The sequence below is a fragment of the Rhodamnia argentea genome, chromosome 1, assembly GCF_020921035.1.
Source record: "Rhodamnia argentea isolate NSW1041297 chromosome 1, ASM2092103v1, whole genome shotgun sequence".
Lineage (NCBI taxonomy): Eukaryota > Viridiplantae > Streptophyta > Magnoliopsida > Myrtales > Myrtaceae > Rhodamnia > Rhodamnia argentea.
Genome location: NC_063150.1, coordinates 9,273,720 through 9,336,085, shown reverse-complemented (window position 1 = coordinate 9,336,085; position 62,366 = coordinate 9,273,720). Strand labels below are relative to the sequence as shown.

The following is a 62,366-nucleotide window of genomic DNA, read 5'->3' as shown; positions in this document are numbered from 1 at the left end:
ATCCGAGGAGTCGTTCTCGGAGAGGAAGGAATTTCTTTTCGTTCTCTCAAGGCTCATCAATATTATATGTCAGTTTCTATTTTAGGGGTCATGGTAATGTAGGTTCTTGATCCGGTTCTCTCGATCCGGTTCTCTATTCTCGGCCTTGTTCCTACTCGAGAACCGGAAATCGAACCGCACAGTACATGTTCCGAAAAATATAAAATCGGAAACCGGATCGAGTCCCACTAGAACCTGGAGCCGAATTGGTTCTAAAAGATGCATTATTAGACTCATCATTTGCGTCGCTTCACAGCACGATCACGACACGGTTACAATTCGGACACGACTATGCGTAGCGACTTCTAAATAAATCAATCGTATAACAACAGAAGGTGTGGATATAGAAAAAAGCAAAGACCGTCCAATTCATAATGAAATTCTCATTTCTATGGTTTTTTTTTTTTTCATATGCTTTCGGATCATTCATTCATTTTTTTTCTGGGGTCAATAATGGAGGCATGCCCATGCCTCGGGGGTCCCCGTTCGAGCAGAATCGGAGTGTTTGTTGGGTTACACAAGGCAGCCACATTCGCTTGGAAGAGCTCCGCTTTGACCGGTCCGAAGGCTTCGTGCGGCACGGATCCACTCCATATCATATGCCTGGATTTCCCCATGCTCTACAAATATTGTAATATCTCTCGCACGCCATTTTCTGTGTACCATAGTAATCTCGCTTCTTCGGTACGGTCACACGCGGACCATCTGTGTAGAGGTTAAGGGATTCGTAAGGAATTACTTGTGATCGGATCTTTTGAAAGTCGTGCTGATGGGATTGAATTAAAGGGCACCCCTCTTTTTTTTCCCGAGACGCGAAAAGTTCAATTACTAATTTGGCACTCGATCGGCTTCAGGGTTTCGCTCGATCATATCCGGAATCGCATTGTTGTGCATCATCCTTCAATCTAATAATGTACAGCCCATCTTAAAAGGGATAAGAGAGAGCCAATAGTAATGACTTGATTAGATGAAATCAACATGTAACGTGGATATTCCCGAATGGGTTCTGGCGTTTGGAAGATCGGGCATTTAGATATGGTTGGTGGGATTCGTGGTATAAGATATAATAGTTGTTTTGAACTCTTTCTAGTAATTTTGGAGTAGGTTTGAAATTGCCAAAAGTAGTTACATATAGAGGACTTTCTATTAACTACTTGTACTGTTTAACTACATGATCATGGAAAGGTCTGTTTACGCACCGAGGTCCCATTCGGAGGCAAGGCCGAGCACGGTCAATCGGCCTCTTCACCCTAGATATGTCGTAGCTAAGCATCGTAGCGAGAGCTGTTTGGAAGATGCTCACGATTTAATGTCGAGCTCGTGATCTTGTGAAAGAACATAGTCACTCTTTATAACTAGACCAATCATCTTTGCGATTATGAAATTAACATATCAAGCGATGCGGTAGGCTACAAAAGACTATTTAGCCGGAACGATTGTATAAAATGTCTGCCACGTCAGTTGAAATGTTTTTACGATCCAATTTAAGTATAATTAGGATTAATTTTTTTTTTTGGGTAACTGTTAGTTCAATTTACAAGACTGGAGACTCTTGGGGGCACTGAAAGAAAAGAGAAAGTCTATAAAGTGTGAACAGGGGAGGCGAGAGAGAGAGAGAGAGAAGAATCTCAGCACCCTTCTGCGACATGAAAGATTAAAGAAAGCAGAGAGCTCTCAAATAAATAAAGAAAAGAAACCCCTCGACCTCGTGAAAGAGGAACAGCACCAGTAGAGAGAGAAACACCCACCACCCCCCAAAACACACAGAGACTTTGTAGGGAGAGAAAGGTCGTTTTAGAGAGAGAGAAACAGAGAGGGGGGGTTTACAGAGAGAAAGAGAGAGGGAGAGAGGGTGGAAGGGAGGGAGGGAGTAAAGAATGGCCGGAGGGGCCTCAGGGAGGCTTCCGACATGGAAGGAGAGAGAGAACAACAAGAGGAGAGAGAGGAGGAGGAGAGCCATAGCTGCGAAGATATACACAGGCCTCCGGGCTCAGGGCAACTACAAGCTCCCCAAGCACTGCGACAACAATGAGGTCTTGAAAGCTCTCTGCACTGAAGCCGGTTGGGTCGTTGAAGAAGATGGTACTACTTATCGAAAGGTGGTCCCTTTTTCATTTTCCTTTTTTTTTTCCCCCATTTTTTGTATGATCTCCCTGTTCTATTAGAATCATTTCTATTCGAGATCCAGCCAGTCCTTCTTCTTTCTTTGGATTTTTCTTTTTGTGTATGGTTGGCTTGGGTATTTTCAATCTGGAGATGGGCTGTGAGAGGCTTTTGTCTGATTTTCCTTTCTTGTTTAGTTGTTGGATCTGGTGATTGGGTTGCTTCTTTTTTACGCCATTCAAGTCGATTTTCTGTCCGATGCACAGCTAAATTCGTTATAGGAACTTTCAGATTTCTCATGGGTGGATGGCGAAATCTGAAGATTTGGGTTTTTATGACAATCAGCTTGTGGAATTTATCATGGACCAGAGTTGTGAGCTCTCTGCTTGTTGTGACCTGGACATAATGAGGGAGTTGAGTAGTTCGGCTTGAGCTCTTCCCTTTGTCCTCCCAAATTAAATGCTTGAGCCCCATTCTCATCAAGCGATCTCTTAATTGATTCTCTTGTGCTGAGTTGACATCCGAGTTTCGCAGTTGACCGCGTAATTACTCTTTCTGTTTGTAGAGTTACTGATTTCTTGTCCCTTAGTTGAAGAGATTTGAGTATTGGGTTCTCATTTTTGCTCTTTCTGGGGCTGATCCATATTGCCATTTCCCCAGAGGAGTATGTTTGGGGAAAACCATGATGATATGCGATATTCTGCTTTCGGATTAGAGATTTTGTCCTGTCTCATTTTGTTAATGATATTACTCACCCAGGGAAGCAAGCCACCTCCGGGCGAAATCACAGGCGCTTTGGCGAACATCAGTGCATGCTCCTCGATTCAGCCTAGTCCGCAATCCTCGGCATTTCCAAGCCCTGTCCCGTCCTACCACGCCAGCCCCACATCATCATCCTTTCCTAGCCCTACCCGGTTCGATGCCAATCCGTCCTCGTACCTCCTTCCGTTCCTCCGTAACATTGCTTCCATCCCAACGAACCTCCCTCCACTGAGAATCTCCAGCAGTGCCCCTGTGACGCCTCCTCTCTCTTCCCCGACTTCTCGGAACTCGAAGCGGAAACCTGACTGGGAATCCCTCTCCAGTGTCTCCTTACACAAGTCCTCCTTCCGCCACCCACTGTTTGCAGCCTCTGCCCCCTCCAGTCCCACTCGCCGCCAGAACATGACGCCTCCAACAATCCCGGAGTGCGACGAGTCGGATGCCTCCACAGTGGACTCTGACCGGTGGGCGAGCTTCCACCAAAACATGGTGGCTGCTGCGGCAGCTCCGCCTTCGCCTACGTTTAATCTGGTCAACTCTGCGAGTCAACAGGGTCCTCTCAAGGATGGAGTTGAACAAAACGGCGGCTTAGGGTGGGGAGCATCGTCCGACAGGGGCTGGGGCTCTGAATTTGAGTTTGAGAATGGAAGAGTTAAGCCTTGGGAAGGTGAGAGGATTCATGAGATTGCGGTGGATGATCTGGAGCTCACACTAGGGAGCAGCAAGGCTCGTGCTTAAGCATATCGCAAGCTCTTGCCCAACAGCAATCTTAATGATGTGGCTCATCCGATTCGGAGGAATCTAGGCATTCCGGCCACTTACTATGTCTCTTGAAACTGTGTTCGCGAAGTGCCATTTTGAAGGGGAAACTCTAGCTTGATCTCATGTGTCCTGAACCCTTTTCCTTAAAAGAATTATGTATAGTTAGTATTTTTTTTTTGGTCAGTTGGAGCATTCGCTGTGAAAGGTCCTTTCCAATTCAATTGTGAGAGAGCAAATGCTCGGTCTGCTGCCTCGCAGGGACATCTATTTACAATCATTCAAATGATGGCAAGATTATGCAGAAGCTCAGGTCGAAAGGTTACATTCTTTCCTATGCTTATTTACAGTCAGTCTATCCTTTATTTGTCATGCATCTCTTAGAGCTTGAAACCCAGAAATTGTCTTCTTGAGAGTAAGGAACTACTGCGTGAGCTTGCTCTTGCTTTGATGTTGAACCAAAACCATTTCTGCATTTCTTCTGTTAGGTTTGATTGATTGGCAAACAGAGTCGCTACTCCTGTCTGTCTGTCTGTCTGTCTGTATGATTGGCATGTGGAATTCATGTGATCTGAGCTTTAGATTTGCGTGCATCTGCCGTGTTAGTCTGCATAACCAATCCAACATCGTCCGGAAAAACTTTCTGGGAATTATTGAGCTGATTGGACATGGGAGGGAGGCCCTCATTATCTGGTCTTTTTTTTGGTCGTCGCTAGCTCGACTTGGGGGACATCGACCCGATCCCAAGCTTTCCCTTTTGGTAGGCACGCGTGAGGGTTGAAACCGGGACAAAAACTAGGTTCGAAAGGTCAGGGGAAGTTCACTGCTGAGTCCGAAAACGATTTCGAACCAATCTTCTTTTCCTATGTGGTAGGGCCTTTGCTTTGTGTGTCTGAAAGTTTGGTTTCTTTGCTCGTATCCTCCATCATCCTGAGTTGTCCTGCAACTTCTCTTGTCCCCTTTGGTCAGAAAAGTCCCGGGTGGGTCTCTTCCCATGTGATGTGCCTGATCTTGGGGGTTATATGGGACCGTGTCCGGTTTAATGTCGTGATGTGTCTCAGCATCGACCAACTTGAATTGCTTGTGCGTGTGTTCATTGCCCATTGGATAAAGGTCAAAATCTAGTTATAGTCAAGTTTCTTTTTCCATTGACCCATCTAACTCGCTTGATTTTTCGTCGAAATGCCGACTGTGACATTGGTGAATCTCGGGCGCGTGTGCTGCCCGGCATGGAATCAGCACGCGACTGTGGCAGCCGGCCCCTTCGCTTACAAATTTTCCTTTTTAAGTGGTCTCCGATTCGTATCGAAGTCACACGATGAATGTACATGATATCGTGACAAGTTCATAGGAGGGCCACCGATGGACGAATTGAAAGGAGATGACACCTTGAGTTATGCATAGCATGAACAAGTTGGAGAGCCACAAAGAAGTCTTTATCGACGGAGTTGATGGGAGGGAGCACTTGCTTTCTAGGCCTAGAGGGAAATCTTCGGCCCAATCTTGAGGCTTGGCCCTAAATTGGAAAATCATTTGGTCTGGACCGGATTCAACCGGTTTGATCTGGGCTGATCAGACCGAATATTCATCTTTTTTTTGTCTGGAAAAAAAGAAAAATTCATCTGTCAAATTGGTCCATTCCTCCTTTGCTGCAATGCCTTCACTTCTTGCCTTGCCCGAGCAATGTCCTCATCATCAACATCAGTTGGGCAAGCTGTGGACACTAAAGTTTCCTCATCTTCATCATCATTGGACAATACAACTTCTCGAGAGCCCTAATTTACTCTATCCCCCTTGGACCAAAAAAAAAAAAATTTTACTCTATCCCCCTCTTCAGGAAGTGTGTCTCCACCATCAGTTATGCCACCACATCTCTCAAGCTGCTCAAATATCTCTAAAACACGAGCTGTAATGCGAAGACTCAGTCTCCTCTGTTCTCAGATCTTCTTCTAGAACATATCTGTCACCAAACTTGAGTTTAAATACCAGCTTCCAATATTGTTTCCTCATTATTATCACTGTAAATTCAACACACACATAAACATCATGTTCATGGAGATAATGGTAAACAAGATCTCTCACATTATTATCATCATACAAATATCTCAAACGATCCTTAAGACTGTTATCAGGTACCTTATAATGCAATTTTCCTTATTATGCATCAAGCGGTTCCGCTATATCCCTGACAAATTTTCATTTGATAGTCTACTCTGACAACGATAACAACTCATTTCTACCAACGTATTCCCACTCATTACCATTAACAAACTCACCATCGTAGCAAACAGTGCAGTGGTATTACCCATGTTAACACTACAAGCAAAATAAATAAATAAATAAATAATTTGCCCTCCAACTATCGCATTTTACCGCGCCTTTAGTCTTTGTCAAAAACACGAAATTAAATAAGCAGTCTTTGATTTGGTCGATCAGTGGACACAAGATAACAAATGTACCTCACGAAACAAAACCAATCACTCACCTTTAGTCTCTGTCGACCAAGATTCATCGTTGGACAAGCCCCAATTTTTCCTGACGTGGCTTCCATCGTCGTTTTCCCCCCTTGGCCGGCAAGAGTTCTGCTGGCATTTACAAATGCTGGCAGATCACTTGGACAAGTGCTGGAAAAACTTGTTCCTGTCACAGTGACAATCCTGTATCGACGTCTCTTGGATCATCGCAATTGCTCGAGCGAGAATCGTTGTCACGGTACAGCTTAGAGGAAGAGATCGCAGGTGAAGGCGGGCGATGTAGCGACTCGATTCTTGCTGCTCAATTTGCATGGAATTTGAATGACGTCTTGTATTAGCAGACAATAGTTCTGACCGATACTGTACTATGTACATTGGAGACATTGTGAACGGCGCACAGAACGTAGGTAATTCCATGTTCATGAGTTTGTCTGGACACTGATCAAAAGCTCCAAATCGTGTTGCAAGAATCTTTGGTGCTGAACGGCTTAAAAAATGACTTGGAATGGCAGTCGGAGGACTTGCCGCTGGGTCGACAATCGGAAAAAGAAAAAGAAAAAGAAAAAGGATCGCAACAATTCAGGTTCAGATCTCTATGTACATCAGTTCAACGACGAAAGACAGATAAGAACACCATACCTCCCGGAACCCTAGAATCACTGGTCAACTCTTCCATCTGTCATAACCACCAAAGCATACCTAATTGACTAAGGCTTCCGCATTGCCGGTTTGTCTCTTTTCTCGCCGGAACCTTTTGAGTTTACGAACGAATGAGGTGGGAGGTGAGCTCAACTCGAAGTAAATATTCCGGCGTTTAGTGGAATTGACACGCACAAAGGTGTCGTTTTAGCTCGACTAGGCTCGTACCTTTAAGGCTAGAATGCTCAATTATTGAGCGGGAACCTAAATTATTCAAAGTTGGATAGTCCGCTAGTTGAAAAACCCCTTTCACCGAACCAGTGGGGTACCCTAAGCATATCTTCTTCCATACCCTCTCTCAGCTTCACTTCTTTCCATAGATTTCGACCTCTTTTCCTTCGATCCATTCGATGGAGAAGCCGAAAAAGCTCCATGCAGCGCTCCTCTCGAGCCCCGGCATGGGCCACCTCGTCCCCATCATCGAGATGGGCAAGTGCCTCATTGCCGACCGTGGCTTCCAGGTGACTGTCAAATGATGTGAAAGGTCATTCGTGGATTCTTGGACAAGAAACACGGATCGACGAGTAAATTAGAAGTACAAAGACCGGAGGCAATCACGGTCACTGACGCGAAAGGATATTGAAATGTAAAGATAACAAGAAGATAAAATAGAACAATTGATGTTCATTGATTAATAGGAAAATTTCAAATAAACATTCGGAGTTCTCTTATTTTCTCAAATAAGGGCCTCAAGTGAACTTCGTTTTAAATAAGAGCCCAAGGTGTCCTTATTTTCTCAAACAAGGGTCTAAAGTAAATACTATTTTAAATAATAGCCTGAAGTGATTATGAAATATAAAAAAAGGATCCGATTTCAAGGGCATTTTCGTCTTTTTCATTATTTGATTTTTTTTCTTTTTTATTAGACTTTTTATGTTTCCTTAAAAATAAAAAAAAAATTAAAAAACAAAAAAAGACACATAGAGGCGGGAGGGCGGTGAAGGCCGGCTCTGCGGCCCTCGCTAGAATAGGGTTGCCGACCCTCCCCTAACATAGAGGCGGGAGGGTGGCGAAGGTTGGCCTGTTGGCCCTCGCCTCCGGTGGGGAGGTCGGCGGCCCTTACCACCCCCGCCGACCCTCTACCACCTGTGGGCAAGCGGCACATAGGCGGGAGGGGCAGCCCTCCCGCCTGTGTAGTTTTTTTTTTTTTATAAATATAAAAAGGAAAAAATAGAGAAAAAATTTTAAAAAAAATCAAAATGGAAAATGACAAAAATGCCCTTTAGGTTCGGCTCTTTTTAAAATTCTGTGGTCACTTCATGAACTTATTTGAAACATACTATGTCATTTCAAGTCCTTATTTGAAACAATATTCATTTAGGACCCTTATTTGAGAAAATGAGAGGACTTCGAGCCCTTATTTGGAATTTTCCCTAGATTAATTAATGGTCCTTTACTCGAATTACAGTCCACTTGCCCTACGTCAATGGTTTTTTCCATAGCTTGCAAACTTTCATCCTGACGGTTATAACAACCCGTATTTGTCGGATTCACGGCCATAATAATTGGGGACGTGCTAATCAAATCTGTTGGTCTCAAGACTCGAACACTTATCTCGCTCTTGATTTGGCGGTTTTGGCTTCAACCAAGCAGAGGATTAGCTGATTAGTGCAACTTAATGAACTCATGTGTTATTGTTTTAATAGCGCTCCGCTTTGAGATCACCCCAATCTCAGTTTACCAAAAGACCTGACTACAAGGAACTGGTTGAACCAAAGAGGCTAACGTCAGAAGGAAGTTGATTCCTGCATGCCACAATGAAATCATTCTCCAAGCCAAAGTTCAAAATGCAAAAAGCAACCTATCATTCATCAACTACATCCAGAAGGGCGGAAAATGTTTCAAAAGACAGCCAACGTAAGGCGATACACACCGGTGCATCGTTATACATCGCATTTAACTCCTACTTCAGCACATAACAAAAGGCAAACATACGGACCCACTAGAAAAATATTCGGTTTTTGCCAGCAGAAGAGTAGAGATCAGCAGCTCATTCGAGCGGGCCGATCGATGAGTCATTTGATTCTACAACTGGACGCAACCAATAATCCTCCAACAAAGATTCGTAGTCGTTGCCAGTTAGCGTTTAAGCGAGGAACTTGATTTCGCAACTACAAAGCTTTAAGAGTCGGCTGACAAATAAAAGTTCTCTTGTAATGCAACACCGGGCTGCTTTCTTTGGTCAGAGAAACAATTTTAAGAGTAGCAAAAAGGTAAAACAATTCCAGCATTTCAACAACAATAATTTTTGTTCGCATGGAAGGGGGTTTTCTCCCAACAGTCAAAGAATAAAAAATTATGGGGTTGATTTTATGCATTTGCAGGGTCGCAAGCCACAATTCAATTAAAGCAAGATTGAGAAGCTTGGGAAAGAACAAACAAAATTGTTTCCTGTCAAATATGTAACAAGCAAGGACATATTGCTTTGGAAAATGTTTCACTGACTATCCGACAAGATTGTCGGTTATTTCTCACCGTATATTCACACACCATCACGGCATGTTTTGCATAAAGCACTCATTAATTGAAATTCATACGCGATATAATTGGTAACCTTTTCAACCTATGACGATATATGGGAAAAGATAGTATTATGGTTGGAAATAGTGATTCACTTGAAATTCACTGGTGATGCTCGGATCAATTTGGGCTAAGAGAGTGTTGACTTAAAAAATATTTTACTTGTTCCTCATATGAAAAAGAATTTATTATTAGTGAGTCAATTTGCAACTTACTATCCTCTAAATTTTGAGTTCTTTGCCACTGATTTTGTGATAAGTGACAGGAAAATGGGAAAGGTTCTAATAGTTGGAAACCATGACGGTGATCTATACACCTTAAAGGGGCCAAAAGAAGCACTATTTTCAAACCGGTTCGGAAAAGCTAATGAAATTACTTGGCATCAAAGGTTAGGACATCCACAATCGATGACAATCCGTCATATGCAAAATAAAGAATATATTACTGTTACTACTTGAAATAAACCTGCTACCATATGTAGTAGTTGTCAAATGAGGCGAGCATCTAAACTTCCTTTTTTGCCTTCCAAAACTAGTACTACTAAGCCTTTGCGGGGAAATGCTTCGATAATCTCATTTCAAAGGTTTCAGTATGATGTTTGCTTTGCGGATGATCATACGCGATATAATTGGTTGTTTCCATTGCGGCTAAAATCTAATTTTTATGCATGTTTTCTCAATTTTGAGAAATATTTGAAAAAGCAAGTTGGAGTTAAAATTTTTCAATCTGATGGAGGAGGAGAGTTCAATCGAGCTGATTTCTTGATCCACTTGCAAAAGAATGGGAATGGTAATCAAGTATCTTGCCCAAATACTACAGAATATAATGGAGTTGGCGAGTGAAAACATAGGCACATATGTGAAATTGGCTTGACAATGCTTCATTAAAGTAGAATTCCTTAAAAATATTGGGTTGAAAGCTTTCAACCGACAATTTTTCTCTTGAATCATTTTCCTACAAGGGTGTTAAGCATGAAATCACCTTATAAAATATTATTTGGCAGAAAGTCAGATTATAATTTTTTGTGAGTTTTTGGTTGCAGGTGCTTTCCTTATCTTAGAGACTAAACCAAGAATAAGCTCGATCCTCGCTCATTATCATGCGTATTTCTAGGCTATAGTGATCGCCATAAGGGATATCGATGTCTCTATCCTCCGACAAGTCCAATTTATATATTGCGGCACGTTGTCTTTAATGAGACCGTATTTCCTTATCTTGTACCCAGCTCATTATTTCGGGATCAAAATGATAAAGCGGAGATATTTGAATTTGTAAGCTGACCAAATAAAAATACTTCAGCGTTTGACTCAGAATTTTCACCTTTGTATTTACAACAAGGTGCGTTCTATGCTAACTCATATCAAAGGTGTCAAGACTTATTGAATTCTATTACTCAAGATAATTCTCATGAAGACAACATTGATGGAGGTGAATCAAATGTTCGCCAAAGTCATGTTGAAATTGGCGACTCTTACGGTGCTCCGCTTGATTCTCCATGCAATTTGACAAATAAAGATTCCTCTTTGGATGTTCTTCATGACTCCCTAGTAGTATGTTCACCCACTCGAAATCATGCAATGGTTACTCAAGCACGTGCTGGAATTGTGAAGCCTAGTCTAAAATATGCCAATTTTCATATGATAGAGTGTATACTGAAGGAACCGAACAATGTACGCTTTGCTTTAAAGCATCCAGGGTGGTTAGCGGCAATGAAAGAGGAACTCGAGGCCTTGCATCGGAATAAAACTTGGACTGTTGTTCCATGTCCTCCAAATACTAATGTTGTGGGATTTAGATGGGTTTTTAAGTCTAAGTTAAAGGCCGATGGTACATTAGAAAGATTAAAAGAAAGATTGGTCGCAAAGGGATATTCTCAAGTAGCAGGAGTAGATTTCCTTGAGATAGTCTCGCCTGTTGTTTGACCATGAAGCATAAGGATGGTCCTCACCATTGCTATTGTTAAATGTTAGCCTAGCAAACAATTAGAAGTTAAAAATGCATTCTTACATGGATTTTTTTTGCAGCCTGTTTATATGGAACAACCACTCGGTTTTGAGGACGAAAATCATCCATCTTATGTTTGCAAATTGGAGAGAGCTTTGTATGGCCTCAAGCAAACACCAAAAGCATGGTTTGATCGCTCTAGCTTATTTCTTTAGGCATTCGATTTCTTTTGCAGCATTTCGGATCCTTTGTTATTTATACAAAAATCGGATCACAACATTCTAGCTATATTTTTATATGTAGATGACATGATCATTACAGATGATGATCCAAAATTGCTTGATAGGTTCATCTCTATATTGAGTAGCGAATTTGCAATGAAGGATATGGGGCCGATACACTATTTTCTAGGTGTGAAGGTTAGGATATTTTCTAGTGGTTTTTATTTGTGCTAACGATAATATGCTTTATCAATTCTTAAACGTGCACAAACGGAGGGCTGCAAGCCGATTTCCACACCTATGGCCACAAACTCTCATTCTAGTACAAATGCAACATTATTTTCAGATCCTACGCTATATTGAAGTATTGTCAGAGCTCTTCAATATCTCACGATTACACGACCAAATATTTCATACATGCATGAACCTACCGTGAGTCATTTTCAAACTGTGTAGTGTATTTTACGTTATGTCAGCAGCACAACAGATTGAGGCACGCAAATCCTATCCAAGTCAAATTTGGACTTGTATGCTTTCTGTGATGTAGATTGGGTAGGTTGTCCCTTGACTCGATGATCGACTACTGAATTTTGTACTGTTTTAGGTAGTAACCGTATATTGTGGAGTCCAAAGAAGCAACAAATAGTTGCTTGATCCAGTGTAGAGGCAGAGTATCGTGCAATAGTATTGACATCTGCAGAGATTACTTGGATATCATTCCTTTCAAGATATTTGGATATTCATCTCTCAAGTCTACCAATACTATTTTGTGATAATATGAGTGCACTTTATATGTCGGTTAATCTAGTGTTTCATGCAAAAACTAAACATATCGAATTAGATGTGCGAGAAAAAATGGCTCTTGGAACACTTGTGACTAAGTATGTTCCGTCTGTGCATCAAATTATTGATCTCTTCACAAAACCACTTTCTAGGAATACATTTGGAAACTTATGTCGCAAATTGGGAATTTGGGATGCTCCCATTCCCAATTTGAGGGAGAGTTAATGCATTGAATTTATCAATCAAAGGAGAAGAATATGGAGATATCAATCAAAATCACAATAATTGTACCTTGAGATCAAGAATCAAACACCTTGATTCTTTTATATACTATCAAATTTTTCGCCAATCAAAATGGAAGAAGCACCTCCTCAACCCCACCACGTGACCTGTAAAGCTCGTCTGTTTCCATCACTTTTGAGCCTCCCTTTTCGAGTTTGTTTCGTGGACACTCCTTTTCCCACTCCTCGCCTTTACCCCTGTCAATGCTCTCTCTCTCTCTCTCTCTCTCTCTCTCTCTCTCATATGTATGATGGTCCATACGGCAATGCTTTCTGCAGATTGCTCCATCAAGTTTAATAAGCTCATCAAGTTTAATAAGCTCGCTCACGGAGGACAAGGGTGCTCTTCATCTGATTATCTGACGTGATCATAGGGGGCCACGCATTGATGGGTGGTGAGGTCCTATATTGACTATCAGAAGGTCTTTTCTTGTAGCTGTTACATTCATAGGATTCCCCGATTCATTCTTTCATGAATTGCTGAAAATGAAAAGAAGTTCATTAAGATTTAAGATCTAATAAAAAAAATCAAATAATTCAAATTCCCTTTTCAATTAATGAGTTTTTGATTCCCGAATATCCAGTCGACTAATTCATTCTTTATAATATATTCTATTTTTACTTCCTTACTTCATTACAACATCGTTGGGTGACTAGTGACCAAGCGAAATGCTTCTAGATTTTTTACAATTTAAGAGCGAATGACGCGGGGAGTGAACTCGAGCCCCTTTCCCGACCAAAAAAAAAAAAAAAAAAAAAACTCAAGCGCCTTTTTCAAGAAAATATAAAATAGCAGGAATATTCATATATTTTTTATTATTTATCGGATCATAAAAATCACTTTACGAAGATATCTTCTTTCTTTGTGGGATCAAACATCAATTACAATGATTCGTTAATTAGATCATTGGGATAGACGTAGATAAACTAGAACCCCCCCAAAAATGTATACGAAGTTTTCTCCTCGTACAGCTCGAGAAATTAGAAGATATGTCTATGTATACAATTCTAATGTCAAACAAACTCAAATTGAGGCTCCGTTTATTTCTGAAAAATGAATGATTTGAAAAACATTTTTCTAAAAACAGTAGCATCTATAGCTTGAAATAGTTTAGTATTTTCATTACCAATAACTAATTGTGCAGATGATGAAAAGATTTTCATGCATTCATTTTTGTAAGCAATATTCGATCATTTTTTGGAAGACGCTTCCCAATCGCTCATTTTTTGCGAAACAAACGGAGCTTGAATATTCCCTCGTTTAGTGGAATCCGCCCATGCATGGTGTCAAATTTTAGCTCGACATGACTCGTACTTTTAAAGGTCGGATCTCAATTCACCTGATGCAAGAGTACCCATTTGTGCATTATGTTTTTTAGTAGGAAAAAGTGTTCCAAAAATCTTAAACCTATTGCACTTTTGTCAATTTCATCATAAATGTTTAATTTTGTTAATTGAATCCTAAGCCTTTCAACGTTTTGTGGATTGAGTTTATCTCGTCAATTTTGGCCAGAAATCGATGATGTGGATGATAGCTGACCTACGTGGGACGGTCAACACTGAAGTGAAGAAAATTTAATAATATTTTAGTATTTTCTTGAACTTTTTATTATTTTTTATTATTTTTTCTTCTTTACTTTTTTTCTTTTGTTTTTGTCCCTCGATTGGTGGCCCTCGCTAGCCTAGTCCCAGGCGTTTCTCATTTGAGGCTGGCAGAGGGAAAAAGGGAAAAAGAAAAATGAAAAGGAGAAATGAAGAAAAGAAGAAAAAAAAAGAAAAAGAAAAAGAAAAAGAAAAAATAAACAAAAATTTCAAAAAATTATTAAAATGATTTTCAGGTTAGCGTCGGCCTTACCACAAGGATAGCTTGCATCCATGTGAGCGATTTCCGGTGAAAATTGGCCCGGCCGAATTGAGTATTGACTGAGCTGGAGCTTCACCGTAAATCATGTGGGTCAATCTCGAATAATCAAATGCAACGGCACCACCAACCAATATTATGAATATTTTCTACCACAAGAAGTAGGATACTCAAAACTACTTTAAGACCCCCTCGCCAAACCTTGTACTGCAGCCAACATATCTTCTTCGTACACTCTCAGCTAACTCCATTCCATAGATTTCCACCTCTCTTCCTCCAATTCAATCGATGGAGAAGCCGGAAAAGCTCCATGCCGTGCTCCTCTCGAGCCCCGGCATGGGCCACCTCATCCCCATCGTCGAGCTCGGCAGGCGCCTTGTCGCCGACCACGGCTTCGAGGCGACTGTCTTCGTCCTCCCCTCCTCGCAGGCCTCCCACGCCGAGGCCAAGATCATCGACTCCGCCATGATCCCCAAGCTCCTCCACGTCGTGGAGCTCCCGGCCCCCGACCTCTCGGCTGCAGGCCTCAGCCCGTACGCCACCGTGTTCACAAGGCTTGTGGTCATGATGCGCGAGGCCCGGCCGGCGTTCAGGTCCGCGCTCGCCGCGATGGAGTCCCGGCCCGATGTCCTCATCGTGGACTTGTTCGGGACGGAGCATCTGTGCATTGGCGACGAGCTGGGGGTCCCAAAGTACGTCTACGTCCCATCCAATGCATGGTTTCTTGCGTCGTTCTTATACACGCCGACGCTGGACAAGGAAGTGAAGGGAGAGTATGTGGACCGGACTGAAGCGTTCGAGATCCCGGGTTGCAAGCCGGTCCGACCGGAGGACGTGGTGGACCAGATGCTGGACCGATCCAACCAGCAGTACCGCGAGTACGTGAGGCTGGCTGGCGAGATACCGATGGGAGATGGAATCTTGTTGAATGTGTGGGAGGATTTGCAGGCGGAGACGCTCGCCGCACTGAGGAATGAGGAGTTTTTGGGCCGGTTCGCGAAAGGGCCGGTATATACGGTTGGGCCGCTCATCAGACCGGTCAGACCGTCCGGTTTGGGGAAGGAGCTACTGGAATGGCTGGATAAGCAGCCGAGCGAGTCAGTGATGTTGGTCTCGTTTGGAAGTGGAGGGACTTTGTCGGCTGAGCAGCTGGTGGAGCTGGCTTGGGGATTGGAGCTGAGCCAACAAAGGTACGGTTTGAGATTTGGATAACTGTCCGGGGAACCGACCCGGCCGAATGAGCAAAATATTACATGCAGAAATGATCCACGAGGCATTCGGTGGAGCACGGGGCGGGCCTGGTTTTAACCATTTTCTCCTTGCTAATCCGCCCCGCGCACGCTTTAAGAAAAAAGAAAAACTTTTTATTTACTCTGTTTTAACTTACAATGTTCTTTTTAGAATATCTGTTGTACAGTATATGATATAATAGCTGGTCCAAAATGTCCTAAACCTATTGCGCAAAAGTCAATTCTAAACTTTTAAGTTTGTCAATTGAGTCCTAAATCTTTTTCACAATTTTTCAATTAAGTCTATCTGGCCAATTTTGATCAAAAATCGCTGATGTGGATGCTGGTTATCCTACTCGGCACGATTAACATTGATCTAGACAATTTTCAATAATATTTTCATATTTTTAAATTATTTTCTTTTTTTCATTTCTTCATTTTCATTCACTTTTTTCTTTCTTATTTTTACCTCTATCGGCCGCAGGCGAGGGTCGCGCTTGCGGGATCGAGCATGCGAGTGCTGCCCTTTGCCAAATTGGGCAAGGGCGACCCTCGCCAAGGGCTGGCCTAAGTAGCATCGACAACGATACGAGACGGGCGACACGACACGACACGTCGACACGTCATTTCTAAAAAATAGAGATTTTCGACACGTTGTATATTAAATATATTTTTATGTATGTATGATATATTATTATTTCTATAATTTTTTATAAAATGAAAAATTTACAAAAATAGTTCTTATAATAAAAACAAAGCTAATGTCATGAATACTCTCGTAATTTGATCTCAATCAGCCTAGAAAATAAATAAACTAATGTCATGAATCCTCCCTTTACTTTTGAAAAAATCTCTGACACGCGCGTCACCTCTCTCCTCCCCTCTCTCTCTCTCTCTCTCTCTCTCTCTCTTCTCTGCTGCCCCTCTTCTCTCTCTTTACTTTTTGAAAACATCACCGAAAACATCTCACACTTTTCATCTCTCTCTCTCCTCTCTGCGAGAAAATATCCCCCCACCCCTCTGTCTCTTTACTTCCTTAAAAAATCTCGCACCCCTTCCTCTGTGTCACTCCTCTCTGTCCCGCTAAACCAACCCCGACGTCGACCACTATGATTTTTGCTGCTCGTCTCTCCTCCGGCGCTCTCTCCCTCTGTCCTTCGGCTCGTTCGCTCTCTCTGCTCCGGCGCACACGAAGGCCGTTCCCTGCTCGGGCACTGGCCGCACGTCGCCGGCTTCCTCCCTCATATCTCTCTCATGGCCCGAGACGCTCTTCTTCCCCCTCCCCTACCGTTCTCTGCCATTCGGATCTGCTTTTCCCCTCCCTCTCTCCTCACCGACTCGCGTGTCCCCGGCGTGTCGCTGGCGTTGACCGGGTGTCGGATCTTCGACACGAGTTGACCACGTGTCGAATGCGTGTCGGACGCGTGTCGGATACCGACACGCGTCCGACACCGACACGCCGGGGGGTTTGGCGTGTCGGTGCTTCATAGGGGCTGGCAGCCCTTGCCAGGCCTACGGGGGCGACCCTCGCCCAATTCGGTCAGGACAAGCCTTGGCTGAGGACGGCGGAGGTCGACGAGGCCCAATAATGACCATAGGAGGGAAAAACAAAAGGAAAAACGAAAAAAGTAAAGAAAAAATAAAAAATTCAAAAAAATGCATTAGAATAGTATTAAAATTGTCCACTAAGGACCGATCGTGCTACATAGGATAGTTAGCATCCACATCAACGAATTTTTTTTATCAAAATTGATCGGATAGACTCAATTGACAAAACATAATAATGTTTAGTACTCAATTGATAAAATTTAAAGGTTATAGGATTGGATTAGTAAAGGTGCAATAGATTTAGGACTTTTGGGACAATTTTCATCTCTTTTTGACCATTTAGATTAAATCTTATCTTGATGATCATCTTCTGATTTTCTTTTGCCTCCTTCCAAAATCTTGGCGCCTGGGACACGGAGAAAAAATATTTTTCTTAGGCTTAATTTGTTTCACGGATAATGAGTACTTTCTTAAAAATGATCGTTTGTACAGTTTAAAATAATTAGTCAACGAAGTATTATTTCATTATCGATAATAATTTATGTCTAAATAATTTCGCAGACATGAGAATGTCTTTTGTGCATTCATTTTTATAAGCAATAAAAGTTATCAATTTTTTTGATAATGTATTTCAAGTCATCAATTTTTCGCGAGATAAACTGAAACTTAAAAGATGGTGAATTTTTCAAGTTAATATGTACATGGTATGTGGTTTTACCGTTAACAGGTCGGTTGTAGGAAATTATCCCCTTCCTCTGACCAATCTCTCGTTAAGGATGAAGAAAAATATAATGATAAAAACATTTTTATTAAGATCATTTTCAGTGTAACTTTTTTTCGCACTCGGGGAAGGCCTTACAATAATAATCCAAAAAGAATAAATAAAAAGGTGTGGTATTCTAAATTAACCTTTGTTTTGGTGTTTTTTGGTTATATACTCGATAAATTCTTTCATCTTACAAATGTATAATTTCGTAGGTTTATATGGATACTTCGAAAACCAACTGTCAAATCTCTCGATGACGGATCGTTCTTTGATGCGGGGAAGGCAGGCGGTGGCAACGACGAGCTTTCGAGCTTTCTGCCAGACGGATTCACGGTACGTACCCGCGACGTCGGATTAGTACTCCCGTCATGGGGCCCGCAGGCAGAGATCCTGAGCCATCCATGCGTGGGCGGCTTCCTATCTCACTGTGGATGGAACTCGACCCTAGAGAGCATACTGAACGGGGTGCCCATGATCGCCTGGCCACTGTACGCCGAGCAAAGGCTAAACGCGACACTCCTAGCGGAGGAGGTCGGGGCGGCGATCCGGCCGAAGGAGCTGCCGTCGAAGGAGGTGGCGGGGAGGGAGGAGATAGCGAAGCTGGTGAGGACGATGATGGTGGAGGAAGGAGGGCAGGCGATAAGAGCTAGAGTCAAGGAGCTGCAGAGGAGCGCAGAAGAGGCCGTGGCCGAAGGGGGTACTTCCTACGAGTCCCTGCGCAAAATGAAGGAAGATTGCAAAAAGAGGATCCACCAGATTATGAAAGCTCATTAAGTCGTCGCATGCGTGCATGGCCTTCGGTAGAATGGAATAATTATCAATAATGCAGATTTGGCAGTACAATGGTTGAGTTGGTTCAAGTGTATTGATGATGTAGGGCTCCTTCCCCGTTCAAGTGTCCTCGGTAGAGGAGACATTGCTTTCAGTACTCTCCCAATAACTTGTTGTATGGATGAGCAAATAAGTGTACTCGCGTACATTCAACATGAAAAACCCTCCCTCTTAATCATTCTTTGTGCCTGCCGTCAATTGTTTAGTAGGGATGAGCAAGATAGATTGATCGAACCAGGAACAGCCCGGACTAGCTGGTTCGGTCCAGTTCCCGATTTCATAAATTAGAATCGGTGATTTTTGTTCCGATTCCTCCTGGAACCGGACCGGGCCGATTATTTATTTATTTATATTTCTTTAATGTAAACATAATGATCTATCGGTTATGTTTTTTAAATGTAACTTGAATTTTATTTAATATTTTTAAAATTAATATGTGTAGCTCATCCTTATGAATAATCCATCGATTTCATTGGACAGACCGGAAATTGATCACTCCCATTATTCAATGGTGCAAACGTTGTTACTTGTGCATGAATTGCTCGGTGAGAGAGAGAGAGAGAGATAGAATGGAAAGAGGCACCTACGGAAAAGACAGCGGTCGGAAGAGGGAGCCGATGGCTTAGGTTGATTGACCTAATCCTGTGATGTGCAACCGCGACCATGTCCGTAAAGGGTCGTCTTCTAAGGCCCGAGACGGTGCCTTCAGCTTTTCATCCTGAATGGTGGCTTCTTCACCTTTAGCTCTCCCCTTTAAATGATACGAGTAAATTTTGTTTCTGAAAATAAGACCAACTTTTTTTTCCAAACATAGTGCTGTGCATTGCACCGTTACTTAACGGCGACGTCAGGCTAGCAATGCTCTATAATGATTATCTTTCTCTGTTTCGTTTTCAGAGATGCTTAGAACCATAGAATCAACCTTAACTGCCCCGGATGAGTTTATATGGTCCCCCTAAGGGTCACCGTGTCTCCTTAGCTTTTTCACCGTTAGATTGAAAAGAGAAAAAATGTGACAACCGTTCGGACAGAGATCTATTGAACGACCGAGATTTTTTACATTTCAATCCAATGGTGAGAATTACACGGAGAAGATGTCTCTTGAAGACCATAGAATTGCCTCTTTGACTCCTCGCGAGTCTATGGTCTCGGGAGCCATGTGCCTCTTTGTACCCTCTTTATTCTTTGCATCTGGAAGCGAAAATGAAATTACCCTAGTTTAAGCTGAGATCTGTTGTGTATTTCAATCCAATAGGGAAATATTATAAAGGCATGACATCTCCTGGGACCATAGGACCAGGAGAAAAACATGATTATGACATCGGTTTCGATAGTTACGTGAGGGAAAGGTCTAGCCTTAATTTATATGTTAGAGATGAAAGATGCCTGTCGATCAAGGGCGCCATCAAATGGAGAAAAAACATGATTATGACCATTAGGGGTCCTATCTTATCCGAAGCGACTTGATGGAATCGATCAAGCCTTTCCCACATCGAATGCTTGCTTTAATTCCCTCTTCTGTGACTTTTCTTGCCGGAATTTTTAGGGCTCACGAACAAATCACGTAGCAAGTGAAATCTACTAACGCCTTTGCTCGAATCAAATTCACGCATATGGCGTCGAGTTTGAGCTTGACTTGACTCTCGTTTTTAGGGTTTTGAAACTCAACTCATCTCGACCTCGATCGAGTAATTTAATTTCTTGCTTAATCTTGGCGCGAATGGAAAAATTAACATACATGACTTCAATTCAACTCAACTTGACTGTAATCGTTAAAATATTTAAATTTTGATGTAACAGTTTAAGGAGCGTTGAATACTTAGATATTAAATGACGTATTCATCCGATTAAATTTCAGAAAATAGTGGGCAATAGTGCCTTAAATTTTCACAACTTATAAATGAATGTGGAATTCAAGCTAAATATGAGTTTGAGTTCGACTCCGGATCAGTATGCCAATCTCAAGTAATAATTGAGCAGATCTTAAAATGGTTAAACTTAAATGAGAGGTGCCTGGTCATCAAGGGCGTCACCAAATGGAGCACCCTACGATTGTCACTTTATGATCCCATCTTTTCTTAGGCCACGCCATAGCATTGACTAAGGTTTCCACATCGCCTGTTTAAGTAGTTTAAAGACTCGCTTAGGTTTCTATTGTCAATAGAAGCTACTAACCCGACAGCCTAATAGTACTTGTCGCTATTTCTAACCACACAACCTCTCAATTAATGAATGTTTTATACAAAACACGCGATAATGATGTTTGAGTATATGATTGAGATTGTACCTGTCTTAACAATACTACCAGAAAAGCATATCTCATTATTAATATACGATCTTATCTTTTCTTGGGCCACGCCATAGAATTGACTAAGGCTTCCACATTGCCTGTTTTGTCTTTTCTCTAGCGCTCGTCACTGTTCTCGCCGGAATCTTTCGAGTTCACGAAAGAATGACGTGGGAAATGAACTCAACTATAAGTGAATAATACTGGTTTAGTATAGTGGAATCCACGCGTTAATGCGTCATCAAGTTGTAGCTCCACTGGGCTCCTACTTTTAGGTCGACTCGATTTGATCACAATCTATTATAAATGCATCCCGAATTCAAGTTTGGACTCGATCTTGACAAGCTTTAGTAATTTTCTCTGCAGTATATGTATATCTGTAAGGGATATAATTTTATGAATTCTTTGTTTACTTTAAAGATACTATAACGTTTTAAAAATAATCATAGAAGCTCGAATTAGCTCGCGAGCCTACCGAGTTGAGCAACGAGGAGTTCGAGCTTGAACCATAAATCACGTACGATCGATCTCGAATTACTCATACGATCGAATGGCTTGTGTTGGTTCCGCACTTTATCTTGCATCTCTGGACATTTATAAAGTCAAAGCAGAACCACCAACCATTGGATCAACCTCCCCAAAGTTGGATTCTCAACCTCCTTAAAGACCCCCTCACCAGCCCGGGTTGTAAACTTGTAGCTGACATGACTTCTTCATACGCGCTCTGAGCTTCACTTCATTCCAAAGATTTCGACCTCTTCTCCTCCAACTCATCGATGGAGAAGCCGAAAAAGCTCCATGCCGCGCTCCTCTCGAGCCCTGGCATGGGCCACCTCATCCCAGTCATCGAGCTTGGCAAGCGCCTCGTCGCTGACCATGGCTTCCAGGTGACCGTCTTCATCCTTCCGTTGCAGGCCTCGGGCGCCGAGGCCGAGATCATCGAGTTCGCCATGACCACCAAGCTCCTCGACGTTTTGGAGCTCCCTCCCCCTGAACTCTCGGCCTCAGGCCTCGGTGAGGATGCCGCCCTGGCCACGAGGCTTGCGGTCATGATGCGCGAGGCAAGGCCGGCGTTCAGGTCCGCGCTCGTGGCGATGGATGTGCGGCCCGATGTCCTCATCGTGGACTTGTTCGGGACGGAGCACCTGTGCATTGGCGACGAGTTGGGGATCCCAAAGTACGTCTACAACACTTCCAACGCATGGTTTCTTGCGTTGGCCATATACTCGCCGACGCTAGACAAGGAAGTGAAGGGAGAGTACGTGGACCGAACCGAACCGCTCGAGATCCCGGGTTGCAAGCCGGTCCGACCGGAGGACGTGGTGGACCCGATGCTGGACCGATCCAACCAGCAATACCGCGAGTACGTGAGGCAGGCTGGCGAGATCCGGATGGCAGATGGAATCTTGTTGAATGTGTGGGAGGATTTGCAGGCCGAGACGCTCGCCGCACTGAGGAAGGAAGAGTTTTTGGGCCGGGTGGTGAACGGTCCTGTATACACAGTTGGGCCGCTCATTAGACCGGTCAGACGAGCCGGTCTGGGGAAGGAGCTGCTGGTATGGCTGGATAAGCAGCCGAGCGAGTCGGTGATGTTCGTCTCGTTTGGAAGTGGAGGGACTTTGTCGGCTGAGCAGCTAGTGGAGCTGGCTTGGGGATTGGAGCTGAGCCAACAAAGGTGCGGTTTGAGATTTGGATAACTGTCCGGGCACGCCCTTAACCTAATGATATTCCGAAAAGCAGAAATGAAAAAGCGTAGCACGTATAAACTAAGCTTTGTATTAGTGCTATTTGATTACATACTCGATAAAATTCCTTCCTCTTACAAATGTATAATTTCGTAGGTTCATATGGGTACTCCGGCGACCAACCGTCAAGTCTCTTGATGGGTCATTCTTCGACGCGGGAAAGGGTGGCGACGGCGACGAGGTTCTGAGCTTTTTGCCGGTTGGATTCACGGCACGCACGCGCGACCGCGGATTAGTACTCCCATCGTGGGGCCCACAGGTGGAAATCCTGAGCCATCCATCCGTGGGCGGCTTCCTATCTCATTGCGGGTGGAACTCGACCCTGGAGAGCATGACGAACGGGGTGCCCATGATCGCCTGGCCGCTGTACGCGGAGCAAAGGCTGAACGCGACGCTCCTCGCGGAGGAGATAGGGGTGGCGGTCCGGCCGAAGGCGCTGCCGTCGAAGGAGATCGTGGTGAGGGAGGAGGTAGAGGAGCTGGTGAGGACAGTGATGGTGGGAGAAGAAGGGCACGCTACAAGAGCCAGGGTCAAAGAAGTCAAGAGGAGCGCGGAAATGGCGGTGGCGAGAGGGGGCAGCTCCTACGAGTCCCTGCGCAAAATGAAGGAAGATTGCCAAACGAGGGGCCACCAGATTAAGAAATCCCGTTAAGGGCGTTCGGACACATGCATGGCGTGAGCAGAATAGGGGGACAATAACGGAGACCGACGGAACAGTTCTTGAATATGGCAAAGGTTTTGGTCGGAGTGTACGGATGAGTTGGATATGGTTTAGGACTCTTAACCCAAGCTTGTGTGTTCAATACGTACATATGTACAGTAATATAATTTAAAAACAGATAACCCTACCTCCCACAAACGGTTGCCTGCACACCAGATATCCGATGGTGCGAATGTCGTCGCATCCGGCATTGTTTGGTCACTTAGAGAGTCGACGGCAAAGACGGTGATCGAACGAGGGAGCCGAAGCCGATGGCTATAAATGGGTGGGCGCCGGCCTGAGTTTTTGTTTAAGGGTCATTTGCTTAGGCCCGATCCCGAAGCCTGGACATTCACTCAAGTACCCGCCATATTAATGATAAAATAAATCTGCTTTTGCTTTTATACGAAAATTGATCTTTTACATCTTTCCCAATGTGAAAGGGAGAATTACAGAAAAAAAAATTATTAAGCTTATTATAATTGTGTCAATTCAGTCATAATTTTTTTTTTTTTGCTAATTGAGTCCTAAAACCTTTTAAGAGAGAACATACCTAACACCAGAGCTCACTCGTGAGAGGAAGATTGTTAGGATTCAATTGTGAATAGTATTAGAAAAATCCCACATCAAAGAATTGGTGTGATATGGAGCAACTAATATCTAAGTTAGCTCATAACTCATTAATTTAAGCTTTTGAGTAAACATGAGTTCAACCGGATATGTTAACGGGTTTGGACTTGAGTTATCTTTTGGTAATCTCTTAGGGCAAAGATATCGTACTTCTGCTGTATTCTCCCAACAATTATCATGCTTGTATGTATGCTTAGCACCTTTTTTTTTTTTTGTGGAAAAAAAAGCAAAACTTTTCGCCTAAAGGAACTTTTTTAACCAAGTAATTAAATATTCGACTTGATTAAATAAAAAGCCAATGAGAATAACTTTTATCTTCCGAAATTGTCGTATTAACGGGCACATTGCTCGTCCTACAACAACCCAACGCGATCGAGCAAAGTTGAATCAACATGTGAAGATCCAATCCGCGGCTTGAAACATGCAATTTCGCAGACTCGAGCGGCCACTTGAACCCAAACTCGTTTCTTTCATGCTTCGATTTGACATCATCAGACGCCATAATATAATAATCTTCAGCTCCGCCACCGCACGGGAATTGCCGTTTCCGAAGGCGATGGCGAGGCCAATGGACAGAAGACCCCATTTGAACCGTTGAGCAGATTTTTGCTGCGTGCTGAAGGAAAATCATCTCTCTTGGTAAGTTGGTCAAAACGAGGCTCGAGCTTGCAATGAGCTTTCACTCGTGCGAGACTTTCCATCCTCGACATGTGCGCACTTGGATTGGTGAAGGGTTTCATATCTGGAGATCTCTTTTAATTTTAGTGAGCCCCAAAAGCCACACATCATTTGGGGTAGAAATCAATCGATTCATTCAGTCATAGATATGGAGAAAAGTACCAAAAAAAAAAAAATCTTAAAAGTTATTGCTCTCATGCTAATTTAGTCTTAAACTTTTGATTGTAACAATTCAGTGCTGAACGTTTAGACAATTTGCCAATGTAGTCCATTAAGTCAAACCAATACTTTTATTTGAATTTTTTTATTTCTTATTATCATTTTCTTTTCTTTTTTTAGAACTTTGGGCAGGCAAAGTTGCCAGCCGACCATAGGTGAGGGCCAATGGCCCTTGCTGGCCATGAGCGAGGCGTTGGGCCCTCCAAATGAGTGCTGAAACTCTCACTTGGTCTGGATGAGGGCATCGTGGCCCTCACCGGCCAGCAGGCTAAGGCGTCATCCCTCTCCTTGGTCTACGAGAGGGCCCGACACTCTCGCTTGTGGTCGACAAGGGCGTTGAGGCCCTCTCCCAAACCTCGCTTGTGGTCGAGAGTCTGTTGGTGATCTTGCCGTCCCACTGTTGGGGAAAAAAAAAAGAGAGGAAAGAAAAGAGGAAATAACAAATCAACAAAAAAGTAACAAAAAGTTTCGAAAACTCAAAACAAATTAAAAATTTATTCACGTCAGCAACGGTCGTTTCACATAGGGTAGATATCTAGCAAGTTAGTGATTTCCAATCAAAATTAGCTAGATGGATTATATTGACAAATCATAAAAAGGTTTAGGACTCAATTGGTACAATTGAAAAATTTAGAACCGAATTGGTACAAATACAATAGGATTATGACTTTTTTGGTAACTTTCTCCCGTAAATTTGTGTCACGTGGATTGCCACAAAGGAGTACCAACGGAGGTTCTCTTTGTTAAGGATTTAATTCTTCTTTTTTCCTTCTTTTTCCCCCTCTATTCAATAGAGACAAGTGTCTAACACTGTATAATCTCTTAACGGCATCATGTTGTCAACGGGAGAATTTTTTGAAAAATTCTAAATTTATTGTACGATGATAAACTCAATAATACACTTTGACGATTTCTCATTGTGGTCTTTCTAATCAATTTACATTGAAAATTGTTGACGTGGTAATCCAAACAACGTTGTTCGTTTCATGTGGCACACCCGATGATTTGAGGTGTACAGGCTCGAAACGATGTCATTTTGAGAGAATTTTTCAAGTCTCGATCTTTTCTTATCTTTTGTTTCTTTTATGTTCTTTTTATTTTTTTTTCCCTTCTTCTTCTTGGATTTCCATTGGTTGGGGCCTCAGTGATGGCGGCGACCCTCACTCACCATAGATGAGGGTATTGCAAACCCTCAACGGCCACAAGTGAGGGTCACACGGCCCTTGCCCTACACAAGGGCCGCAACCATCCTTTGGCTGGCGAGGGTTGTACTATCCTTGCATGTGGCCGGCGATCGATGGAGAAGAACATGAATAGTGGAAAGATAAAGAGAAAAGATTTTTTTTTTTAAGAAATTGCTTAACGAGGTCTTTTCATTTAAGGTCGTTCATGTCAACTAACGGTTATACCATGTAAGATGGCCGGTGCTGGATTGGACCACCATGTCATCAATTTTCGACCTAAATCGGCTTGATGAACTATGTTGGAAAATCGCATTGAAATGTTTAGGGCTACATCGACTAAAATAAAAAGTTCAAGATCGAATGGGCGACAGCATAATAGGCTCAGAGCCTTTTGGACGGCTTACCCCATTCTCGTCCGCAACAATCTTTTCCAACAAAATGCCTCAATAATTACCATCATTATCATGAAACCTACTGCTAACGTTGACTTACGCAACTTCTTACGGCGTAGGCAACAGTGGCGTTGACACGGACTTCACGATAACTATAATTTCAGGCTGACGGGATCGCAAGCCACAGCTTTTCAATTCCTCGTGCGATTGAGATCCGGACATATTTTTGTAGCGAGGAGGAAAGTTCGCCGTAGTTGACAGATTTCTACCGGTCAACCAGCTCGTAGGCTTAGGGAAGCCGCTGGCACTACAATCCCAGCACAATTGGCGGCTTAGACCAGGAGTCATTTAGGGCGGCTTCCACACATGGTTGGAAGTGTAAAAGCTGTGATTTTCACATCATCGGGACACACGCATGATAACGTAGTTTATACGTACATGATAATGTAGTTAAAAATACTAACATGGTTCGTGGCAAATGATCAATTGGGTCCGTCCAAACAGACTAATAGAAAAGAGTAATTATACCATGCCCGGGCCATGAGAAATTCTTATTGCCACGACCGGGCATACCCATGATTAGACCTGTTGGGTTGGGTCGGGATGAAAATGGTTCGACCCAAATTGAAATATTTAACCCGCTTTGAACCATTCCCATGCAAGAAAAATCTGGCGACCCTTACCCGACCAACCACATATAATGCAACTCATACTAACTTGTATTATTAAAACACTTTCATATTTAAACACAGTATAGGATAACTTAAAGCTATATTATTATAACACTTCCATACAATATAAAGCTAGAAGACAATTGTTTATAATAATTAAAAAATTCTGAATTTGTATTTTATTTTATTTTTCTTTTTTTTCTTCTAAGGTGGGCGAGGGTCGCCGTAGAAACAAAAAGGACATGAAAGAAAGAGAAAGAAAAAAATATATAAAAAAAATAGAAAATTTTAAAATTTAAAAGAATAAAAAATTATAAAAATTGTCCCGACATCTCCAACTCCACCTTATATGGGTTGGAAATGAGTTAGCGCTCCATTTTTGATAAGAGTTAAAAATGAGTCAATTCTCAACCCATTAAGCTTTTAAATAACCCATTTATGATCCCTTTAAGCTTGTTTAAAAACTTAAGGTAACACATTTATGACCTGCATTATCAAATCAATTAAACTATAGGTTCTAGATCCATTTTACCATCTGTTGGAATTAATTAATCAGAATTAATTAATTGCATTTCCCCAAAGTTGGTCAATAAACGAATCATACGCCATTTGCATTCGCCTAAGGGACTCTAAAGCCCTAGAGCCCATTTGTTATACTGAATCAAATGGGACCAAAATCTAAAAAAATAAGCGTGGCACCGCAAGACGATCCCAGCTAAATTGGAAGGCATATCACGAGTTATGTAGGGCGGCTTCCACACATGGTAGAAGAGTAAAAGCTATGATTTTCACGTCAATGGGATGAACACATGATAATATAGTTTATACTGATTTGATAATATAGTTGTATTCTAACATGATTCGTGGCAAATGCGTTGATCAGGTCCATCCAGACTATAAAAAAACAAAAGAGTTATCGTAGCATACCTCGTGTGAAATTCTTGTTCCCACAATGGGGCTTCCCCATGATTGATTGGATGGTTAATGAGAAAGTAGGCGGTTTAAAACCCTCAAATCAAGAACGGATCAAACTGCTTGCGTAGAACTTTCTGGATGTGAATTGACTTCTTATGCATGCACCAAAAGACAAGGCAAAAAAAAAATAAAAATCCCTCTTCCGAAAGTTTTCACAACTTTTTAAGACTGTATGGCGGTCTTGAAGTTCATAGATAAAATCTGGAAAGATAACCATAAGCATGGCGGTTTTGAAGTTTCAGAAAGGTGCTGCAGCCGACACATGGGTGTGGCCATACGGACAGCCCTTCTTCATTAAATTGCATGTCGGGTTTCTGCCTCGGTCGTTCTGAACTGGGACACATCGCGTCGCCAGGACTCCAAATAAAGCCAAAGGGTTGACAACGAATGGGGCACATAGCAACTTGAAAAAGTCGGGCCCTATCCCGTCTACCGTGAGCAAAAAAGTGACCCCATGTACTTCCAAACTAGGGCTCATTAGGGATTTCTCCACGCCCCTAGAGTTGAATTCTCCAAATATAATATAGTCACTAGTCCGGAAAGATACGCATGTAATTCAGTAATCGTAACCTTGCACAACTCTATCATGTAGATACTTCTTGGTTAATGATGATACTCGTCTTCGCTATAAATACCACTTGCACGAGAACCCATTCATGCAACGCAAACCCAAAGCCTCACCCGAACCCTTGTCTTGGAAAAGCCAATCATGCAAACCCTAAAGCCTCATGCAGCGCTCCTCGCGAGCCCCGGCATGGGCCACCTCATCCCCGTCATGGAGCTCGGGAAGTGCCTCGCCGTCCACCACGGCTTCGATGTCACTGTCTTCGTGGTGGCACCCGCCTCGTCGATCGAGGAATCCCCCATTTTCAGTTCGGCATCGGCTCCGAATCAGCTGGAGCTCGTCTTGCTCCCCCTGATTGACATTTCTGGGCTCGTCGACTCGACCACCTCGATCGTAACCCAGCTAGTCATCATGATGCGCGAGGCGTTGCCTTCGCTGAGGGCCGCTATCTCCGCCATGAGGGCGCGCCCGACAGCTCTTGTGGTCGATTTGTTCGGAACCGAAGCTCTGGCTGTGGCTGAGGAGTTTGACATGCTCAAGTACGTTTTCATTACCTCGACGGCTCGGTTTCTTGCGGCCACCATTCACTTGCCCACCATGGATGTGAAGGCACAACATGAGCATCGTATTTTGAAGAAGCCTTGGGAAATTCCAGGTCTTGAACCGGTCCGATTCGAGGACACCTTCGACCTGTTTGTGAACCAGACCGATAAGAGTCTTTATGCGGAGTATACTCGAATTGGGAGGGAAATACCGACGGCCGATGGAATTCTGGTGAACACGTGGCAAGATCTGGAGCCTTCAACATTGCATGCACTAGAAGATGGAAAGCTCTTGGGCCGGGTCACTAAGGCGCCGGTCTACACGGTTGGTCCACTGGTTAGACCGGTTGGACCGAATTCAGAGAGCGAGGTGATGAACTGGTTGGACATGCAACCAGTCGAATCGGTCATTTACGTTTCTTTCGGGAGCGGTGGGACCCTATCGGCGGAGCAAACCACCGAGCTGGCTTGGGGGCTGGAGCTGAGCCAGCAGAGATTCGTTTGGGTGGTGCGCCCGCCCATGGACGGCGATGCGTCGGCGAATTTCTTCAACGTGTCCAACAGCCAGGACGGGACGCCGAACTATCTCCCCGAGGGGTTCTACACCCGGACTAGCGACCGGGGAGTGGTGGTGCCCATGTGGGCCCCGCAGACCGAGATCCTGGCCCACAAGTCCGTGGGAGGGTTTGTGTCCCACTGCGGTTGGAACTCGACTCTAGAGAGCATAGTGAACGGAGTGCCCATGGTGGCATGGCCGCTGTATGCGGAGCAGGGGATGAACGCCGCCATGCTGGTGGAGAAGCTCGGCATGGCTGTCCGGTCAAGGACGAGGCCAGCCGGCGGGGTGATCGGAAGAGAGGAGATAGCGGACGTGGCAAGAAACATCATGGGTCCGAAAGGGAACGGAATGAGGACTAGGGCCAAGGAGCTGCAGCGCGGCGCGACGGCAGCCATATGTAAGGGCGGTTCGTCTCACAATTCACTGACCCAAGTGGCCAAGGAATGTGAAATCAAGTTGCACAGCCTGAGTGCCAAGGCTCTCGGTGCTTAGAAATTGCATAAGATTTAGCTTCCTTTTTTCTGTTTGGCTGATACTTTTCGTGATTATCTTTGTTCAAGTTACATAAGGGTATTGGACCAGCATGCTCCGTCCCAAGATACTCCCAAACATTGATCCACAATAAAGATCCTTAATTTAGTGATGATTGTCTTATATATATGTAATCCAGTTAGATTGATTCGTGAAATAGATGTGAAAGGAAACCTTGTAAGAAAAAAAAAGTCTTGAACTCATTGTATGGTGGACAAATCAGTCCTAAAATTTTCAATTTGGCTAATTTAGTGATATACCTTTTGACAATTCACTAATGTAGTCATTCCGAGCAAATTTGACCTAAAATTGCTGAAGTGAACGCCAGCCGTTTAGCCAAATTTAAAAAAAAAAAAAAAAAAGGCCTGCCGTTTTGCCTTAGGATTGAATTAGCTGCCGTACAATATGTTTAGTACTTTTTTTATAAAAACAATTAACCAGATGTGAAAGATAATTCTATTCTTCGTTAATATTAGCATAATGTATACTTTGTGTTTGGTTTGGGGAAAAGTTGTTTGTTTGCTTTCCAAAAAAGGAAGTGACTTTGGCAGGACATTTATCCACATATTCTCTCTCATTACTTGTGTTTCGTGTCTAAAATGACATTCATCCACATTTTCTTCTTCTTTTCCGTTTGTCTCTCTCTTGAGATTGCCAAACAAAATAGAGGACACATCTTTGTAAAGGATAGTTTAGTCCGTATGAGAAGCAAGCTATTCCGAGAATGAGCTGAACAATGTTTATTGGACACCGGCAAGAAAGACTAACGTACGATGAATATATTTCTTTCTAAGGATCATGTTTTCCTCTGTGCGATTCGGAGGAAATTTCGGTAGAAATTGGTTCTATTACTTCTATGAAAGTTTCGTTTATCGGGTGATTAAATCTGAACTCGGCGCTTGATTGCAAAATCCACCTATAGCCTATCGAACGTCTGACGGGATTCATTTGTCAGATGAAATGAATCAATGGACGAGATTACTTCAACTAATCTAAATGTCTAATAAAGACATAGTTTAATATCTGAAGTCCACGACAAACGGCTGGAACTGGAAGTACTTTTAGGGTCGAACGGCACGATGTGAACGGACGCATTTTTCCTAGTCATCAATGATGTTCAAAGATTTAATCAAACCTAGGATTTCAAGATTCTCCTGCCGTGGCCATTGGTGTAAGCCGTTTTGTTTAGACATTCTTGTCTCTTGGATTTTCACCATCTATCTTCCAAAGCTCAAACTCTCTCCCTTACGACCCGCTGCCGGCACAAAATTGACCATTTTGGTGCCCAACCGTTCCCACACAGCTTCGAGACGCATTGTGCAAATTTGAGGTTCTTACTAGAGCTACCCTCGGGGTACGATGCGGACGTGAGGTTGCGCGGGATTTATCTTCCAGCACAATCATCCAAGCACGAGCACGGGTTTGCTCGAGACTTATGGTTGCCCCGGCAAGTTAGACCCGATCGCCGAGTTGGAAACCCGCGTGGCCCGTCCAGGCTGAGCTCGAGTCACAAGGGCCCGAAAACAATTTGCAGTAGGCTTGTTCAGGCAAAGTTTATGATCGTGTCGATGGTCAATATTTCTCAGTACTACCTCATAGCCAGATTGTAGTAGAGTTTTCCCTGAATTCGAAAGCATAGGTTGAAATGTCAACAAAAACTTGGAATTTATGTTTTGATGTGGCAAAGTGTCTGGTCATTTGACTCATCGAGAAGAATCAAATCCATTGGAGATGGACTAGAACTACAATTGTAGATGCCTAAGTCCCACGACTCTTGTTACTTGGCAAAGAAAGAGGTGGAAGAAAGAAACTACTAGAGAGAGAGAGAGAGAGAGAGAGAGAGAGAGAATGGAATTGAACGCAATTTAAGGTTGATTCAAGATTTTGGTCGGCAACTTTCTATTCTCTGTGCACACATGAAGTTGTCTTTTGGGTCCCAAGGCTCCAAGTCTATTTCATCTAGAAATGCTTATTCCAGAAGTGCCTATGATAATTGATACCATGACGGTCATCCCCATAGGATTGACAAAGAGGTACTAGTAAAGCCCAATTAGGATTATACAAAACACGATATACTAAACCTAATACCATGTCGCACATCGTTAATTTCAAAAATTAAGCTATAAAGGAAATGACTTCTCATTGTAAATTTTTAATAACCTCGTCTCGGAGATAATATTTGATTCCTCGCCAACCGGGAATAGTCGGTGTTTGCGAAGGAGTGACATTGGTAAGCAAAATGAAGCATAACGTACAAAGACCGGCAAAATCACAAAGTTATTGTACAAATGTCAATTCATTTTCAAACCTTTTAATTAGGCCAATTTGTTTGACCATGTAAAAATTAGGCCAATTTAGTCCTAAATCTTTTGATGATTTGCTAATGTCGTCTTTTCCATCTACTTTTGCCAGAAATTGCTGACGTGGTTGCCGACTTTCCTAAGTGGCATGACTATTGCTAGCGTAAATAATTTTTCAAATTTTTTTATGTTTTTATTCCATTTTCTTATCATTTCTTCCCCTCCTTCATTTTTTACTGTGGTTGCTACGCATGTTGGCATTGGGTGAGAGCAGGCGGGCTCTCGTTGTGGTCGGCGAGCGCCACGACACTCTCTCTTGGGGTCAGATTCCACGAGGACTTTGCGGCCCTTGATCAGATCCGACAAGGGCGTCCTAGCCCTTGACTGAAGTTGGCGACCTCCGTCGGCCCCTGCTGAGGCCATTAGCTGGAGTAGGGAAATAAAAAAAAAAAGGAAAGAAGAAAAGGCCCCGGGGGGGGAGAAACTATCAACAAAAAATCATAAAAATTGTCCGCTTGAGAGCTTGTCATGCCACGTAAGATAGTTAGCTCTACTTTAGCGATTTTCGCCTAAAATTGGTAGGAATAATTACATTGACAAATCATTAAAAAGTTTATGACTAATTTGTCAAATTGAAAGATTTATGACTAAATTGACGTCTATATAATAAGTTTACGATTTTTTTGGTAATTATCCCGAGCGACACTCCTTGAGAATAAAGTGCGAAGTGGTGAGTGAAAAGCGATGAAAGATTGGAGTTTGTCGAAGTGGAGAGAAACGATCGAATTAAGTTAGTTTAGTTGCAAATTTTTTTATAATCAGGCTTTCCCATGAGATCACTCCGATCCATCAAGGCAGACATTGCCGTAAAATACAGGGGTAATCAATAAACATCATAGTGCTTTGTTTTCGTTCTTTGTCTTCGTTATAGAACTACAAATCTCACCCGTTCAAAATCTCTCATCCATTCATAGATAGACAATCAAATGAGTGGGTCGGATCTAATATGATTGGATTCAAATAAACCCATTAATTAGGGTTGAACAAGTCGGACCGACTGAATTGGGAACCGCCCAGACCGGTGGTCCGGTTCTCGATCCTTAAAATTGGAACCGGTGTCCAAGCAGTCTGGATGCAAGTGATACAGGACCAGACCGAACCGAAAGAGTTTAACTCCACATCCCTATTTTTTCACTCTACAACTCCACATCCCAAAATTTTCTGTGCTCTGCTATCGTCTCAGAGAGAGAGAGAGAGAGAGAGAGAGAGAGAGAGAGAGAGATCATTGGCGACATTGAGTCCAAGGTTCTGCTTTCGAACTGATTGTTCGGCAATATTGAATTATCTTTCTTTCTTCGTTGCGGGATGTTGATCCTTTTCATGGGTTTTACGTAGTAGACTTCGAATTAATGCGACTCCGCACATGTTTTTCTTTGTTCATTTTGTTTTGATTCCGCCGTCCATGGTACTTCGTTCTTGGAAGCTCCTGCCACGGAATTGAATCATGGATTTTCTCTGTTCGCATGATGATTTGATTGCTCCGATTCTTGTGCTGTGTAATTTGTCGCGATTCATCTTGCTTTCTTGTTCCTCTCCGAGTTCTTTAACTTCGCCATCACTACTCGGTTTGTTTCAAATTGCTTGGAGGAGGACATTGAAGTGAGAACTAATAACTTCGCTATCGCTACACATCTTATTGGATCGCCCGCGAACTCGACCGTATTGGACATCTAGTCCCCGATTTCAAAAATTGGGAATCAGGACCACCGGTTCGATTTTCAATTCTTAAGGGGAACTAGATTAGATCGAGAACCGATCACCCCAACATTTAACACGTTTTTGACCCATTTGCATGCAATGCAAATTTAATGACTCATATTCAACCCTCCCCAACCTAAAGCATACGTAACGCGACATATATTCTTAAAGTACTTCTATATTTAATGCAAATCTAGGAAAACTCATACTTAAACTGAAGGAAAAAATTGTCAAAAAAATCGTAAACCTATTACACTTTTGTCGGTTCAGTCATAAACCTTTTAATTTTATCGATTTAGTCCTAAATCTTTTGCATTTGTGCCGATTCAGTTATAAACCATTTTTTGTGCCGATTTAGTCCTAAACCTTTTACATTTGTACCAATTCAATCTATCCAACCAACTTTGATCGGTCGGAGCCGACGTGGACTCCGCCGGCACCGACGGGACAATTTTTAAAATATTTTAATAATTATTTCAATTCTTTGTTTATTTTTTTTTTTTTTTTTTCTTTTACTATTCATCTTCTTCAACCTTCGTCCTTCTTCTTCCTCCACTAGACTAGAACCAATGGCCAGCGAAAACCTCACCGGCAGGCCATTGGCGTTGCCGTCGTTGGGTGAGGCCAACGGTGTCGCCTTTGGGCAAGTTCGGCCTCACCCGGATCTGGCGATACTTCCCATATGGACGGTGCTCCTAAATGACAAGATGCTGATCCCGATCGCATGACTTTTATGCAACGAGAAAGGGATCAATGTGATGCAGAGGATGGGGCTCGGGAAACAATTATTGAGATTTACGTGTGAGTTGTATTTAAACAAAATTTCACATTGAGAAATGGTGTAGTGTGGTGTGGTGTGGTGTGGTGTGAAGTGATCAATATAAATTATAGTTAGCACGTGACTCATTATCTTAACCTTTTGAGCGAAGGTGAAACCGAGTAAATATGTTAATGGGCTCGGATTTGTACTCTACCTTTACAATCTCCCCAAGCAATGATATCAAACTTCTACTGCATACTCCCAGCAGAAACTTCTACCACAGGAAAAATGTCTAAAAATTTTAAACTTATTGTATGATGGTCAATTCAATCCAAAACTTTTTAATTTTTGTCAATTTAGTACTAATGTCGATATCGATCGCCCTAATTGGACGATCGGCGCCGAGGTGGACTATTTTTGCCATCTATTAAAAGTATTTTCTAAATTTTTATTTTATCCCTCCAAGAATCAGCCTTGCCCCGATGACAAAAAATTTAAAGGAGAAAAAAAAAAAAAAGAAAGGAAACGAAACAGGAAAGAAAATGGAAAAATTAGAAAACTAAAAAGTAATACAAAAATGTCCAAGTTAGTAACGGCCAGTGCCGTGCAAGACAGTTGGCACTAACTAGATTGCTACTTCAGCGATTTCTAGCGAAAATTGTCCAGAGTGAATAAATTGACAAATCTCAAAAGTTTAGGATCAAATTGGCAAAATTAAAAAGTTTGAGACCAAATTGACCGCCATACAATGGTTTATGATATTTTGGATAATTACTCCAAAGAACCGTATCCTAATTAAAGACGATAGTATCACGAAATACTTATCAACAATAACGACATATAATAAAACATATTCTTAAGATGTTGACTACTAAACAAGTAAATGAATTTAACTTATCAAGAGGGGAATAAATGCGTACATCAATTCATCGGCCAAAGAAGGGGCCCCGTCTCTTGAAGGAAGAAGTCGAGCGAAGGTCTGCTCTATCTTCAAACTCGCCGATTCCGTGACCTTAATGTTCCATTTCTCCACCGCCGGAATCTTCAAACGCCGGCATCTCTCCACGGAAACATCACCGCACGATTTGCTCCATTGGGCATATCCAATTCGTTTATTTGACTAATTTGCCGTGGGTCCTTTTCGCTTTGTCAGACACACTCTTTGTCTAAGGTTCCGTAAATGTCAGCCTGTGTTTCGGGCTTCGTACTACTAGAGTTTTTTTTATGTGGGCTATATTAATTGAGATTGTAATTTATCATTTTAAAGGATCGGTCTAATAAGATAACATATAAAGATTCTTAATCAGTCTAATATGGATTTGGATGGTGTGGGCCGAGTTGAGTCCGACCATGATGAGAGAGTCTGACTGAAAACTATGTAAATAGCGTTCAAGTCTCTTCTTTAACCCTATCAAAATACAAACCATCTTACATAAGGAGCGCATACAAATTCCCATCGTGAGGATCGTCTCATCTAGCTGGCGATATGGAGGGCAATCGAGAAGAAGGGCTTGCATTTTGGATCGTCGCCATTCCGCATCAAGAGCAATAGCTTCCAAATTAAGTGCACAAATCTCTTTAAACCATTAGTGTGTTTCTAAATTCTAGCTATGGTGTTTTTGGATTGTCGTTTTCGCGGCTTACATGTAACTGTCTTAGCTTTCATGCCAGTGTCCCCCCCACCCCCTCATTTTTGGGAAAGATTCTCATCCTCTTGCGCCAAAACAGTTGTTTGAGTTCTTCGACTATGAAGGTTCTGAACTTTTTTAAAGAAAAAATGCCTTCACTTTTTTCGTGTGTCATCTTCTCTTGTGAAATTGCAACTTGATATACATCTTTGAACCATCGAGAAGAATCAAATCGATGGTCTGATTATGGACTCATCGAGAAGAATCAAATCCACTGCAATTCTAGATGTTTTTAAGCCCCAAGAAAATTATCTAAAAAGTCCTAAATTTATTGCATTTTGATCATGAGCGAGGGCTTATTGGCAAGGCTTGCGGCCCTCGCCCGGTGTCCGGCGGGGGTCGTCGAGCTTCAACCGGTGGTTAGCCAACCCCAGCTGGCCCTTAACAATTTAAAAAAGAAAAGAAAAAAGAAGTAGAAAATTCATATAAATATTACAAAAATTAAAAAAAAAAGTCTTTAAAAAATGTCAACGTCGGCGTCGACCATGTCATGTAGAACGATCATCGCCCACATCAGTAATAACAGGCCAATATTGACCGGAATGACTAAATTGAGAAATTATCAAAAGGTTTAAAACTAAATTAATCAAAATCTCAAAGTGTAATAGGCTTAGAATTTTTTAAACAATTTTCCCTCTAAGTCACGCCACCCTCGTTTCCTGGGCAAGGACCGAGATGGAAGAAAGACTAGATTGGACTTTACTAGCGAGAGAGAGAGTGACATTAGACCCCATTTAAGGTTTAACAAAGATTCTGCCCGGCAACTTTCCATGCTCCCCTTTTCTTAAATCGAATGCCCAGATGCTCTGTGCACATATGAACCGGTCTTTCGGGGTTCTCCGGTCCAAGTCTATTTCATCTAGAAATGCCGATTCAAAAATCAAAAGGTGATTATGATCCAATGGTTTGTCCTTGCGTGCCATTTGACCCGCCGAGCCCACACATTTTGAGTCCCCCTAGAATTACAAGGTTTTAACAGGGAAACCATCTTTGTAATCTGCATCAGTACCGGACAAGCTACTTCGACTAAATTGCGCATCTACATCTTATTGCCGCAAATCCCGCTTCCTTTCAAACTTCTCTACGAATTATCGTGTTCGTGAATCCTTAAACGTCTCACACCACCTTCGGATAACCGGTCTCGTTTTCCGCCATACATGTTGGTTGTAACGTCATCCGCGAAAAGCTTCAAAGAACGTATTATGAGGGCATACTCCTAGCTGACAGCGCCATCCGGCCGGAGAGCAAATTACATGATGCCGCTCATGAATCCAATCAAACTTCAAGGGTGCACAGTTTTTTTCTAGTCACCAATCAATATTTTAGGCATGAGACATAATCTCTTCCATTGACTTGATCCTGGTCAAAGCCAAGTCGACCCACTGGACACGGATTTCACGAGTCTCGTGCCGTGGTCGTCGGGGAAAAATCCTTGCGGTTTAACAAAAGCTTACACAAGAAAGTTCAGAGGGGGTCGCGTCTTTCTCACCATGTTCATCGTACTCATCATGGTGCTTCCTCTCTCCCCCACACATCAAATCCTAGGTCGAAACATTATTGGATGGTCTCGAAGAAAATTATCGAAAAAGTCATAAACCTTTCACACTTATCAATTCAATCCTAAACATTTTCACCGTTTACCGATTTAGTCATATTGACTGAAAATCGCTGATGTGACACCATCGATGCCGACGTGAACAAATTTGAATAATTCTTAATAATTTCATTAAAAAATCACTTTTTATTTTTTTTTCCATTTTTTTCTTTAGAGGCCGGCGGCCCCGTTGCCAGCCCCCCGACCCTAATTCGGCAGGGCTACCGGCCTCTAAAGCTAGAAACCAAAAAATAAAATAAAATAAAAATAAAAAAATCGAAATTTTTTATAAAATTATTAAAATTTATCCATGTCAACGCCGCTAGTGCCACATGGGACGGCCGACGTCCACATCGGTAATTTTCTGCCAATAGGACTAAATCGGCAAAAGGTGAAATTGGTTAGAACCAAATCAACAAACTTAAAAGATTTAGGACTGAATTGGTAAAAGTGTGAAAGGCTTGGGACTTTTCTGACAATTTCTCAATGGTCATGAGCCTCTCTCACCCGAATAGCTAGCTCAAACGACAAAACTTTTCGTCACAATTATAGACCGCCAACCCCTTCTACAACTGATATGGAATAATCCCAACACTTCATTTCAGTTCTTTGTCCACCATACGAAACAGCAATTTTCACCTGCTCAAGCTCTCGTCACAGACACACGAGAATCACACGGGCACGGCGATTCGGACTCTTGTCCATATTTGTGGAAGCCCTTTTTAGGGTTGGGAACTCGATTTCGGTCGTTTCTCACTGTGTATCGAGGCCTTGGACCGCTGTTAACCCCACTTCAAAAGTTGGATTATAGTTATATGTGATTCGCGATAAAGCGTCAGACTCAAGAATTGTAAGGACTTTGAAAAGGCTAGTGTGGAGTCGGACCTTGTGAAGGAATTTGGCCGTGGAAAATGCCAAAACAGGCGTTTGATTGTTGACCACCTGGTTCGATACTAGCTTCCATGTGAACATGAACGAGTGTCTCGGTCACTATACACAAAGTCATGAAAGAAAATCTGAAATAGAAGCTTTAATTCTGCCTATAAATATCATTCGATCGAACTCATGCGAATTCATCACAACCAGTCCCATATCGACTACTGCATATTTTTCTCTCTCAAAAGCATTGAGCCATGAAAAACGCAAACCCTCATGCGGTCCTCCTCGCCAGCCCCGGCATGGGCCACTTCATCCCCGTGGTGGAGCTCGGGAAACGCCTTGCCACCCATCATGGCCTTGACGTGACCATTTTCGTGGTTGCCGCCGATGCCTCCATTGCAGAATCTCCACTCTTTAAGCCGCCGCGGACTCCGAATCCGCTGAACCTCGTGTTGCTTCCTCCAGTGGACATTTCCGCCCTCGTCGATTCGAGCACCTCGGTCGTGACCCAACTTTTGATCATGATGCGTGAGGCTCTGCCTTTGCTCCGGGCCGCCATCTCCGCCATGAAGTATCGACCCACCGCTCTCATAGTCGACTTGTTCGGAACTGAAGCTTTAGCGATAGCTGAGGAGTTCGACATGCTTAAGTATGCCTTCATCACATCGACGGCATGGTTTCTTGCGGTCGCCGTTCACTTTCCCTATATAGATGAAGAAGCAGAACACAAGCACCGCGTTCTGAAAAGGCCGCTCGACATCCCGGGCTGCCGGTCCATCCGATATGAGGATACCTTGGACCTATTCCTCGACCCAACCGATAGGAATCTCTATGTGAACTTCACTCACATTGGGATGGAGGTATCGAACGCCGATGGGATCTTAGTGAACACGTGGCAGGATCTTGAGCCGTTGACTTTGCATGCGCTCGAAAATGAGAAGTTCCTGGGTCGGGTCGTCAAGGGGTCGGTTTACCCGGCGGGTCCGCTCGTTAGACCTAACGAGCGAAGTTCAAAAAGTGAGGTGATGGATTGGCTAGACATGCAACCGATGGAGTCGGTGATCTACGTCTCTTTCGGGAGCGGTGGAACCTTGTCGGTGAAGCAAACGTCCGAGCTCGCCTGGGGGTTGGAGCTGAGCCAACATAGATTCATCTGGGTGGTACGCCCACCAGTGGACGACGATGTGTCCGCAAACTTCTTCAACGTGACAAACAGCCACGATGGTACCCCGAGCTATCTCCCCGACGGCTTCTTCACTAGAATCCGAAACCGGGGCATGGTGGTACCTATGTGGGCTCCGCAAACCGAGATCTTGGCGCATCAATCTATTGCCGGGTTCTTCTCGCACTGCGGTTGGAATTCGACTCTGGAGAGTATGGTCAATGGGGTGCCCATGGTGGCGTGGCCGCTCTATGCCGAGCAACAGATGAACGCGGCGATGTTAGCAGAAGAGCTCGAGGTGGCCGTCCGGCCAAAGTTACAGCCGAACACCAGCGTGGTCGAGAGGGAGGAGATAGCAGAGATGGTGAGAAGGGTCATGGAACTGAAGGGCAATGCGATGAGAGAAAAAGTTAAGGAGCTACAAAGAAGTGCCAACCAAGCACTGGTGCAAGGCGGTTCCTCGTACAATTCACTGTCGAAAGTGTCAAAGGAGTGTGAACTCAAGCTGCGTCGTCTGAGTGCGATGGCTCTTGGTGCTTGAAGAAGAGATGGGTATAGCATCTTGTGGAAGACATGGATTTTGCATCTTGTGCGTTTCATTTTCCGGACAATTCTCGATATCGTCTTCATTTAGTCGTTCATCCACTATAGTAATGTAGTCACAGAGCTGTTGATTATGGTCGATGATGATACGGATCATAGTCGAAAATAAAATAGTGAGCGAATCATAAGTCGAGATGCGAATTTGAACCCGATTCCCAAGTCTTCAGTCATTCAATAGCACCGGAAACGTAAGAAGAAATCCGTTTTTCAGTCAGAGAAGGAGGAGATGAGTGAATTAGAAATTAGAAGATCCCCGTGATTCGATAATTACTGGATATGTGTGAAACGAGAAAGAGCTGAACAGGCATGTGTTGAAAGTTCAAAATTACCCAAACTACCATCACACCGATACCGGGCAAACTTTGCCTAGAGGGGAGACCTCCGTGACTCAACGCAATAACAAAGATTCAGAGAAGCATATGCAATGCTTGTTCCTTGCGTTCTAAATTGTGAATCACTCCCTCGCTTGCCTCACCAGCCTTCCTATTAACCCCCACACATCCAGGTCCAACAGTTCCTGTCAAGGGCTTGTTTGTTTTAAATTGAGAAAAATATAAAATAAAAGAAAATTTTCGAGTCATAATCTAAAGTTTAATTTTGAAAGATATAAAGATTATAAGCCTGATATCCTAAACAACATCTAACTTTAACTCAAGTCCCAATTCTATCATAAGCTCTCTTTTTATTCCATAAAAAACCGATAAATTTAGGTCTACTCTTTATTTTTTCTTAATTTTTTTTAATCTCATATTCAATCTCAAATTTATCTCCATCAACCCTCCGTCCAAAATTTCTCTTGACAACCGGAAAACGAAGAACCCCCAAGCACGAGCTGCTCGAGTGTTTACAACCGAGTGTCTCGAGCACGAGCTCTCCGATCTCGAGAGATGAAAGATTGCCGGACACGAGAGATTGAGGATTGGTTGTAAAATGGAAGGTCCTCGAGCGACATGGAAAAAAAGACTCTTTAAGAGTAAAAGCAACTGAAGAAAGTCAACCCTAATTGCTCCGGTTTTTACCCAAATTTCAGATTGAATAAGACGTCCTTTACGCTAACATGAAAATTGATCGCCAAAAAACATATTCCTTAATTTTGGAAAAAACTAGAGCAATGACATGAAAATGCTACATCTCTAAGGGCAACTTTGGGCAAAGGATTAATGGACGCAAACACAGAACTCAAAAGTTGATCTTTTACTACAACCAAAAAAAAAAAAAATTAAGAGTAGAATCGAAACTAGACCAAAAGCTGAGAATTTTTTATGAGACAAAAAAAGTTTAAAATAGAATGGAGACTAGAGTTAAAGCTGAAATTTGAAACGTTTCTATGTGTTTTGAACCTTTGACAATAAACAAAAGTGTTTTGAGTCAGAAGCCAACGCACCACAAAATTTTCGAAAGAAGACGGAGTCAAAAGTGAAAGCAGCTTCGCGTGGTTTTCAAAAGTATGCTCCTCACTATAAGTTTTCTTTTAACTTTGCGAAGGCTTATGCGTAGGTATTGGAGGTACAAGTTTAGCGGGTCAAGTGGCTAGTTGTATGGTCGACGTGGGGTGTCCAAACGCATAGTAAACGTTTCTGACCAGCTAGCGTGACTTCAGTGATCGTAACAACCTACAAAGTCCAAAACCCATTATGGCTGTATCTATTTGGCCTTTTGCATTTCGGCCTTCATACTTTTCATGCTGAATGTGTCGCCTTTCTTCACACTAAATGCCCAAAAGCCTTTAACCGAAAATCTTCTCCAAAGAGAGAGAGAGAGAGAGAGAGAGCGCTTTAGGCTCACAGATGAAACCGCCGAGACAGATCAACCTTCAAAACCGAGCTTCACCGTCTTATAAACTAAACAACCTACCCAAAGAAAAGCAGAAAATAATTTGCCTTCTTCCTTTATCACCAGATAACCTATTCCTCTGTTTGTGTGCGTGTGAATAAAGATGACCGCACCTTCGGCACCATCATTCATTTTCTGCAAAATTTTGTCTCAATATCGCTCACCTAGCTCAAGTTCTGCTCCAACCAAATGTTACCAACTAAATTAACTCATCCAATCCGACCCCAAAAAAAAAAAAAAGTTAAAAACCCATCTGCAGAATCATCCCCAAAAGGACTGAAAAAAGGTTTAGATGAAGCAACCATAAGAAGTACAATTGACCACAAATCTGTAAAGTGCAACTGAGATTTAAGACGAAAATGGAATAGAAGGTTTCTCTACCAAAGAAACCTCTCCGAAACATCTAAAACAACAACATTTTCGAAGTGTCACATCACACGATTAACATGGCAAGATCAGGGTCTACACAAACATAAGAATATGCAGATCAAAGTTCACCATGAACCTTCTGCACCAATGGTGGGGTTCTTATATGCTTCAAAGCCCCAGAAGGTTTTCAAAGAGTAGGGTGGAAAGATTGTTGCTCCTTCTTCAGTGATTTTTGCAATCTGCAAGTCAAGTGCGCCATGTCTTTAAATGGTTCGAAATCAAGCTAATGTCAGTACTACAAAAAAACATGTGAATGCCTGTAGACAGAACTACATATAACCAAATGCAAGGAAAAAAAAGGATGCGAGACAACTGCAACAAAAGAGTGCGAAAGGAAGTCATGCACCAGAGGAGTCCCATTGCTGTCCATAAGGTGCATGACCAATAAGAAGCTTCTCCATCATCTTAATTACAATATAATTCCTCAAATCATTGTAATTACTAATTGTCAAAATTTACCAAGCAACTAGTCAGTCCTAGGCACTATGAAACCGACTTTTCCGCCCACTCCTTCGCTCCCTTCATGCTCAGTCCTCTGAACATTTTATTAGTTTATAACATGTATTTTGAAGTAGATCAGTATGTATGAGGAATTGCTTCAAAACAAGAAAAAGACAGACCTCAAATAAACTACTAATTCAAACACTAGCAGTTCCCATTTGTCAAGATAGAAGGCTAAAATTCTTAAAAATATCCACAGAACAGTAGGACATGTCATGGGATCCAATTTTGACTTAGAACCTGCGGTTTCCCAATGAAGTTCAAAAAGCAATATGGTGGGAAGAAGATTTGGGGTACAAAGAGCTTGAAACAACTTGACATTCATCCTCATTAATCTTCATCAAGATGCAGACTTCAAATCTGTCTGGAAACATCTCCTCAGAATTTTTACGATACAAACCAATAAAAGTCATCCATGACCAATCACTGCACAACCAGATATCATGCATCACAGGTGGGTTGGACTACTTAGGTGAAAATGTAGAGAGTGGCCCATATTGGCAATGGTGGTTTGAAGAGGAGGTCAGAGTGCAGGTTTTCTAATGCAGTGGCTGGATGTATAATTACGTAATCCACAAAAGGTTGAACACTGTAATTCTCCCTCTCAATCCCAGATAGGACAACCTTTCCTTAATAAAAGAAGGAAGCATAAGTGTGCATTAGTTCACCAAAATCACACAGTTATAGGAGGAAGAGGAAGAACAAGCAAACAACTGATGCGGTACTAGCACATCCTAAACTCATTCTATGCTAACATATGCAAAAATGGAGAACTAAAAAAAACCATAAGTTATAACACAGAGAAGACTAGAACCTGAAGCTTATTGACTGCAGATCTGTCACGATACAAAAGCACACGCATGCACTTCTCCAATAGCTTAACACCATCTTCAAAACTCAAGTTCTCATTCCACTCGTCGCGAAGAATTGGCCGTGCAAGGTGATTGCCAAACCCAGTAGCCACATGGTTATCTTCGAAATTCACACCTATCATGCTAACCTGGATAAAATTGCACGACAAGTGAATGAGAATTGGACAACATTCTGAAAAGTCAAATGAATAAGAGTCCAGACCTACCATGCCAAGATATTTTTGCCCATTCTTAACTCCACCTAGAACCAGTGAGTTCCACAAGGGGTTGAACTTGTTCCGCCTATTGTACATAACCCGAGTCAGATAATTATGCACCTCTTTGGGACCCAAAGAATTTCCATCATCCCACATATTGTCGTAAAGACTGCAACAACAAACCCCAGAACCAACAGTCTTGGTCAGAAGCAGCCTCGAAGTTAGAGAAGCAGGCTAACAAATATTCGGCAATAAAAACAAAACTGCTGCTTGTAATCTCAATCGATTGATACGTACATGAGTTCATCGAGGTAACGCAAAATTTCCTGAAAATCACTTATCTCTCCACTTGCACCAAGGAGAGAATGTTGTCCGATAGGTTTTATTCGCTCAACAGTTTTGTATCTCAAGGTGGATCCATAAGAACCTGTGCAATATTTGTCACTATCAGAACACTGAGATGAGCAGGACACTATAGTCAAAAATTAAGGAGAATGGCGGGCTCAATAACCATGTCCCTAGAACAAGAAAGCAAACAACAATTGGAAACCAGTTCTCGGATCATTATAATACCTAAAGTTAAAAAACTACGAAAGTACCTTAACTAGGTAGAAATAGTTGGAACAAAAGAAAATACGCAAGCAGTGGAATGCTTCCTACTGGCATGGCTAGTCAAGACTGATGTTTATAATGAGCAGCTATATAGCATGCCAGAACAAAAGGAGTAGTTATGTTAACAGCTGTTCTGATTTTCCTTAGAATACAACTAAGGGCAGGTACCGCCAGAAAAGACATTCAGCAACCCATTTTCTTTTGAAAAGCAGAATCATTGAGCTGTTGTATTCAAATTAAACCAAAGTCACATATTTCGGTATGGAATACGTAGAGCTGAAATTTTCCTCAAATTAAAGATTTCAGAAGTGAACAACATTTGATCACAAATGCGCGGCATTTAAAAGATAGGTGAATCGGCACTTGTCTGCATTAGTAACAACCAACATAGTCAATGGCACACCGATACAAGTCAGTGGAATGCTGAAAGAATCATCTCTATCCATAAGGAGACAACAAAGAACATCTCAATGCATTGCAAACCAGTCCACCATTAATACACCTCACAGCTACACTTGCTAGCACTCCCTCAACACTACTTGTGATTCCATAGACGGTAAATAGTGATAAGCAGCCTTTTCGGCTCGCTTTGGATAGTTTAATCCAGAAAAGATCAGCTCTAAAATCCAACGATTCCAATCTTAAGACAATGCCATCACAGAACTTCAAGTGTTCCTAAATTCCTAGTGTACGCAATAACCAGTCCAATTGTTACAATTACTTTCCTCATAATCTTCTTCCAGTGACGTTCCTGCATATCTTCAAAGCTATTTCGTCAACCAAGAAATTTAACTCGATTCTTCCATCAACTTAGGAAGCAACAAAAACCGACATCTTAAACCCATTCAAAATCGACTGTATCGCCATTTAGGGGTTCCACAGATATCTAATGACCTAACACAGACAAAACAATCAAATCCCCCCCGCCCCCCCTCCCCCAAGCGAAGGTCCACAAACCGTTCAAATCAAAACGCTGAAGCAGCATCAGAGAACCGCAAAACCGATCGATCAGAAAAAAGCAAAAAAAACACAACCAACCTCCCATATCAGCAGCCATGAGAATCCCATCCCTGTACTTGAAAGCCACCACAGACGTGCCCGTCACATACGGATACCTACATCACGCGAGCAATATCGCAAATCAATTTCATGTGAAAACGCACATCGTCCGGCATGGGGAGCGGAAACCCTAGAAGAAGATTGCTTACAAAGTTCTTTCGGAGTCCAAGGAGCAAGACGAGGCGTCCGGGAGTAGCTTCGCATCCGTGAACTGCATCTTGTAGAGAGAGAGAGAGAGAGAGAGAGAGAGAGATACGTGCTTCGATCTGACGAACGCCGGTGAAGGGAGGAAGAAGAGAGAGACTGATCTGTTTTTAAGTAGCAGAAAGTGTTTGCCCTCTGCTCAAGCCAGCCAAGCGCTTTTTTACTAGAGAGAAAAGCCCAAATCATTTCGGCCATTTTTTTCCTTAATATCAGAATAATACTTTTCTAATATTTTATTAAAAGCGGAAAAAATTTCGATTAAAGGCCCCGAAGTATTTTTATTTTCTTAAATAAAAACTTGAAGTAAACTTTGTTTTAAATAAAAGCCTAAAGTACTCAAGTTATCTCAAAAATTGACCTAACCGAAAGGCATTTTCGTCATTTATTTTTTTTCTCTTTTTTCTATTTTTCTTTTTGCTATTTCGTTTCTTTTTTTTGTATTTTCTTTCCCTCTTTTTCTTTTTCTTTTTTCTTCCTCTCCTCTCCTCCCCTTCCCTTCCCAAGCCATCGCCGGCGGCCGCCTAGCCTGGGCCGGCGTCGGTCGGCCCTCTCCTGAGACTAGCGATGGCCCGAGGAGGGGAGGAGTTCATAAGCGAACTTCCGCCTCCAAATTCGCCAGCCAAACTGAAGGGAAGGGAGATAAAAAAAAAACAAGATCCATCGCTCGCACGCATACAGCAGAGAGAGGTTCATTTCAGAGATTCACCAATACAAACTTCTCCGTCCCTTCTATTCTTCAATTACTTGCATAGCTTTTGACGCCGAGAATTGCGACTTCCGCTCCGTTCATTTCACGCCCCATTGCCAGCCGAACTAACCAGGATTCTCTAATCACGGCTTTGGTCATGGAATCTCTCTCCCCGATGTCCCCTTCCATCGCCCTCTCTCCGAGTAATTCGCTCCAGCTCCAGCGGCCGAAGCGGCTAGCCATCTCCTGGCATAGTCCACGGTAGTTTTCGTCCGCGGTTTGTGATCCCGCACTCTTCGGAGCCCCGTCCGAGGAGATTGGAGTTCTTTCATGGATCGCACGGGAACACTGGAGGCTAGGAGAATGACGGGAGTGACGAGGTGTAGAGGCGATGCGGCTGGACGGGAGCATTCCAGGGACTTCCGACCAGTTCATGAAGAGTCTCTACTGCGATGGCCTCGGGAGGGGAGGGGAGGGGAGAAAAATGAAAAAGGAAAAAAATGAAAAGAAAAGAAAAATGAAAAATGAAAAATGAAAAGGAAAAAAAAGAGAAAAAAAACTTTAAAAAATAAAAGACGAAAATGCCGTTCGATCAGGCCCTTTTTGAAACAATTTGAGTACTTCATGCCTTTATTTGAAACAAAGTTAATTTCAAATTTTTATTTGAGAAAACAAGAGCACTTTGAGCCCTTAATTGAAATTTTCCCTAAAAAGTGAGAGGAAATATTAAACGAATAATGAAATTCAAATTTTATTGTAGAAAAAAAAATTTTTACCTTGCAACAACCTATAATTGAAATATTATGCCCTTCTTATTTACGTCGACGAGATAAGAAGGTTTATACATCGACCGTTGATTTGTTTCTTTAATCTTTCAAATGAAAATTTTTGATTTCATGAGACATCGAAAGGAAGTTCAAAATATCATTTTGATTAAGATAGTAAAAAATTACCTTTTTCTACGTGAAAAATAACTAGGGCTCTGTTTGGCGGTGATTTTGTTCTCTGAATAATTTTTTGAGAATCAGAACGCGTTTGGTCACTGTTTAAAATTTTTGTTCCTAGAACAGAAACGCGTTTGGTAGCTGCACAAAATTTCCATTCCCAATTTGTCATTTAAATCAAATAATTATATAATCACATTTGATGGTAAAGAATAGGGAAAATAATCAAATAGTGATTATGGAGCCAAAAAAAAAAAAAAAAAGCAACAAAATTTCTGTTTGCAATTCGTTTGTCGATTTGTCATGAGTATGCAATCGTTTATATTATTTGAAAAGTAATTCGTATTACATTTACAGAATTTGTCTAAATCATTTGTTTGTTATTATTTCTTGTGACTTTTAGATTGATTACAAAAAAAAAAATTTGAAAGAAAAGCTCCTCATTGTGCAACCGCCTATAGTTTTGCACTCTTGTAATTACACACCGTACAAGCTTACAAGACCTGCAACTCAACTACATTGATTTTTTTTTCACCCGACTCGACGAATTTTTTGTGCGGCTCGAAAAATAGAGATTTAGTTCGCGACGCGGAGGGTTGGGTCCAGTCTTTAATTAAAAAAAGATAAAAGTTGAAAAAACATAATGGGAAATAAAAAATACAAACTTAATTAGAATAAAAAATAAAATAGATAAAAATTTGAAAAAAAAACATGCGTATTAGAGGTCCCTTAATATAAAAAAAATTAGATTTAAAAATTTTCTAAAAACTAATTTTTTAAATATAAATTTAAAATATAAATTGGATTTAAATATAGGCTTAAAATTTTACAAAAAAAAACTAATTTTTTTTTAAAAAGGGGAGAGGAAGAATCTGGTGAAGAGAATTTTTTTTCAAAATTTTATCTTTTTTCAATCTTAATTTTTTAATTATTTTTAAATTATTAAATTAAAAATCTAAATATTTTTTTATTTCCCCCATTTCTTAAATTTTTAAATTTTTTTTATTAAATTTACCTTAAATAAAATTTTTAATTTAAGAAAATTAGTTTTTAGCAAACTTTTAAAATTGAATTTTAATTTATGTAAAGTCAAAAATCCACGTGGACTTTTTTTTTTAAATAATAGCATTTTATATTAAAATTTTAATTATAAGTATGAAGGATAAGTCATAAGTATATCGTGCAAAAAATTGATTCCCAAAAGTGTTCCAAAACACCAGAATCATCTTTTTTTCGCTTCACAAAAGTGGTCCAAAAGTGTTCCCAGGACTGGAATCAAAATCATTTTTTTTTTCATTTACCAAACATATTTCTGATCCTTTTTTGTTTCTGGGAACAGAAACAAAGGATCAGAATCACCACCAAATAGAACTTAGCTAGCTCATAACAACATTCTTCATTTAAACAAAATTAAAAAGGTACTTTTTTTTCGCGCGATAAGCTTGGAAGACACCAAATGAATATAAGAAAGCCGATACGATTTTTGGTACCAGTACATTTATTATGGAGCATGATGTGTTAGTTACATGTCAAGAAATTAACAAAACATCTGCATTTGATAACAACCTAATTAAGTGTAAGCTACATATGTTTTCTTACTATACGATTAGCGTGGAAAATTCAAAGTCATAGTGTTGAAATCGAGTTGTATTCTTGTACGCAACGCACTACAATTGCCATTACCGAGTTCATATCGTATTTTGTCGTTTTAATTATTGCCACGCACGGAAAAATAAACATTTTTAGACTATTGCATACATATAAACTAAGGCAAAATGGAATAATATGGTTGAGAAAAAATCGATTAAGTAATTTTAATTTTTTTAGGGATATTTCTTGGACAATTTAAAGTAAAATCAAAAGGGTGAGATTCGTGAGAAGGGATGAACATACCTAGCAAACCTTCTAGGTATGCTTCAGCAGAAGGATCTCACACCCACCATGAGATGTTCGATTTTTATTTTTTATTTCTTTTGTCAAAGATATGTTCATTTTGAGTCATAGTATTCTACACAAACTGCAATAGGATGTTCAAGATTCACGGATCCGTTTCCGGAACTTAATCAAGATACTAGTAGCCAGCCAAAAAGTCTCTCCACGAGCCATGCCGCAACTAAACAAAGCAGCACGAGCCATTGAACTCATAATCTTGTGGAAGATAAGTGACCCAATTACTCTTGGATCAATCACTTTGATGGTACGTTCATTTCAATAATTATAAAAACTCATTTCCTTTTTAATAAATTATAAACATAATTCTAAATCACTATAACGATTGTTGAACATAGATACATATGTATATATTTATGTGTATATATTATACAAGCGTGCAAGGAACTTGGGCTTTTAGGAAAGTACGTTTGATTTGTAACTAAAGAGGAATGAAGAACCAAATTCTTTATTACGAATTCAAATAAACTTCAAATTTTCAACTGGGCTTTGGACTTGGATCCTATATGGGCTACAAGTTTAGAGGGTGGGCTTGACATAGTTTATAGATTGCAGATCGAGGCGTGAAGGACCAATCCCGATCATAATTTTGCTGGCGAAACTAAAGAGAATGGAAGGTTGACACTCGCAGCTCTCTACCGTGCTCTTAAGGTGATATTTCTGCTAACTTTCACATACCAAACAAGATCTCCAATGAGTTACAAAGGCAGGCCATCCATGTTAGGATCGGAGATCTACAATGAGTTACTTCCGTGTGACCCAACCCTAAGAGGTTGTGCTGAGTGACAATTGATCAATTTGAGACCTCACATATTTTGAAATCCAAGATTCCGGTAGTGTTTTTCCGCTCGATCAACCCCTTGAATATAGAGGACTTAGAATTTATTGTCACCGCGCCTGTTTGATAGCCTGCGCTAACTTTACGATTAGTAATGGAGCGTGTCTAAAACAAATTAGGGTTATGACTGTAGAGCACAGATGATTTAGAGATCCTCTCGGTTCGGTACGACCGACGTACTAACTAGGTAGTTCCTTTTTTTATCATCTTGTACTAAATCTCGTGCTAGTAATGAATCGAAATTGCGATTATCTCAAAATTTTTTTCTTTTTTTGACTAAAGTCCTTGAATGGAATAATCTTAAGTTAAAACCTACTAAGAGGTTGGTTTAGATGGCACGAGAGCAGGCTTTTCTCTCTGTATTCTTGAATTCAAGCCTTGCTGGAAGAGTACTGCTAAAGTAAATCCTGAAAGGCGAAAGCGCCGGGCCGACGAGGGACAGTGCGCTCTTAAGATCATCCGAGGAGATGGAGTAGTCGAATGCGATAGAGCTGTTTTTATGTCCTAGTTCATCGTCCCATTTCTCTTTTTCTATACTCCTTTTAGGAATATATTGGCCAAATTGGTGTTCGTATTTAAATCCCCGCACCCCTTCTCCATCTAACCCTTTAAAGTAAGAATAGACTGAAAATGGGTGTTGACTAGCGTGCCCAAGGTTAAAATTTGATATGAGGGAAACGAAATGAGCATTCTTAAAACTTAACGGGATCGGTGTCAAAATTACATCTTATCATGAAAAAGAATATTAATAGAGCGATTGAGTTTTAACACTTAAAAAAAAAAAGGCGAATGAGTTTTAAAACTTGTGAGAAAGTGTAATTTGGGTCATGCAATTATCAAAAAGTTCAATCAAATTTTAAAACTTGTCAGACTGGTAAAATCAAGCCATTACGTTGATTGTTCTTTTTTGAAAGTTTTAGGAGTCGATTATACTTTTATGATAAATTTTAAGACTTGATTGCACATTTTGAAAGATTTGGGACTCAACTGCATTTTCATTACAAGTTTTAGGATTTAATTGCACTTTTTGAAAGTTTTAGGACTCAATTGCCATTTCGCAACAAGTTTTAAGACCTCCAGCGCACTTATCTCAAAAGGAAAAAGGTTTGATTCCTTCCGACCAAACACAAAACATCCAAGACATATGCAATGACACACAAAGGAAAAAAAAAAAAAGTAACGGCACAGGACCCCTCTGCAAAAACCATTCTTTAGACTTTCTATCGCACAATGCAAAGAAACCGAAAGTGTAGCTTAAGAAGATTATCATCAGTCGTACAAAATCTGTGAAGGGCCAAAGACGAACCGCTTCTCTCTAACAAAGAAGCCTTTCCAACACATCTACAAACACATTTCCTAAGTGTTACATCACATGATCGACATGACAAGATCAGGAGTCTAAACATACAGAAGATTATGCAGATCAGGGTTCGACAGGAATGTTCTGCACCAACAGAAGGGTCCCCAGAGGTTTTCAAAGCAGTAAGGCGGAAAAAATGGTTGCTCCTCCTTCTTCAGTGATTTTTTGCAATCTGCGAGTTAGGTGGGCCGTTGTCGTTTAGATGGTTTGAAATCAAGCTACTGTAAAGAGAAAATGTCCAATGCTCATGGACAGAACTGCATATAATAAGCAGATGCAAGGGGTAAAACAGAAGCATCGAGCCATCAAGGTGGTGCGAACGCCAAGATGAGCAAAACACTAACCGAGTCGCGATTAAGGAGAAAGCAGGACTCAATAGCAATGTTGCTAGAACAAGTAAGCAAACAACAAGCGGAAACCAGTTCTGAGATCCCTATTTTGTTCATTCACTTTTGTAAGCGATTATTTTTAGGAAAATATTTTTCAAATCATTTAGTTTTTGCGAAACACACGGAGCTAATCACCGAGTATAAACCTCGTATATGTACATAGTATCCTAAGTAGGTAACCTACTTAGAGTGTGTTTGTTTGAGTGAAAGTGTTTTCAAAAATTAGTTTTCCAGATTTTCATCCTTTTGGTTAGTCGAAAATGACTTAGTCAACGGAAAACACTTTCCAACCAACGAAAATTAGGGCGTTGACTTCCTAAATCTAAAGAAATGAAAATACTTTTCAGAATTGCACGTCTTGAATTTTTCAATGTTTTAATACATTTATGTTTATTTTTAATATTCAAATTTAATATATATTAATTTTTTTCATTTTTTCTTTGAGAAAATTCTAAATAAGGGTTTGAAGTGGACCTTGTTTTAAATAAGGCCACATGTCCTTATTGTTTCAAAGAAGGATCCGACCAAGGGTATTCTCGTCATTTATGTTTTTATTTTTTCCTTTTTTTCTTTTCTTTTCCTTTCTTTTTTTTTTTTTTTGTAAGGAATGTTACTTTTCCTTGCTTTTTTCTTTTCCTTTTTTTTTCTTTTTTTTCCCTCTTCCCTCCCCGGGCCATTGGCGGAGGTCATTGGGCCCTCGCCTAGGTTAGGGTTGACATTGATGAGGGCGAGGCCGGGGGAGGGGAGAGGAAAAGAAAAGGAAGAGAAAAAACAAGAGGAAAGAAAAAGAGAAAAGAAAACAATCAAAAAAGTAAAGGATGAAAATACCTTCGGCCAAGCCCTTCTTTGAAATATGAGCGCATTTCAAACCCTTATTTAAAACAAGATTCACTACATGGCCTTATTTGAAAAATGTTGGCATTTCAAGCTCTTATTTGATTTTTTTTTTTTTTTGCTTCTTTCGTGGCCAACAGCTAGCCATGGCGACAATGACAACCTGCTATAGGCAATGACAAGCTTGGCCAAGGCCATCAAGGTTTGGCTCGCCGAAATGTGGCGAGGTCAAGCCTTGCCGGCCTTGGCAAAGCTCGTGCTTGCCTATGGCCGATGCGGCAATCACCGTAGCAGGCCACCAGTTGAGAAAGAAGGGAAAAAAGAAAAGAAAAGAAAGAACAAGTTAAACTAAAAAAATTCATAATTTATTTTACTTCGGATAAAGTCATGAAATTGTAATCATTTTTCAAATGAGATCCAAATAACGAAAAACGTTTCAGTCACATATCACCAAACATAAAAAAAACTAACTATTTTCCGGAAATATAATGTTCTAGAAAGCATTTTCTTATGGAGCTTTCCTACGACCAAATGCACCCTTAATTATACCACTCACACTAGGAAACTTACTCGAATTAGGAATCCAACTCCAACACAGAGGAATTTCGAAAACTTTTTACTTTCCCATTTGGAATTGGAGTTTTCACTTGAATCGGATTTGACTTTCCTATTTGGATTTAGAGTTTCTACTTTACATATTATATTACATGTTTCTATGGCTTTTTTGCTTAGGAGTTAATCCACTATCGACCAACGCAAGGCGTGATTACCAATCCCGAGAGGGAGCCTTAGAATTGTCGTATTATCCCGACTAATGCATGGGATGGAATCAACTGACGTGGGGGTGGGGGCACCAAGTAATTTAGTGCCCCGTTTCACCTTGAATAACGAGCTCATAATCCGACACTCAACTCCATCACATCCACTAAAATATTAAATGATATTGCCCTAAATCAAGGAGTGATTTAGGGATTGTTCATGTCGGACTTAGAAAAGAGTTTTTCTTTGGGTTACGTTGCCGAGAGGCCTTGCCTTTACATGCGGGACGGCAGCAATCGATCGGGGTGTGCGAGAGAAGAAGAAGAAGAAGAGAAGGAAAAAACCTACCAAGTTACAAATCCTATCACACCATCACATGATAGCCTAAAATTTGCCATTGTTATTTATAGAGAAACGTATTGCTGAAGAACAGTAAAGATACTTAATTAGTGGATAACATCACATTAATGTGTCACGTGATGTCATCGACGTGGCATATTGAAAAAAAAAAAGTCATAAACTATTGCAATTGTACTAATTTAGTCTTAAATTTTTTTTTTTCCAGTTCAATCCTAAACCTTTTGCAATTGTGTCGGTTCAATCCGTCCAATGAATTTTGGCTTGCAGTGCTTGACGTGGGCGCCGACCGGCCGGTACATAATATTTTAATATTTTTTTATTTTTTGACATGTTTGTTTTTATTTTCTTTTATTTTATTTTTTTTCCCTTCCCCTTCCCTTTTCTTCCTCCAACCGATTGCCGTACCTTGACAATTGGCTAGAGGGAGGGCTGGCCTCACCATGGCCGAGTGAGGCTCGACAAGAGGAGCGCTGCAGCTCAAGAAGAAGGTGAGATTGGCATTAGCGGAGTTGTAATTGAGCGGGAGTGAGTCGATTGTGCGGTTGTGGCGGGCCCTAGGGCATCTCTAATCAGCGACGTTGATATCAACGAGAGTCGGGGTTCGGACGACGTAGTTGGCTTCAATAACAAAGTACGCGCCGCCCCGAAAGTGAGAGGGTTGCGTAATCGAAGCCATCGGAGTAGTTGAGGCCGAGGCCGAGGTAGCCACAATGCTCGGGGGCATCACCGACGGTCCGTAATGCCAAAATGGATGTCAAATGGAGATGTTCTTGCGTTTGTACGACGAAGAGACGGTGTCGCAAATGGTTGAGAAAGCGGAGTGGATGCCATGGAAGCTCACGAAGAAGAAGAAGAGGAGAGAGAGAGAGAGTACAGATTTGGGCTGGGGCAAAATAAAATAAAATAAATAAAATTTAAAATTTAAAAAATAGAAAAAATATCCAAATATTATGTTGTCGACCTGCTGGCGTCCACGTTAGCGCTAGCTGGCCAAAATTTGCTGGATGGACTGAATTGGTGCAATTACAAAAGGTTTAGGGCTGAATCACCCAAAAAAGAAGTTCAGAACCAAATTGGCACAATTTCAATGGGTTTAGGATTTTTTTTGGTAATTTTTCATGCCATGTGCTATCCTCTTTTAGAGAGAGAGAGAGAGAGAGAGAGAGAGAGAGATCACGTTTAGAAGGAATGCATGGCAAAACTAGTCTATGCTTGCGGCATACATGTTCAAAAGGAAAAAAAAATAATCAATATCCTCTGATAATCATGATGAATCATGCATTTGGATCTTCATAGTTTGTTAGATTGCATATACAGGCGAATATGGCCAATCCCAATTATAATTTTGCTAATGAAACTCAAGAGAACAGAATGTTGACATTTAAAAACTGTTCGTAACGAGCCTAGCTAAGTGGCTGATATCTGTTTACTGAGGGGTAGTTTTCCAATGTAATCCTAAGTTTACATTTCACTTCTCTTTCACATACCGGACTAACAATCTTCCTCCTCGGTTTCGTTGCGAAGGCAATGTCGTCCACATGAGATTAGGAATTTCACAAGAATTACTTTCATGTCACTCGACCCCACGAGATTGTGCTGAGTGAGATTTGATCAATTTGAAACGCAAAATTATATGTTTTACCTCTTGAGATTGTGCTCGAGGTTATGAAGAACATTAGCAGGCGAAATCGGAGGCATTGGCACCCCTTTAACAAGAGGAAGGAAAACCCCATCACTCAACCAAATAGAGAACGGTTTTATTCCTTCCGAACAAACACAAAACGTCCAAGACACAACAAGCCCTAGAGAAATCCAAGTAATGACACAGGACCACTCTGCAGAACATTTCCCTAAACTATCCTTCGCATAATGCAAAGAAACCGAAAGCGTGGCCTACACAAATTGGCGTCATACGTTAAACTAGATGGCGTGGTGACGAGCCTTTGGCACTTGGGGATTTGTTAAGGGTTAATACCACAAAAAATCCCAAACTAATATACCTGTAACAAATTTACTCAAAACTATTTTTTTAACCACAAAAAATCCTAAATTGGTACACTTGTGACAAATTTACCTCAAACCGATACATCTATGACAAATTTACCCTTCGTTAGTTTTCGATAAATTTAATCATCAAATTGTTAAGTTGGATGATACGTGGCGGTTGACAAGTATACCACTTTAGGGTCTTTGCCCTTTGTTTATCACAAGTTCATCAATTTGGGATTTTTCGCGATATTAATTCAATTTAATGCGGGGTAAATTAATCATAAGTGTGCCTGTTTAGGGAATTTCGTGGTCAAAAGAATTAATTTAAGGTAAATTTGTTACATATATACCGGTTTAGGATTTTTGATAGTCAAAAAAATAATTTGGGGTAAATTTGTCATAGATGTATCTGTTTGGAATTTTTTGTGGTAAAAAAAGTAGTTTGGAGTAAATTTGTCGCAGATGTATCGGTTTAGGATTTTTTATGGTAATAACCCATTTGTTAATTTCCCCCTTGACTCTGGAGAAGAGCATGGTTAGCCCATTAAACAACGCATTGGGAATCTGATCACCAATTATCATCCCGATACCAGAGTTGGAAGATGGGGGAACCATGTCTCCTCGTGTCGGGGAGAAACATGACACATCAATGCACAACGTTTAAGGATTCGATCATTTAGGACGAAAATAATGAAAAATCGAACTCCTGAAACGACTCAAAAGCATGTGAGGGAATCAATCCCACGCCATGCGCATCTTCTCCAAACCTTTCTTTAAGCCCTTCAAGCTCATCAAATCATGACACTCTCTCCCTTTGTTTCATCCTTATCCCTTCAACCATAAACAGTAAAATACACCAAAAAGTCTCCTAGGCTTGTCTATCTTCGGCTTAATATAACATTCGACTGGAAGACCCTTTTGCGTAGGTAACGAGGAAGTTAGTGACGTGACAGACCCGTTTTGCTGGAAAAAGTCGAGTTGCAGAGATAAGAGGAAACAGAAAAGTAGGGTTTTGAAGCAACAAACAGAAGCAACAGGCCAAATGTATCGTATAGGCATCGTGGTGTGGTCATGTTTCACCCTCCAATATCATGCGAATAAGATTCGTATCTTGACTTGAAGTTGCGTGGAGATATATGAACGCGACACAATATCTAGGTAACTGTTAAAGGGTCTAATGTTTGATGCACGCAGGACATGGGGCACGGCACGAGCACGGCAGTGGTCGCTAGAGCTTGGGCCACTGGCCGACACCAATGGCACGAGATAGATTTGCTTGCCATATAACTAGGCTAGGCTTGACACCCCCAGCATCATGGGTCGGTCTGATATTCGACACAGCCCGAATCAACGTCTTTTAGAGAGTGCAAGCAACTCACAAAAGCATAATACGAAATGGAATGGCAGGAAAATCCATTGAACATGCGGTAAGCTTTTACAAGAGCTACATCCATTGGTCATCTAAGTAGAAAATTCCTGAAAATATGAAAACAGTGTTGAAAAAGTCATAAACCTTGCATTGATACTAATTCAGTCCTAAATATTTTGCATTGGTGCCAATTCAATCTTAAACCTTTTATTGGTGCTAATTCAGTCCTAAATCTTTTGTATTGGTGCCAATTCGGTTCTAAATCTTTTGTATTTATGTTAATTGAGTCAATCCGACCAATTTTAACTTGAAATTATTGACGTGGATATCGATTGTCTTACGTGACACAGCTAGCGCTAACGTGAACATTTTTTAATAGAGTAAGGATTAAGTTAAGGAACGACAACTATGAAAATAAGGGGCTTCGTTCGAAATATTTAAATAATATTAAAAAATATCCATATCGGTGCTAGCCGTGCCACGTAGAACAATCGACGTCCACGTCAGCAATTTCCAACCAAAATTGACTCAATTGACTCAATTGGAATAAATGCAAAATATTTTGGATTGAATTGGCACAAATGCAAAAGGCTTAGGACTGAATTGACACCAATAAAAGGTTTAGAACTAAATTGGCGCAAATGTAAAATATTTAGACCTGAATTGGCAACAAAAAAAGTTTATGACTGAATTGGCACTAACGCAATAGGTTTAGGACTTTTTTTACATTTTTTCCTGTGCAAACATATCATGAAACTCTTGAAAGTTTGCTACAAGATGATCATACGCTCAAGGGACCCCAATATGATAACCAACCCATTTTGTCAATGTGGCCAAAGAGAGCTTGGTGTCATGTTCTCATCTATGTGATCTGAATCTATTACCAAAACAAAAGATTTCGACCAAAAAGCTGTAAAGCAGATTATGTTTCTCCCACCACGGCACTGTACATAGACAATGTTGTCTCTTACTCTTGGTGTTTAATAATGGCTTTTGCAAGAGCTCTTCTCTATCTTTCTAAGATCGATCATTACACAGAAGTTGAGTGCGTGAGGGATAGGAAATATTGCTTAAAAAAGTTATAAACCTATTGTATTTGTACTAATTCAATTCTAAATCTTTTAATTGTGTTAATTGAGTCCTAAAATTTTCATTTTTTGCCAATTAAGTTTATCCGGCCTATTTTGGCCGGACATTGCTAATATGGGCACCAACCCTACTACGTGGCACGATCAATGCCGACGTGGACATTTTTAAATATTATTTATATTTTTTCTTTTCTTTTTTTCTTTACTTTTTTTTTATCGAGTGCCGGCGATGGCGTTACGGCCCTTGCTGGCTCTAGACGAGGGCCTCCCTTGCCGACTGCAAGCGAGGAGACCGGTGCCAGTAGCCAACAAGGGCGGCCCTTGCCAAATAGGGAAAGGGCGACCCTCTCCCGGGCTAGGCCGATCGTCTCCTAATCATGGCCGTGGAGGGCGGCCATCGTTGGAGATCAGCCAACAACAAAAAGGAAAGAAAAAATCGGACAGAGAAAAAAAGAAAAGAAGGAAATTCAGAAGAATTTTAAAAAATTGTCCATGTCAAGATCGGTACGCCAAATAGGACGGTCGATGCTAACTAGACCACCACATCAACGTTTTCTTGTTAAAATTAACCTGATGAACTCATTGGTATGAGTGCAATATGTTTACGACTTTTTTTGGTAATTTTTCCACGAGGGATTTGTTGCCAAACAGAAAAAGAAAAAGAAGAATAGATCAGTACAAATGTACCTCACTTTTGACCTTATAAGCACTTATATCTATTTTTTGCAAGTGTCCCCCACGTGAACAAGACCCCACGTTGAAAAGATCAAATTACCCCCTCCTTGCAAACTCATTTTAGCAAAACTCGCTCAGGGTTCGAACCGTTGAGTGCTCCAAACGGGTTTGAGACCACAAGATTTGGAAATTGGCATGTTTAGAAAGAAAACTACATTTACCTAACTAAAAGCATAACGATAATTGATGTGAATGCACAACGTGGTCCCCAAGAGATAAAACTCAGGTATGTATTTGATATTTAGAGAGAGAAAAAAAAAAAAAACCAAAGCTATATATCAAGGCAGTTATTGGATGAAAGATGAGGAGCGTTTTTAGCATTTTGCCATGACAATATTCATGTCCCAACTTCATGTCCTTGAATCACGTGAAAAACTATGTGCTTGGACTATTGAGAGAATTGTCAAAAAAAGTTCCAAATTTATCGCGCTTTTGCGAATTCAATCCCGAATATTTTAATTTTATTAATTCAGTTCTAAACTTTTTACGTTTGTGTCAATTCAATTCTAAACCTTTTGCTTTTGTACTAATTCAGTTCATCCGTCCGACTCTAACGCGAATGTCGACCAGCATTGACATGGACAATTTAATAATATTTTAATAATTATTGGAATGATTTTTTTCTTTTTCTTTCTCTTTCCTTTTTTTCCATTTTCTCTCTCATGGTTTCTCTCTCCTCTTCTTCCGCACAGATCCCTCGCAAGAACTGGAAGAAGGAGGGGGATCAATTGCCGCTGCTATGTCGCCCAGATTTAACCTAGGCGAGGTCACCTCACCGGTCCTAGCCTCTAGCCGTACGTCGGGAGGAAGAAGCAAAAAAAAAAAAAAAGAGAGAGAAAGAAAAGGAAAACGAGAAATAAAAAAAATAATTCAAAAAATATTAAAATATTACTAAAAATAATACACGTTAGCTCCATGCCGCCGACTAACCAAAATTAATCAGATAGACTAAATTGGCACAAATGCAAAAAGTATATGATTGAATTGACAAAAGTGTAATAGGTTAAAGGCTTTTTGACAATTTTCCCACCTATATGGTTAGCGTATGATAATAATTTGGCTAAGACACATTGTGGTGCCATATATATGTTGTTTGATTCTTTGCAAGGCATCGGACTACGTAAATGAATGTTAAGGTAAATTAAATGTCCATGTCGGTGGTACAACACGTGGACGATCAGCAAGTGTGGACACTTTGAAGCTCTTACCAGTCGACACGTAACCTATTTCGGCCGAACGAAACGTGCTCTTCCTCTCTCTTTACGACATGGGGATTTGCGCTTCAATGTACGACTTCCGCAGCGTTATCTTCGATTTCAATAAGGTTAGGCACGTACCGGAGAAAACGAAAGATCGCGGGCGTAATGCCGACGGAGTTAGGTGTCGATTTTATGTTTTTGGTAGGCTATTCGAGTCATCTAGAATTGACTAATTAACAAAGATCAAGTTGCTAATCTTTGTTGACCTTTGATGTTGATTAGGGTTAGTACTTAGTAGTATTAGTAACCAATTCCATACATACCAACCAAACGGCGGGAATCGTGGGATAGTCTAATGATTCGATGGAAAAAGTCCGGTGTTGACTCCAGCTAGTTACTTGTGGATTTCCACAACGATGTTAAGGGCGTGATTAGACACTGACATTTTTATGCTTGGTGACAACTTATTAGCAAAACATGACCAAAGTTCGAAGAAGTGAGAGAGAGAGAGAGAGAGAGAGGTTCGTCCAAACCCTAACCGAACACCGAGGTCTTGCTCGGGCAACCCTCATTAGCTGCTAGCGAAGGTTGCCCAAGTGCAACCTACAAAATGATATTGCGAACATACATATTAAGTAGGAAACGTTGAAAAGAACTCTTTCAACATAACGCAATTCACAGTTTCTAGTCACGAAAAGTAATAATATCCCTACTACGACTAGGGTTTGTTTCGGTTTCGAGTACATGACCAGGGGCCTTGTCTAGGACTATGGGGTTGCAAAAAGAACTTTTTCCATGCTTCCACTATAAATAGATACATGACAAGATGTGTAGTCACTTATCCAAACTTGACGTAAATTAGACGTAAAATCAACTGACCCGAATTAGCTACCATGTTAGAAACATGATGGCCCC

At 41.3% G+C, this 62,366-nt stretch overlaps 7 protein-coding genes and 1 long non-coding RNA gene across 8 annotated transcripts in view; 7 read left to right on the top strand and 1 right to left on the bottom strand.

Annotated features, from left to right (window-relative positions):
- The first annotated feature begins 1,792 nt into the window (after positions 1-1,792).
- Positions 1,793-4,138, top strand: LOC115740179 (BES1/BZR1 homolog protein 2). The gene is made up of 2 exons (XM_030673621.2): positions 1,793-2,138; positions 2,902-4,138. Exons 1-2 carry the CDS (start codon positions 1,917-1,919, stop codon positions 3,640-3,642), a joined length of 963 nt encoding a protein of 320 aa, XP_030529481.1. The 5' UTR covers positions 1,793-1,916; the 3' UTR covers positions 3,643-4,138.
- A 10,464-nt stretch (positions 4,139-14,602) lies between these two features.
- Positions 14,603-19,003, top strand: LOC115740274 (anthocyanidin 3-O-glucosyltransferase 5-like). The gene is made up of 2 exons (XM_030673761.2): positions 14,603-15,636; positions 18,202-19,003. The coding sequence occupies exons 1-2, from the start codon at positions 14,735-14,737 to the stop codon at positions 18,761-18,763; spliced, it is 1,464 nt and encodes a 487-aa protein (XP_030529621.2). The 5' UTR covers positions 14,603-14,734; the 3' UTR covers positions 18,764-19,003.
- A 2,856-nt stretch (positions 19,004-21,859) lies between these two features.
- LOC115740300 (anthocyanidin 3-O-glucosyltransferase 5-like) lies at positions 21,860-23,504 on the top strand. Its single transcript, XM_030673780.2, has 2 exons — positions 21,860-22,782; positions 22,949-23,504. The coding sequence occupies exons 1-2, from the start codon at positions 21,884-21,886 to the stop codon at positions 23,502-23,504; spliced, it is 1,455 nt and encodes a 484-aa protein (XP_030529640.1). The 5' UTR covers positions 21,860-21,883.
- Positions 23,505-28,994: 5,490 nt separating this feature from the next.
- On the top strand, positions 28,995-30,483 carry LOC115740275 (UDP-glycosyltransferase 72E1-like). Its single transcript, XM_030673763.2, has one exon. The coding sequence runs from the start codon at positions 29,011-29,013 to the stop codon at positions 30,457-30,459; it is 1,449 nt and encodes a 482-aa protein (XP_030529623.1). The 5' UTR covers positions 28,995-29,010; the 3' UTR covers positions 30,460-30,483.
- Positions 30,484-39,712: 9,229 nt separating this feature from the next.
- Positions 39,713-41,182, top strand: LOC115740205 (UDP-glycosyltransferase 72E1-like). The gene has a single exon (XM_030673662.2). It carries the CDS (start codon positions 39,732-39,734, stop codon positions 41,178-41,180), a length of 1,449 nt encoding a protein of 482 aa, XP_030529522.1. The 5' UTR covers positions 39,713-39,731; the 3' UTR covers positions 41,181-41,182.
- Positions 41,183-43,349: 2,167 nt separating this feature from the next.
- Positions 43,350-47,079, bottom strand: LOC115740263 (proteasome subunit beta type-4-like). Its single transcript, XM_030673747.2, has 6 exons — positions 46,895-47,079; positions 46,725-46,801; positions 45,372-45,501; positions 45,084-45,243; positions 44,820-45,005; positions 43,350-43,683 (listed from the first exon to the last, which is right to left on the bottom strand). The coding sequence occupies exons 1-6, from the start codon at positions 46,960-46,962 to the stop codon at positions 43,570-43,572; spliced, it is 735 nt and encodes a 244-aa protein (XP_030529607.1). The 5' UTR covers positions 46,963-47,079; the 3' UTR covers positions 43,350-43,569.
- Positions 43,618-57,851, top strand: LOC115740264. The gene is made up of 3 exons (XR_004015365.2): positions 43,618-44,250; positions 45,815-45,816; positions 57,839-57,851. It is a non-coding gene; the product is annotated as an uncharacterized LOC115740264 (long non-coding RNA).
- A 4,100-nt stretch (positions 57,852-61,951) lies between these two features.
- Positions 61,952-62,366, top strand: part of LOC115740194 (homeobox-leucine zipper protein ATHB-40) — a 5,108-nt gene continuing 4,693 nt past the window's right edge. Inside the window, exon 1 of the mRNA XM_048281197.1 lies at positions 61,952-61,972. The gene's annotated coding sequence lies outside the window, so the exon portion shown is untranslated. The remainder of the gene's footprint in view (positions 61,973-62,366) is intronic.

Bases quoted from the DNA above. Each gene is read 5' to 3' on its own strand.
- LOC115740179 (XM_030673621.2), top strand. From the start codon at position 1,917: ATGGCCGGAGGGGCCTCAGGGAGGCTTCCGACATGGAAGGAGAGAGAG. The intron at 2,139-2,901 runs GTGGTCCCTTTT...TTACTCACCCAG, and splicing joins ATGGTACTACTTATCGAAAG to GGAAGCAAGCCACCTCCGGG.
- LOC115740274 (XM_030673761.2), top strand. From the start codon at position 14,735: ATGGAGAAGCCGGAAAAGCTCCATGCCGTGCTCCTCTCGAGCCCCGGC. The intron at 15,637-18,201 runs GTACGGTTTGAG...ATAATTTCGTAG, and splicing joins TTGGAGCTGAGCCAACAAAG to GTTTATATGGATACTTCGAA.
- LOC115740300 (XM_030673780.2), top strand. From the start codon at position 21,884: ATGGAGAAGCCGAAAAAGCTCCATGCCGCGCTCCTCTCGAGCCCTGGC. The intron at 22,783-22,948 runs GTGCGGTTTGAG...ATAATTTCGTAG, and splicing joins TTGGAGCTGAGCCAACAAAG to GTTCATATGGGTACTCCGGC.
- LOC115740275 (XM_030673763.2), top strand. From the start codon at position 29,011: ATGCAAACCCTAAAGCCTCATGCAGCGCTCCTCGCGAGCCCCGGCATG.
- LOC115740205 (XM_030673662.2), top strand. From the start codon at position 39,732: ATGAAAAACGCAAACCCTCATGCGGTCCTCCTCGCCAGCCCCGGCATG.
- LOC115740263 (XM_030673747.2), bottom strand. From the start codon at position 46,962: ATGCAGTTCACGGATGCGAAGCTACTCCCGGACGCCTCGTCTTGCTCC. The intron at 45,244-45,371 runs GTACGTATCAAT...TTGTTGTTGCAG, and splicing joins CGTTACCTCGATGAACTCAT to TCTTTACGACAATATGTGGG. The intron at 45,006-45,083 runs GTAGGTCTGGAC...AATTTTATCCAG, and splicing joins GGCAAAAATATCTTGGCATG to GTTAGCATGATAGGTGTGAA.